Below are 54025 nucleotides of genomic sequence, written 5' to 3'. Positions count from 1 at the left end.
GTAGAAACAGATGAAGCGTGTCGATGAATAATGCATGGTGTTGATGGAGCCTCCGCCGCGCTCAGAGTCCGCATGTGTACTTCAGTAATCAGACGCCGAGCGAGTGGCTCCGTAGCAAATGTTTCAAATGCCCGCTTGTAATGTGTTCCTTTGTTGCAGGCTGTGGAGGACCCTTCGAGAGCTCCGTTGTTCGGTGAGTGGACTTTATGTTTAAATCAACAGCGTAATCTATTCGGTTAAATATTTCTAATAGTTAGTACTCTCCAACCTAGGTTAATGTATATATGTTATATTTGTGCAATAAAGAAATAAATTAATAGGTATATGGAACTTCATTATTGCGACCAAATACTAGTCAATAAGGTGAACGACATATTTTACCTTTTTTTTGTAAAAGTTTGTAAGAGCTAGTACGTTCTTATTTGTATACAAAAAAAAGTAATTTATTACATTATGGTGACGTCTAAAAGCATTTAGTTCTCGTGGGCGGCCGCTAGTCCAGTCTCACAGTAGTTTTATTATATTTTTTCTAACAAACAAGTCGTAAAGTTTGTCCTTCGACCGAACAGTTTATTGTAAGAAGCTCGGCCGAGGGAGGTTGTACGCGTAGTTGGAGGTTCATTCACAGACGCCGACAACAGCCATACTCGGGACTATGGGGGTATTTATACAGAGTATGACGTCATATAACGCGGTCGCTTCGAGCAATCATCTAGAAATCTTGTACTATTCGCTGCTATCAGGCTGTTCATTCATAATATTAAAAGCGAAACTTTAATGGCGAGTTATTGGAATACTGCTGTAGCTGTAGGATGACACTACTGCCTTCTTGGATGTATACTTGGATAATTTTATATACGATTTTCTGAATAACAGTTGAGGGCGGAAGTAATTAATACACGCACATCATGGTACCTATCGTAATATCATAAAGAATATGCTATCCACGTCCAAGAAGGCAGCATAAATATGACTAACGTCTGAGACGGTTGAAGGGATCACGGATTACGAATTGGCATAATTTACAAGACAAAGTGACCACAACTACGCTAGGACAACTCGAGCTCGGGTGTACAGTTATCATTCATTTATGTTTTACTTGTGACATGGCTACAACGAAGCTACGAGCTACGAGTACCGGAAGTCATCAGTCAATTAATAAACATACGTGCGAATAAACTTTGTTTAGCGAGGTTTGCTGTACAAATAATAATATTTTTTCCATTAGAACCCTGACATAAAAAGAGGAGTACCTAAGTATCGAATCGCGTATCAACTGCATATTAGGAAAATGAAACTCCGTGGTTCCTATTAATTATTTACAGAGTAATAATATAAAGCAATGAGAATACGCTGCCTAAATAACAGTACAAAATGCTTTATTCGCATGGCCATTGTCAGCACATGCGTCATGTTACGAACATAATTAATTCCGTGCATTACAATATGAAGGCTTCAGATTACAGCAATTAGCCGGAATAAATTGATACTCACTGAATTCGAGTCCGATTTTACCGACAACGAGGAGCTTTGATCCGTAAAATTATCATCAGTTTAAATTGTCACCTCTCGCTAAATACACAAGTTAGCTCACTTCGGAACATTTAATGTAATCACCCTTCACTGCCCCCTCCCCCCTGTAACCCTCATCGGATAGTGTTCAATCTCAACCATTTCTCAATGAATCCAGTTTGCATTACAGTTGGTCCTTCGGCGAAGTCCCAATTTATGTCACCGATTGCGGTAATTGTCATTGTCAGCCGAGTGCTGATTCACTATCTCTACATTTCAGAGGTCCTACGAGTACGTTATTAGAAGGACAACTGTTCCTGTAATATCTGTGCACCTATCGCGAACTTGGTTTGATAACGTTTTTCGGATTCAAAGTGTAGTGAATTTGACACTAATTCCTTCTTAAATATTATTTCTTTTTGACTTCGCGATAACAGAGGACCCCTGTTACGAGTAGGTATGAAGACGTATAGTGTGCGCGGCGGTGTGGTATATAATATTACCTTACAGATAAAAATAATATTTTATAACAATATTGCATTGTGAACTAATAAGAATGTTCCAAGTACTATAGGGTATGTATATTTATATACTAAAATTAAAAAAAATATATAAAAATTATTATGTTCTTCACATAACAAAAGCTAAACAACCGCAGCCTCAAAAACGTAACCTATTTTTATGTTAAAACTCTTAAAGGAACAATTTATAACGCATGAATTTCATTGTTTTATGCATGAGAGAAAACAATACAGTCATGGCCTTTCGCGGGAGCCGGCGGAAAAAAAGTAGTTTATTTTAATAATTTCTCGGGGATGTTATAAAATAATAACGACAGCCTCAGTAAATGAAGCGGCGGCGACGTCAGATATTTGATGACGGAGATAAACTAGGACATAAACTGACGTTGACGGTGATAGACGCTGCCGCTGCCTGTAGGATCCAGTGTCCGCTACCCGGGAGTAGGAGTTATTAATTTAGTGACTCACACTATGAAAGTCTTTAAAAAATCTCTAATCTAATCTCCAAAAAGTCTGGAAAAATACATGGAACTAAAAGTAAAAGTCTGAATTAGTTATTTTGCCCCATCACTCGGCTCTCGTGCATCAGCATCTTGTGAATATCCGCGGCCTCCTGAATAATGTAGCACTCAGATTAAATACATACCTCTTTCATACTCACCTAAGTACCTTAAGGGCCACTTTTTCAAGTGGCCCTAAATGTATATATTTTTTTTACTAACCTACAATAATAACATTATAATATCCCGTTTGGTTCGATTGTATATAAATTTCGGAATGCAGTGTTCTTAACACTACTGAGTTCATATTTTCTGAAGCATGCAGTATTGTTTATATAAAACGCGATTTTATGCTCATCAAGGAAACATGTTTCGAATATCACTGGATAAATATTATTACCTACATTACAATAATATTAAGAAAATTATGGCATAATTTAAAACTCCAGTATCATCAAATCAGTTTTGAAGGAAAATAACTGAAAAGGAGCCATTTAGAAGCACTTTCAGTATCTTTTACGACGGAACCTGAATTTATGAAGGTAAAAACATTCAAGTGAACGCTTCCACCGCAATATACGTAAATAAAAAGGGCAGTTCGATTTTTTTACGAGCCATGTTTGGTGTTCATGAAGCGAATAGTTAGTTATGGTTATACTCGTATGTAGCGAGAATCCAACAAAACACACACATTAGCAAATATAAATATTTTACTAGGTTTTTACGGGCTGTTGTACGTATATTGTCCATATCACATGATTACATAAAGTGCAGTAAACTGCCAGCTTGCTTGAAAACCTCGAGCTAATCTCCTCATACTTTTAGAAGCAAATTATTTCATGGCTCATTAGTCAGAATTGCAAATCATTTCGCAAATGTTTCCGCTTCCAGTACAAGACTGCCGCTGAGTTCACTGTAATTTATTTCCTTGAACTACTCAGTAGCTAACGAAGTTCAGGAGGAGACAGGAAACTCAAGCTTTTTGGGAGTTAATAGATCTTTGCCAAGGGCCTTATGCTGGAGAAATAAGTAAGGTCAAAATCATCGTACCAAAGTGATGTGAGCTTATTTGAGGAAGTAGTTGCTTACAATAACTACGGAGTATGATAATTTTTTTAATTCACCATACTTTATATTAGCTAATAAAGTTATTGAACGAACACAAAGTAGTCCAGTTCTAGAGCTTGTCACCGATAGAAGAAAACAAATATACTTTAATCTTCTTGACCTAAAAATATCTTCATTTTGTTCATGAATGTTTCATCTGAATGTGCGTGCGATGTACCAGGGTAGAGGAGAGCCGAGGATGTAAACAAAGTAGTTAAGCTAGGACTCAGTGGACTTGCGCGGAGTTCAATGGAGCTGTTCAGGTTCTACGGTTTTAAAGCCATAGGTATCAAAGTTTTAATTCTGGCTCTAGCTTGATGTTAATTTGTCTTAGATTACTTGTAGTGTAGACTGATGTTGGCAGTATTAATGAATAAATATGCAGTGTCTCAGACGTTTGCTAAATTAAACATATATATGTATGTTATTTCATAGTTGTAGTGTTGTTGTGGTCGTACTACGGTGCTACGAAGCTACGGCTATCCCACAACCGCTACGTGTGCTACGAGTGCTATAAAGCTATCAAGCACTGCTATGGAGTCGGTAAACATGTCCGTGTGCGACGACGCTACTGATGTTACCCAAGCGTCCCAGCTAGACTTGACGCCACCGACCTACGTTTTTGAACGCACCCATGCCCGCTACGTGTCACCGGAGGACTTAGGCGAATTTAAGGAAGACATAACCAAACTTATACAAGCCCTTGGGGAATCGCAAAAGAAAGAAGTACAATCTATTTTACCTACGCTTCAGATAATACAAAATTCAAACCTCAATATTGAAAATTCTATATCGTTTCTCTCGGCTCAGAATGAAGAACTGTTTCGTAAAATTGAACAACTGGAGAAAAAAGCCAAAGAGGACAAGGATTACATAACTATCCTGGAGGACAAACTTGAAAACTTACAAATGGGCTGCCGTAAATCTAACTTGGAAATAAAAAACGTTCCTAGGAGAAACAACGAATCGAAAGAAGATCTTGTCAATATGGCTCTGTGTCTGTCTTCGACTATAGGAGGACAGCTGAGCAAAAATGATATCAAGGACATATACAGGGTACGTGGAAAAGCTGAATCCAATAATCCACCAATTGTTCTTGAAACCTCATCTACCCTGCTGAAAGCCGACATCCTAAAATTATGCAAGGCCTATAATACAACTACAAAGGGGAAGCTCTGCGCCAAACACCTCGGAGCAAGATACACAAATGATGACATACCTATCTATGTATCGGAACAACTTACTGCCAAGGGATCGCGACTGTACTTTCGCGCCAGAGACCTCGCCAAATCTAAGCAGTACAAGTTCTGCTGGACCTCTTATGGACGAGTCTATGTGCGGAAAACCGAAAACTCGCCCATAATAACAATAAAAACAGAACTCCAAGTTGATGAATTGTTAAATAAGAACTGACTCCTAGCCTGTAAGTACTCTTGTTATTTCTGTTATGATGTAATGTTATACATACAACACCACCAGCAAACATACACAACTGTATGTATAGATTATAATGTATGTTTAATTGTTATGTTACAAACACCCATGCACACAAACACACTAACTCAATTACCCGACAACCACACTACCCCAAGCATATCATCTGACTACACGCAATCTTTCATATCACAATCTCACATATTCACACATAAACCTAAAAACCAACTGTTACCTACTTTCTCACCCTATACTATCTATAAACTAAAAACAACTTTACCCCTGAGCATAGATACAACGTGTTTACTTCAATTCGATAAATAAAAATGGATGACACATTAAATACTGTGATTGACCTAGATAACATAGAAATAGCCCAAGCATTTCAATGTGACTTAGAATCTATTGATAAATTTATTCACTTTAATACAAAGGACTTTTATTTAATAAATCAAAACATAACAAGTATATACTGTCACTTTGATGACTTATTGGTTACTCTTGCAAATTTAGATTTTTGTCCTGACTTGATTGTTCTAACAGAATGTTGGCTCAGTAAAGACAAACCGATACCTATTCTACCTAACTATACTTCATATGCAACAACTCGATATTTTAATCAAAATGATGGAGTGATAACATATGTAAATAATAATATATCAGTCCGGGTTACTGAAATTAGCTTAGCTGACGCCTCCTGTCTTCAGATAGATACAGAAAATAACATTGTTCTGGCAATTTACCGGTCCCCTTGTAACACTAATGCTGAAAACTTTATAAATACTTTGAACCTTCACTTAGCAAAACTAAAAACATGTAAAAATATAATACTAACTGGGGACATCAATATAAATACCATCTCTAAAGAACATGAGCAAAGCTATGAGCGAAAGAATAGACAAAATTATCTAGAAATGCTCCCTACACATAGTTTAATGCCGGCACACAATCTACCAACACGACAAGGCAGCTGTTTAGACCACGTAGCTCTGAAAATAGATAGAAGTAAGACATCTGCTCTAGTTTTAGTTCTGAACACGTCTATTACTGATCACTCAATGACTTTACTTAGTCTTACAAGGCAAAACCTTAAATACAAATGTAGTAAAACAAAAAAAGTTATTAATTTTGATGAAGCTTTAAATTCATTAAAGAATGAGAACATATCTGAATTATTATTTTGTAATGATCCTCAATTGGTTACACAGATCCTAATAGATAAAATAAATAGATGTCTTACAGACAACACCCGTGAAGTAAAAATTTCAAAAAACCAAAGAATTATTAAACCCTGGATTACTCCAGGACTCTTACGATGCATTAGAAACCGTAATAATATCCAAAAACAGCTACGTGCTAACACAGGGGATGAAATCTTGAAAATTACCTTTAGAAGATACCGTAACTTCTGCAACAATTTACTCAAGAAAATTAAAAGAAATTATCAAAGAAGGTTATTACAATTTGCCTCGAAAACATCAAAAAGTTTATGGAAAAATATAAAAAATATTACTCATATAAAGAATAATAAATCGGATAGTACAAAATTACTACAAACTAAGTCCTCCTCTCAGGAATCTGTTGATTACGTTAATAATTTTTTTGCTGATATTGGAAAAAACCTTGCTAATGCTATTACTCAAAAAATGGGTGATAATATACCTAAGCACAATACAAATTGTTATACTACTTCCCAAAGCTTACCTTCATTATCGTCATTTGCTATGTTAGACACAGATCCCGAAGAAGTTCATACTATACTAATGGGACTTAAATCAGATAGTGCGCCCGGGTGGGACGGTATACCATCCAGTTTTCTCAAAGTAGCTAGAAAAGAAATAGTACCCGTCATCTCTCACCTGGCAAATCTCTGCTTTACCATGGGTGTATTCCCTGCACTATTAAAAATAGCAATCATAACCCCGGTTCACAAGAGTGGGGACAGAGATGATGTTAATAATTACAGACCAATTTCAGTTTTACCATCATTATCTAAAATACTAGAAAAGTTAATTAACAACAGACTAATAAATTATCTTGATAAATACAAAATTTTATCTGATTATCAATATGGATTTCGTAAAGGTAAAAGTACACAAGATGCTGTTTTATCTATTACATCAAAAATCATAGATCAACTTGACAATAAAGGCAAATGTCTGACAGTATTTTTAGACCTCAAAAAGGCATTTGATACTGTCTCTGTCCCCATTCTGGTGAACAAACTAGAAAAAATTGGAATCAGGGGTACGGCTTTGCAGTTGCTTGGGGATTATCTAAGTGAGAGAAGACAAAGAGTTAAAATTGAACAAACTGTCAGTGACGTCACAAGTATAAGCTACGGGGTCCCTCAGGGTTCTGTACTGGGTCCTACCCTATTTTTGATATATATCAATGAATTATGCAACATAGAACTTGATAACACCCAGGTTGTCTCATATGCAGATGACACAGCAGTGGTCTTTACTGGTAAGTCTTGGGACACTATTAAGATAGCAGCAGAAAAAGGATTGGCTTCTATTTCAAACTGGTTAGAATCAAACTTACTTACACTCAACACCGCTAAAACCAATTTCATGTGCTTTTCGATCTATAATAATAGCCAACCTGATAGTTCATACAATATCAAAATTCACAACTGTACCAACATAGCCCAGTCAAAATGTACCTGCCCAGCTATTACTAAAGTTAGCTTCGTAAAATATTTGGGTGTCATCATAGACCAACGTCTTTCGTGGCATTCGCAAATAGAGGCCCTCGCAGGGAGATTAAGGAAACTAATATGGATATTTAAAACACTGCGGCACGTGACTGACAAAAATCTTCTCAACAAAATATACATAGCCCTTGCGCAATCATTAATAATATATTGTATCACTGTCTGGGGTGGTGCGCTAAAAACAAAGTTCATAGAGGTAGAACGTGCACAAAGAATTCTTCTTAAAGTCATGTATTTTAAAAAACGAACCTTTAGTACTCGCGAGCTGTACCATACAAGTAACCTATTATCAATAAGACAACTTTATATATTACATGTTATACTGAAAAAGCACACAACACTTAAATTTGACATCAGCATATTAAATAAAAGAAGAAAGGATGTTGTGGCCAAGTCCCTCCCAGTTAGAACTTTGTTTGCACAGATACAATATCCTCACCAATCATCTCATCTATTCAATACTATAAATAAAGAACTAGAAATATACTTTATGTCGTATCATGAATGTAAAAAGTCTTTAACTGAATGGTTGAAATCCTTGGAATATTGTGAATGTGAAAAACTTCTTGAATATAATAAATTTTAAGTGGTTGTTTTGGTTTTGGATTTAGAGAATCAATAAATAAAGATAGAAATGTAACATCTCGATACCAATCTTTTGTTATCTACTTTTAAATACTTGTCTACTTGTGAAGCTCTTAGGGTGCTGTTTTACTGATCAACTGCTGGTGTGTTGTATTTGTTTTGTTATTATTTTTGTTATATTTTAGTTAGTGTTATTTTATGATGCAGATACCTGCTAACCTTGAAATGCCTTCAGATTAAATGATATTTTTGTTTGAAGCTACCACACTGTTCATCTCAAACTGTAAATGAAAGTAATATATACTAAATAAAATTTAATTATGTTAATCTTTTTATTGTCTATCTCTTACTTTAGCATAATAACATAAAATAATATTTAACTCAAACTGTAAATCTTTGGAACTTTTAACCCTTACTCATTCAAAAGGGTATCTAAGGCAATAAAACTGTTTGATTTTTGCTTGTATAGCTGTAATTATTCACATTTTAAGTTTTTCAATTAGCTACTCAACATCTGACTGCCTTGATACTCACAATTTAATAAATTTTGCTTACTAAAAATCTTCAATGACTTGTAATCTTCCTATTCTAAGGTGTTGAATACTTGTATATCTCAATTGCTTAAATCCAATTTCTTTCAATGATATTCTTTTGTTTGAAGCTGCCACACTGTAAATCTCATACTGTACCTAACTCATGAATGTGTAATTAAAAGTAATTTTACTAAAGTTCATTATGTTAATCTATTTATTGTCTAGCACTTACCATAACTTAAATAAAATGATATTTACTGATATAGTAGATAATATTTTTGTTTGAAGCTACCACACTGCACATCTCATACTGTTGCTCATAAAGGTAATTTACTGGAATTGATAAAGTATGTAAATCTTTTTAATGTCTAGCACTTACCTTAACTTAAATGGAATGAAATGAAACTCAAACTGTCAATTGATTACTGTTTATTAAAGTATGTTTACTGAAAATCTTGAATATAACTTGTAATCTTCCTATACTAAGGTATTGGGTGATAAATAAAATAAATTGAATTCTTACTTTTATATCTCAATTAAATAGGTACTTAATTACATTTTTGGTTTTTATACTTATCCTTCAGTGTATGACTGGTTCAATACTTACTGAAATATGTTAGACCTGAAACATTATACTTGAACAAAACTTGAATTATACTTCACATAATTTATGCTTTAAATTTAATATTAAAAACTAAAATAGTATAACCGTGTCATTGTACTTAATACTTATAAGAATTAAATTATGTCAAAATTTGGCTAAATTACTTTGTTAAGAAAGAGTGACCTCTTCTGGCACAGGTGCTTATGTACTTAAAAGAAGGGGTCAAGCTTAGTTTACTGAAAAACTTTTTGGCAAATGAATAAACGTTTTTGTATTTTTGTATTTTTGTATTTTTGTATTTGTAGTTATTATGTATAATTCTACAAGTATGTAAGTATGTAGTATTCAACTGCTTCTCAGTAAAATCTCGTGCGGCGCGCTGCGAGTAAACAAGGTTGTTAACATCGAGAGAAACGTAGTAGTTTGAAATTCAGTAGTTGCTTATTTTGTTGTATTATGTGTACACTAAACTTTGTATAGTAAACTAAAGAATAAACTGCTAATACTCTTCTTGTTTCACGACAAGTTTTCGTGTTGTTGTCGTAGCGCGTACGAAGCGCTACGAGCTACGAGGTGCTACGCCGTAGCTCTTTCTATGAAATGTTCAGCGCTACACGGCGGCGTAGCAAGTAGTATGTAATGCGACGCGTACACTACTCATTTGCCGTCGTTACTGTCTTAGCGTTTTTTACGCAACATTACACGCTGTATTATGTACCTATAATGTATGAAAATTCAATTATTATTTTTACTACTAACATTACGAGTTACACACATAACGGTTCTAATGTTATGCCTCTCACTATGAATACTAATAATTGGCTTTTAGTTCTACTACTAACATTCCCTCGGCGAAGTGTTATCGATAAAAGGTAATAACAAACAAAGCCTTTATTCCATGATGGTGGCTGAGACGCGGTCGTTATAGCGGAGGGTAATGAGTTGACTCCTGGCGGCGCGTTGTTTATAATTAAGTCATAAACTGGGGAAGCACTTCCCCGCAGTCGACGTTCATTTTATAGGTGACTAGCTTATTCCCGCGAGTTTGCGTCGTTTGCTAAAAATTGGTATTCATGATAATATTTCCTAGTATCCATTAAAAAAATCTTATATGTATTTTGAAAACATTTATATGATTGTGACATGACTGACTGTATGATTGTATGATACGTTTTTCTTTTCTTGGTACTAACTTCAGTAATTTGAGACACATTTTATGCTTGATTTAAAATGAGCTGAGATAAAATAAAGTATTTTGTGTTGATAAAGTATGTAAATGAATGAATCGGAGCTTTTTATTTGTATGTATATATTATGTGGATAATAAAGTAACTGAACTTCTCACGAGCACATCATAAAATGGCAGTTAAAGACACGCGACCCGCGCGGGAAGTGAAATAAACAAGTCAGTTTTAAATGGCGACTAGGTTATAAACGAATATAAAAATTATGAATAACCAAAAGAACGATGGTTAAGTTAAGTATTTTTATGTAAAATAGTTTTTTTTATCATGGCCATCAAAAGGTTTAAAAACTAGATTTCAAAGGAAAGATATCATTTTTTTTTTTAACAAACCTTAATATAAATCACAATGTAGATTGGGACTTAAGTACATGTAAGTGGTGGTTATTGGTTAATGGTACTCGTATAGCGGTTATTCATATTTTCGGTTTTTGGTAGCGGAGTCCTGACTCCAGTTTGTTCATGCGCGATGATGCACGATGAGTAAATAAGTGTCTCGCTCCGCACAGCACCGCTCGCAGCACCTCAGCCCCCACCCCCCGCACCCCGCACCCCGCACCCCGCACCCCGCACACCCCCGCGACTCCTGCAGGGGACGGCTCTGCTCCACATCACGCACTCCGCGCGATATGGCGTGGAAGGTAATCGTAGTCTGAGCACAATAGTCGGTATATTATGCTGTGGAATACCTATTATGTTCTTGTGTCTATGTCTTAAGAGTATGATGTGTGCTACGATATAAAGAGGCAGTCTTCTCATGAAAATATTCGACTAAATAAAAATGACAGAGTGTCTTTATAGCAATGTGTATTTTAACAAAAATCTTTAAAGAATGACTGAAAATGTTACCTACTTCGCTTAAATTCATTGTATGATATGTGATAGGCTACACTAGCCTTAGGTTCTATCAGATTTCTATACATCCAGTCTTCAGTCCATTCAATACTCTCCACAGGCTCTATAGACAGTCACAGTCAAGACAGTATACAATGTATATAGGTACCTACGTCTATTCAAGTAATATTCAAATACCTGCAGAGGAGGCTCTATGCTCGTGACCGAATGTCGGCTCCACGGCCGCCATTGTCGTGACGTCACGCCGAGAATGTGCGAGCGTTTGTACAGCTATAGAGATCATTGCGCCTATTGTGGGAGGGATCTTATCTTATATTACCCTCCTATTTCTTCATCATTCGCGAATTCTGTTCTTTGGTACGCCGCTAAAGGCACACAGTGATAGGAATATTAATGAAATAGGACGAATACGAAACGCTCTCATCATAATATGGGATAGTTACGATTTACGGCCGGTTTCGATATCCTATCCGCAGTTATAGATAAATAGATATCTGGGATAAAAAGTAAAGTTTTATCTATGTATAACTGCTTTTGCTATAACAAAATGTAGGTAATGCTGTTACCAGCTGTTATTTCAGCCCTCCCAAACGTTTTATTTTTGCCCTCCCGTACTATCATAGGATGGGATAGTTATGATACTGTACCAGATAGTTTTATTGAAGAAATATGTACAAAAGCTGTTACAAATTGCTGTACCGCCTACGTCGGGTTTATTTCACCGTCGCATTTCCCTGGAATGTCGTAAGATTCCCATCTAATATTTCAATCGGTGCGAGTGAAAAATATTCAATTTTACGTCGTGAAGTTCGTCCATTCCTCTTCACTTCCAAGATTTACAGTTCGTTGTACCAAGTTTGTTCGCTCCAGTGAAAGTTTTGAATTTAGGTCTTACCACGTTGGCTTACGGGGTATATTGCTCTGTAAGTTTGTGATTTAGTTATCAGTGAGTGGGTGCAAATGCCCCGGATCTCGTTTTATTCTGCGGAGGGACGAGTTTGTAAATTAGATCCATTCATTGCCTTTTTGGTTTATTTAATCAGGCTGTGATACTGAATTTTTTGATAAATAAGTACCTAAATTTATTAATTTTTAAAGATAGTCTGTTAAAGAAACCTTATAAAATACATATTACATAGTTATAAAACAAAAAACTGGTAATTAATAAAGAGAAACATCAAACCAGTTTTAATAAAACATGGCGTACATAAGTCTTGCGACTCTAGAGCGACTTCCTATTCAAAACGTAGAGCTAAGACTTCCATCAGCCCTTTTATTCAACTTTAACAACACTTAACTAATAAATAGTAGTTCAATAACTAAATTTTAATAATACACTTACATACTTTATAAATTCGCTTCGCTATAAACTTTCCTCACACAATTTACCGTTGAGTTGCGAAGTGAGGGTCACGAAGTTGCGATCAACTTACAGAGTACGTTTTTATTGTTACATTCGTACTTACTAACTTTTTTGTGCGTACTTTTTGAACAAGATTTTGTATAAAGTGTGTCCCACTCGCTCAAAAATTACAAATGAGAATGTATTTATTTATGTAAATGCTGTTCCGCAGGGAGCGGCATATTTTGCTTTATTTTTCGGAAGAATCTCAGAACGATGCTCGTTTTAGTGAAGCAAAAAAGACATCGAACAACTTATATGCAGATAGTTCCCCTGGCGAGGCTTCATGCTTTATAGCTACAATGCGCTCAAGGCATATATATCTTACAGAGAAAATGCTGGATATAGTTTAGGAATTTAACTAAAACACTATTTTTACCCGACTGCCGAAGGAGGAGGGTAATGTTTTTGTCTACAAAGTTGTGGACTGATGCACAAACAGTACCAGTTCTCTGCAATAGCTTTCGTATAGATCATTTCTATACGATTAACTTTCAGTTGGTCGATACTTCGATACTTACAACGTTTTTCTATTTCTTCGTCAATGACAATTCCCTGCGCCCTAAGCGACGCCACCGCGACGCCGCGTCACCTCGACGCGACGCCGCCTCGACTCCAGCAGTGGGCGGAGTGCCTCAGGTATTTCAACCGTATAAATAAGTGACTGTTGCCAATCTTACACCCCACTGAACTGTGCAGCATTAGTAGAACCACCAGCCCTGCCTCCCTGCGGTCCGCTCGACGAGCCACGGCTTGTTTAGAATAAACGCCCGCGGGGACTGATACAACCTTCGCTACAGATTTTATTTTTACCTCAGAATACGAAACACTTTCAGAATCTCTAGAGTAGAGCCATTCAAAGAAAGAGGAGAAAAAACTGACTGAAATTTCTCGCATCCGCATCTCACATGCCTATTTGTAATATCCTGAAAAAAAGTTTAGGATATCGGGATTCCTGGAGAAAGTGATAGGTAGTACTAGATGCTGAGAGCACATAATTGCTAGTCATACAAGATTCAGTACTTGCTTGCCCGCATGTGTGTCCTAACTAGATGTTATTTTATTCTCCGGTTGACTTATCTGACTGCGCGTAATAATACGCGTTGCTTAAAAGCTTTCGGGTTTTTGCGGTTGAATATTAATGCACTTTATGAATATTTCAGTACCTTTGGTTGGCTGAATTTATTTTTATGAACCTAAATTACTGACTTCAATAATGTGACGGTGCCGTAGCTTAGGCGGTAGTTAACCTGCTTCCGAAGCGAGTTCACAACATATCCATATTTTTATGAATCTAATAATTATTTGAGTCGTAAAAAACAAACAAAATAGATGTATGAGTCGAAACCACAATGTATGTAGAAACATAAACATAAACTTGCGACAAAAATAAACTCTTTGCTAGTGGGACCTAACAATCACTAGAATGTAGTAGATGATATTAAAAAGCAATATTATGTAGGTATATTATGGAAGCAATAACATGAGGCTTGACGTAAACTGTCCGCCAACCACCAATATTATGGTCGTAGAGGTTATGAGATGGAATATATCATCTTCAGAATTTTCAAGCCCGTCCCGTACCTAATGAAAATATGAGTTTTATTAGTTTTACCTGTTTGTGTACATATGTGTAAGCCTACGAGTGTGTCACAATGAATAATTGTTTTTAGATTGATTTTTAGAGGTTTATATTGATGTTTTACTTTGTAAATCAATCTAGTAGTTTGAATGCTATCATAACCATGTGACGAGGGTTTTTAATGAGCGAATAAGTATGACACATGCAGCGAAAAACGAGTATATTATTATTACCATAGAATAACGAGTACTATTATTACTGTACTTATTATTCTACAGTATTACTTACCAGGGATGCATCCCTTCTAACCCCACTATCTGTAAAGACACTACGTACACACATTCTAAATTGTGTAAGTTAGCGCGGCACTTCGGGAAGACTTAGCATATTATTAAAGATACCAGGTCTAAGCTCCGTGTGGCAAGTTGTGGCCGGGATTATCCCGTCCGATGTGGGTCATATTAGACGAATATTGAGAGATTCTTACCATCGTACTTGTACCAGTTCAAGATTAAAACTTTAATGTATCTAAGAATTTACATTTCTAGATAGGAGTGGTTTTAACATAAGATAACAATGTAAAGTACTATTGTTTTGGCCCATTCACAAGTCACCTTCACTCGTGTAAGGCTGTCATCTTCACTCGCCCCGGCACAGCGGCCGAGACCAGAGGGGTCACTCTAATGTATACTGACGAAAAAAGAACGAACGAAGAGCTGTCGTGCAATCGGCATGTTTAATACAATGAGATAGAGTCGTGGCTCGCGCAACAGCGCTTAGTTTTTCGTCATAAAGAGTGACCCTCTAGGGTCGGTATCAGAGCGGCCATCAACATAATTACACACAGAACAAAGGAACACACTCAGTACGGACGAGAAGTATTGTGTTAACTAGCGCTATCTTGTTACTTTGAAATCCTACTCTTAACCAGGCTCCCATCGCCAATATGTCATACCTTTGTTATATGTAGCTGTTCCAAGAGTCGGGTCACCTAAAATTAAAAACAAAATAAGATAAAACACACAAACAATGAAATGTAATATTATTAGGGTTGGCATTACAGCAAATAATAGTGATGACGGAATAATATTAGTGTAAAATAGTTTTATTGGACCTCCCAGAGACTATTGTCTGACATTGCGTAGCATATTTTTACGAGGATATTTCCCGCGCTCGCTCGCCACGCAATCAGCGGGAACTATAAAGGCCCCGAACACATTTTAACACTTTCCTTTATTTTACAATCGTCATAAAAAGGCGCGGGTTCTGTGGGCAGCCGTGTTTTCGCAGAAACTACTCAAATCCGATTAACAGGGATGGATCCAGTAAATAATAAATTACGATAACTATGAAAAAATTGTAAATACCTAATCTAAGATTAGAAAACGATATGTACGATGAACGATGACGAGTGTAGGTATTCTTAGGAATGTACATAGAACGGCCAAGTCGTGTGAGCCAGGTGCAGGGACTAATAGCCCCTTACATAATATAATGTGATAGCCAGGTGGACGTTGTGTGGGCAGGAGAACTCAGTACCACTGCATCACGAATGTAAAATAACTTCAGTTACACGATATAGCAATTTAACTTAATTTTGGTTGTATGTAACTTGTATTAATTTTTAAATAATATAATATAATAATATAATAATATAATAATATAATAATATAATAATATAATAATATAATAATATAATAATATAATAATATAATAATAAAATAATATAATAATATAATAATATAATAATATAATAATATAATAATATAATAATATAATAATATAATAATATAATAATATAATATAATAATATAATATAATAATAATATAATATAGCCTTTATTTCCCCGTAGGGTTACAAAACATGCATAATAATTAGGTACATTTCATAATTATAACTAAAATAATCCAATTAATTAAATAGTATTACATTACACATTAAATAAAATTGATTCAATATAATAATAAATATACAAGTCCTTAAGTATAAGTATAAATATTAAATTAAATACTAAAATTTTAATTTGAATTAATTAAATTAAAGAAGGGGTACCCATTTTTGGGCAAAGGCCTCCTCCAACCGCTTCCAGCTTGACCTCTCCTGGGCTAGGCGCGTCCATGTGGCCCCCGCCACTGCAGTGATGTCGTCCCGCCAGCGCCGCCGCGGTCTCCCGCGTATTTTTAAATATAACCCTTAAATTAGTACTCAATTCCCTATTGAACCCTGAATCCATCCCTGCTCACATCGCGGGCTTCAATCCTGAACTAGCGTGAAGGAAACAAGTGCGGCTCGTAAACCGCTATCGGTTATGTATTTCGATAGACAATAATAATATTGTTGTTCGCCCGCGTATCTGATCCGCTATCAGTGTTGGGCGTTTTAGAGTACAAGTTACGAGTAGTTTACTGTCGTGTTAGAAATTATTAGTTTTGTATTGGGACGTAACATGTTTGTATTCATATCAGTAACATATTTGTATTCATATCAGTAACATGTTTCTATTCATATCAGTAACTTGTTTGTATTCATGTCAGTAACTTTAATTTGTAAAATATAGCGTGATTCCTATGGTTAAAAGCTTGTGCCTGGTAAATAAAGTTAGTTTTCCCTTGAAAACAAACAAATGAAAAATAAAATGTGTAAATTTGTCGGGCTCATGCTATATTATACAAAGTATACCAGTTTAAAATTTATAAAACACATCCTAACTAATATTATAAATGCGAAAGTAACTGTTTCTGCCTGTTACTCTTTCACGCCTAAAACTACTGGACTACTGGACGGCTTTGAATGAAATTTGGTATACATATGGTCTAGACCCTGAGAAAGAACATAGGTTACTTTTTATCCCGGAATTCCCACGGGAATTTTTTTTAAGGCGAAGCGAATCTCGCAGGAACAGCTAGTACCTAATAAAATTTTAATCTACTTTATATTTTATGATCTACAAAAATACGAGTAGTATAACAACGATGGCCCTTGATCGGAATCAAATCGGATCAGAAGTAATGTCTTCCAAATGACAACTTAGCAAGCGTATCGGTAGGTACAGATATCTCTAGTCATCCATATTCCGTTTTGCGTGAGTGTCGTTACTAATGCATGTCGGAAGGCCCCGTGACTGAGGCAGCCGGGATCACACGTCATTAGCGGCATACACGTTGCGGTGCCTTTGACTGATGTCTGTAAACTGTCGTTTGACAAAATACTACACAACATGTAGAGCTACAGTCTTGGTACAGTCTATAACAAAGAAACCTGACCCCTTTTAGAATGACAGGTAGCTGCATGTTTGGTAAAATCAGTTCAGCCATTTACATACACAATTTATAATCAGATTAATTTATTATCAAACCCAACTTTAACTTTAGTGTTTGTACGTTTTAGGTATCAAATGGCCGTATACTGATTTTTTTCGGAGGAACTCTAAGAAATATACCATATTATATGTTGTACTATAATCCTTGTGGATTTTACCTTTGCCATGATTGTGTCGTCACATGTATGTGTGTATGGAGGTATGTATGGCATGAGACAGGCTGCGGGTGACGCGTCGTCTCCTTGAATGACTGTCGGCTAATGAGATGTGGATGTGATGTGAGGTTTCTCTGAGACGACGGAAAAGTACGCTTGTTTTCGGGCCAAGAGAAACAGAATATCAAAATAAGGAAAGTTTTATTTTGTAGCATAAGAAAATATTATTCGGCTTATTTTTTTCTAGGAACAGAACTCTCTTCAGACGCAAGTATGTTGGATCTAGTTTCTTTTCATAATTATTATTCGTTGTTTTTATGCTCATACAGATGGAATTTTCCGTTTATCAGAAGCACGATACCTATTTATAAAATCTCACAATTTTTGCTGCCACTTTCTTACACTCACTTTTCTTCATTACGAAAGTAGCAACAGCAATTTTAGAAAGAAGAATAAACATTAGTAAAATAACTTTTCAAACGACTTTGCCACAACAAAGAAAGAAATATATCATAACGGAAATGACAAAAGTGGCGGAAGTAATGTTCGAGACCGGAAGTGAGGCATGGGGGGTGGGACTATACGTGTAGGAATATGTGTAAACGAGATTACGAGTAGAATAACTTTACTAAGGTCCTGTTTTTTGATCCGTAGTTAACTCTACCAATTCCACACATTTATTTATTTATTTATTGAATACAATAGCCAACAGGCGTACACTAAACTAATAATACAAAAAAAAATAACCAAAAATAATAGTGTAAACCCAATTACAGGCTATCACAGCATGCATTGTTATAACTTAACCTAATAACTTATTTTGTATTTAAATTTACAAAATAAACCTACAAAAATAATCAAAAATAGCTTATAAATGATCTAAAACAAACTGTGATGTGTGTCATCACAGTTAATTACTTTGTAGATATTAAAATGGTGAAGTATTGATAATTGAGAACAACCTCTATATTCAGGAAGGTAGCGGTTGATTGTTAGCTCTATGTTATGACATGTCAAGAAAAATATAGCTACAAGCGTAATTTCAATCAAAAATACAATTTACTATTAAGATTTGCTGCCCAACAGACTGCAGTAGGTACTACGAAGGAAAATCGGCGCATTCCCGTACACTCCATTTGTTTCGGTTCCTAACTAATGTACCGGGTATGATTGATAGTCTTCTTGTCTTCACACACAGTAGTTCGAAGCATTTAGTATTATATTGTTGAGGCTCTCTGCTGCTAACGAGCTGTAGATAATTGGTGAGAAACACTCAGCATTATGCTGAGCTGAGAGCCTTTTTCATTACCACATTACTTGTCTTATTATAATGTTATTTGTTGGTTTGTATAGGATATAAGAATTGGAAAATATTTTTTTTTTAAGGTTATACCTAACTCAGCGTGTTTTAATATTAAAATATTTGTTTCAATATAGACGTTTAATACAATAGAAATACAAACTAGTTATGTTAAGCGCTATTAAATATCTGTCAAATTCCCTTAAACCTAGTGTAAACAATGTGGGCGTAATAAACACTAGTAAGTAGTTTATACAGAAGGAAGCGGAAGGATCACCTGTTGAGCACACCCGTATAACTACTACCTGTATGTGTATATCTCTTTTAGTAGGTACCTATATTATTATAATATTGTGCTGGATCCTTATATTGATGTTGTCCTGGTAATAACGAGGTCTAATACGATCATTGATGAAGATTTGCTCAGCGGGAACCAGCGGGATGTCTGCTGCGTTATTACTATTAAGCCGGTATATTTTTATATAAAAAAATAATAGTCTTAGGAATAAATTGCAGTCTATGAGCTCTCAATATAAGTTAGTTAAGAAAATGATATGTATACGTTGATACAAATAGGTTAATGCAGTGCAATTTGTGTGCAATTTTCTAATATATTTCTTTTCTTTATTTCAGGTATAATGAAGCTGAACCTGAATTTAATAAAATACCGTATAGTTACCTACAACTAAACAACTTTGCACCAGGAGATCATAAACAGTGAACTGTGCCATTCACTACAGTGGCCCAACCGAAGCTTATCCGATAACTTAGCCATGTGTGGCTGAAGTGTGTTGTGTCATACGTTGCGTGTGTGTGTGTGTCGCGATGCAGACGAACGTGCAGATCGACTCGAAGAACCTGCGGCACTCGCCCGACCACCGCAAGCTCAAGGGGAACTACCAGCCCACTGCAGAGGTAAGCGACTTCATCATTATCATCATCAGCATCAATCATTACTAGAACTATGGTCCATTTTATTTACAAGCGAGTACTGAATATATCTTTCGCGCATTTCCAGTATTGACAGTGATAGGACATTATTAGGACCAATAGCAACGCAGTGCAACAATTTCAAGTAGTAAATTTTACTTCAGTGCGTTTTGAGCATTGCATAGATATCTAAGAACATTTTTCAGTCGAAAAACTTATGAAACTACCTACTTGTTTTAAATGACACAATCCTTTTGAAGCAGGTACAATTCTAAATAATTTTCCGTACATTCTTTTAATTCCGTTATTTAACTGGAGGTTTGCATTTTTGCGCAGCTGCGATCTACAGGCAAATAAAGCGAGCTACGGCGGCGGCGTAGCGCTACGAGACCCGTAGATAGTGCTACGAAATTTCGTAGCCAAATAATTTGTTGCATGAAATATGTTTGTTCAACTAATTTTCCTGGACATTGTACCAGAATAAGGCGCAAGTCCAGCTTCAATTAGTCCCACAAAAGTGTTTTCTCGTGTGTGTTTGTTTTCATTACGCCGGCGGCGGGGCGGGCGCGGGGGGCGCGGGGGCGGCGCCACAAAGAGTTTTCTCAGTCCAGTGCGTCTTATTAAATATGTCATATTTGCATCTATCGTGATCGATCTATCGTATCGATACTTAAAAAGAAGATTTATTTTGTTTTTATCTTCATATTTCTTTGTACGTTTTGGTACTTTGTTGACAGAGTAGTATCATTAGCTAAGTCTACTTATAAGTTTCAAGATAACAGAAACCACAATCGCAATGAAAGGAAACGTTTTAGAAATGTATAGTATAAACTATCATACCAAGTATAATAGCTCGTAATAGTATTATACCTAGAATTATACTTATATTTGTTGATAATATAAAGGAGTTGTTGAATCAAAGGCCGCGACTGCGTCGGTGGCTCAAAGTGCACAACGAGTGGCAATGTTAGAGAGCGAGTTTAATTTATTCTGGTTTGAAGCGGAGACTAATGTTCCAACTGTTAATTAAGTTTCCTCCTTCACTTGGGAGCCATCTAGTGCTCATTTAGTCACTGATATTTATTTTATGAAGAGATTATTAACATAATTGGGGTCTTTTTCAGCGGCTGTTGACTGTGAGCACCTGACAAACAGACTGCCTTTTCTCTCGTTTCATATTCATCTCAATTTGGATAAATTATGTGTAGGTATTATGACACTTTGACCTTGTACCGAACTGCCAACTTCGTTGACCGTAAGGCGCTCGGCTTGTAAACTTTTTAATTAATCGTCGAATTTTAATAAAAAAATATAATTTAAAGTACATTATGTAATGGTTTAGCATAATAAATTAAAATTCCGCTCTTCCAATTCCACATAGTAAAAAATGGACATGCGATGTTCGTGCCTGTTTCTGTGAGAGTTACGACTGTCCACATTAATGCAGGTTTATAGTTCTGGTCTGTTCACAGTCGGCCAGTAGGCTTGTAAGATATAAATAAAATTATAAGACACAACACATTACATGCGTGCTGGGTTGAAAATTCGATTACACTATGCTGCGTTCCCAGTCAAATTCCGTATTGTGGGCGCAAAATTACCTAATTCTTAACACTCGGCATACTAATGTGATATTCATGAAAACGTAAAACGTACACACGGCAACGTTAAATGGTTGGCAGGGCACACTAACGTAGGTAGTGTATGTGTGTGTCGGCGACGGTTCTCGGCAACCAACACACGGATATTGTAAACATGTAGTTGTGCCAGTGGCAATGATTCATTGTTTTTATGATATGAAGCGAAATTTTGCCAAGCATCGTGATTGATTGGATGGCTCAGTTGGTAAGATATAAGACTGACATCAACCGGGACGGTGGTTCAAATCCCTTTGAACCTAAATTATTCTTTTTTTGTTTTTATAATAGATTTAATTTATTTTTCTAGATAGTTACTAATAGTATTGTAGTATATACGAATAAAAGCAACACAGAAAGTGAATGAAACAAGTTATTAAGTGTTAAAATTACCAAATTTATTCTTGCCGTAACATAAACATTAAGGATGTTACGTTTTTGTTGTTTTTCGTTTTAAAACATAGTTGTAGTTTATATTAATAAGGAAATTTTTCAATTAGCAGTTTTAAATCATAATAAACATCAGATAAGGATGGACTGGCTGTTTTACTAAAGTAAATAGGCAAGTCATTAGTTATATGAATCAACATGTTAATTAGCTAGAAATAAGATAACTTATTCCAACCTCAGTAACAATAACATCATTAACACATTGGCTTACCCATAATTGTAAATAATAATAAGTATTTAACAAAATAACTAAAATCTTATACAAATGGAAAAATAAAAATTACTGAGCTAACCCCAACAACTATAATTTTCACCACTTTTTCGCCATAATATCTTACGTCCATCCTTGTCTGACTTAAAGGACTTTTCATCACTAAATATCACCACATTGTTGCACCAATCAAAGTTTAAAATAGTCAGTCGCAAAACGCACTCTGTTTCGACGATGCTGATCGGTTAGAGCAAATTCTTCATCGGCCTCCGACACCGCAACCCAGCAGCACGCAAGTGAACCCGTACGGTTTGTAGGGATAGATTATGTGTTGTGGCCGTAGAACGGGTGCTGCAGAACGGATCAGCGCTATGTGCAGCTACGATTTCTCGATGGCGTGGTGATGCATCCAGACGACTACCGTCTACATGTCCCGAATTTGCGTATCGGTGAACCCATAATTGAACAGTTCTCCTCTGCAAACAAAAAAAAACAAATACTTAGCTTATACAAATACAAATATTCTAACGGTCAAATAAAATTATATTTGCAGTTCTATGTTACTTACCGATATCATTAAACGTCTTGCGATTTCACTAATTGTAATATTTTGTTCATATAATACAATTATCTCCGCCTTTTTGAACATGGTTAAATGACTTTCCATAGTGACTGCGAAGATAAATTAATTATAAATTGACAAATCACAAAGTGAATCACTATGCAGACGCAGAGGTGAATTGTCACTAAAACTAAAAACTAATTTCGTTTATTCATATTGTATGAGGGTAGAATGGTTTTACTTCTCAAATGAAGAACGAATCATATATTTTTAGCGAAGAGAAATAGTCGACAGCTATGCATATTGTAGTCATTTGTCAATTTCAAATAAATTTATTTTTTACTCAACAGCGTTTAAATTAACGCTAAATTTAAATAAAGTAAAATAAAAATACCCATCAGTGGACTCGAACTCACGACCTATGTTTCATAAGTCTAACATACTACCAATGAGCTACGAAGAGTATAGCTTCAAGTTGTGAAATTTTGCTTCAAGTCAATTTTATAACTATTTGACTTACTCGACCGGTTGATATTTTTATGTCACAGCTGGTGTAAGGGCGTTTGCCTACGCGCAAACTCGTTTGTGCTGTTGTGTGTGTGTGTGTGTGGTTTGTTACTTGTATTTACCGATTTCTGCTTTATTGCACACATAGACCACGTTAGTGTGCACACATACACTACGTTTGTGTGCCCTGCCAACCATTTGGAGGTGCCGTGTGTAGTTGTGCCAGTGACAATGATTCATTGTTTTTATGATATGAAGCAAAATTTTGCGAGGCATTCTAATAGATTGAATGGCTCAGTTGGTATGATACAAAACTTACAATTATCGGTATGGTGGTTCAAATCCCACTGAACTTACAATATTCCTTTTTTGTTTTTTTTTTATAGATTTAATTTATTTTTAATATGGTTAATAATATTATTGTAGTATATACGAATAAAAGCAACACAGAAAGTAAATGAAACAAGTTATTAAGTGTAAAAATTACCAAATTTATTCTTGCCGTAACATAAACATTAAGGATGTTACGTTTTTGTTGTTTTCCGTTTTAAAACATAGTTTTAGTTTATATTAATAAAGAAAATTTTCAATTAGCAGTTTTAAATCATAATAAACATCAGAAAAGGATGGACTGGCTGTTTTACTAAAGTAAATAGGCAAGTCATTAGTTATATGAATCAACATGTTAATTAGCTAGAAATAAGATAACTTATTCCAACCTCAGTAACAATAACATCATTAACACATTGGCTTACCCATAATTGTAAATAATAATAAGTATTTAACAAAATAACTAAAATCTTATACAAATGGAAAAAATAAAAATTACTGAGCTAACCCCACTAACTATAATTTTCACCACTTTTTCGCCATAATATCTTACGTCCATCCTTGTCTGATTTAAAGCACTTTTCATCACTAAATATCACCACATTGTTGCACCAATCAAAGTTTAAAATAGTCAGTCGCTAAACGCACTCTGTTTCGACGATGCTGATCGGTTAGAGCAGTTTTCTTCGTCGGCCTCCGACACCGCAACCCAGCAGCACGCAAGTGAACCCGTACGGTTTGTAGGGATAGATTATGTGTTGTGGCCGTAGAACGGGTGCTGCAGAACGGATCAGCGCTATGTGCAGCTACGATTTCTCGATGGCGTGTTGATGCATCCGTATAGACAACTACTGTCTACATGTCCCGAATCTGCGTATCGGTGAGCCCATAATTGAACAGTTCTCCTCTGCAAACAAAAAAAACAAATACTTAGCTTATACAAATACAAATATTCTAACAGTCAAATAAAATATTTGCAATTCTATGTTACTTACCGTTAAACGTCTTGCGATTTCACTAATTGTAATGTTTTGTTCATATAAATACGATTATCTTCGCCTTTTTGAACATGGTTAAGTGACTTTCCATAGTGACTGCGAAGAGTAATTAATTAAATTGACAAATCACAAAGTGAATCACTTTGCAGACGCGGAGGTGAATTGTCACTAAAACTAAAAACAAATTTCGTTTATTCATATTGTATGAGGGTAGAATGGTTTTAATTCTCAAATGAAGAACGAATCATATATTTTTGGCGAAGAGAAATAGTCGACAGCTATGCAGCTTGTAGTCATTTGTCAGTTTCAAATATATTAATTTTATACTCAACAGCGTTTAAATGAACGCAAAATTTGAATTAAGTTAAATAAAAATAACCATCCGTGGACTCGAACTCACGACCTATGTTTCATTAGTCTAACATTCTACCAATGAGCTACGAAGTGTATAGACACAGGTAGTGAAATTTTGCTTCACATCAATTTTATAACTATTTCACTAACACTACCGGTTGATATTTTTATGTCACAGCTGGTATACGGGCGTTTGCCTACGCGCAAACTCGTTTGTGCTGTTGTGTGTGTGTGTGGTTTGTTACTGGTTTGTAAACCGATTTCTGCGTTTATGCACACATAGACAACGTTAGTGTGCACACATACACTACGTTAGTGTGCCCTGCCAACCATTTGGAGGTGCCGTGTGTACCTAGCTTTATAAAAGTTATCAGAAAACGACGATGTCTTTATGCGACGGTCATATATTGGGCATGAATGTTCACTTGAGCTGTTAGAAGCTAAATCGGTTACTACTATCTGAAGAATGACCTTATTTCTAATGTGTAACTTTAAATAATGTCTGAAGCATTTTAATCTTCAGTGACTTCTAATAATAATAATTCTAAATTTATGCTTGATACTGGATAAATAAATAAACACTATTAAAATTTTTGCTTCTTCTTATTTTGACCCAGCACCGGACAAATTAAACAGTGTTCAAGATTTGTCTTCATTTTATTTTGATTTGTAATAAAATACTTTCGCGTACACGTCACATTCAGTGGAGTGAGACTGTTCGATAGTGGAGGAGTTTCAATTTACCCTCCACACGAGCAACTTTCAGTTGAGCTTCAGTTGTAAACTCGAGGGCTCGAGTATTCACTGGTCATGAAAAATATATAAAACTTAAATAACTCGAAATCAATTTGATCATGAACGAATGAATTTTACTAGACACATCTTTTTAACTAACATAAATATTCTTTTAGCCGTGAGTACATGGTATTCAAACCCTGAAACATCGTGCAAAAGGTTTTGTTGATGTATCTTGTTATGTGTATCACTTGCAACGTAACCAGTTTACAAGATTGAGTTCTTACCTAATCATTATAATAAACGTGTTGTTCCCGCGTGCTTTAAAAAGTTTTTCAAATCCGTTCAGTAGTTTTGGCTTGAAAGAGTAACAGACAAACAGACCGACACAGTTACTTTCGCATTTATATATTAGTTAGGATAAAAAAATCATTATTTACCAACATACATAATACACAGTATCAAAAACATAAATAATGTTTCCTTGTATGTAAATAAAAAAGTATATCAATAAATAAATAACATTCCACTCTATGATCAATCAGGACCGCTGATCAGTCAGGACTGATCCGCAAACTGAGACAGTTATTAAGTTAGACAACTCTTGTGTGAACCGACTTACAGACAGATAAATAACTGCGCTCAACTTTCACCCTTCAGACATTTGTAATAAGGAGCAAGCGAGCCAGCGGGCCGGTGGGTCCGGAGCAATTTTATCGACATAGAGTTTTGAATTTAATTTGGTTTACAAGATGGAGGTACATAGATGTGGGAGGGAAAGATACTGGGAGCGTTTTATAGCTTTGAGCGTAAGTGCTATCAAGTTACCAAACAGTATATTATTTTATGTTCTTAGGCGTTGCTTATTTATTTATCTTTACATTTTATTCGTTAAAAACAAAGACGTTGGGATAGTAAAAGCATGTAAAAGGCGTATATGTAGCTACCTAAGTACTAAAGGTTTCTTACTTTAAAATTGTTTACACAGTACACATGACTCTTACCAGATCACTTCAATGCCCGTGCCCGCCCGCCTGTCTATCTGTTTGTGCGTATATAACTTTAATATTTCAGTAGCTGAGCAACACGTATGCATCTATTTAATATTTTTTAATTTGTTCTTTTGTATGTACATCTGCTAAATTAATTCTGCCTCTTGCTTGTCATCTGCAAGGTACACCGCCAGATGGCTTCAGTTTGGGCCCTCCCGCGCGGGCCTGGGCTCGCCCGACCGTGGGATTGCTCCTTTTCTCATCACTTGAGCCATTAATTGACTAATCAACTGTTTGATCGCGGCCGGGAACAGCCAATACAGCCAAGTACTGGCTTTCAATTGCCGGGACCAGACCAATTACTAAAAATGTAGAGGAAAAAACATTGACTTATATATTACTAGCGTAAGGACAGGCCCAACCGCTCTAGAAAATTACACCCTCGCGTTGGCCCTAAAACCTCATAAATCTGTCATAATTTGTATGAATTTAGGGCCAGCGCGCGGGTGCCATTTTCTTTTGACAAAACGTTCTGACGGGCGTATCCTTCCTTTTGAAATCATTGGGAAAAAATATATTTATTTGCATTCTCTTCGTGTTTGCTCTCTGAACCTCGTGCACTAGCTGCCGCAGCTGCCGGTTGTAATTGTACTAATAAGTCATCCATCTATCATTACTTTAGTAAAATATGTAATAAAAGCATCAATAAATAAGTTTGGGACTAATTTATTTATTTATTTAATTCTTTATTGCACAAATATAAAAATACATGTACAAAATCTAATTAATGGGTATAAATATTAGTAAGACTAAGTTCGAAGTAAAAGCAAAAGGTGCTGCGACTGTTGTGTGAGCACATTGGAATACTATCAATGTGTAATTACTGAATTATTCCCGGGACAACAGTCCCCCGACACAAACCCGACATTAGAATGTCCCACAGCTGAATATATCTATCGTCGTGGAGGTCACTCTCGCTTGATGACGCGATGACTCGATGGTATTGCTGTGTGACTCTAATAGCCGTGCCGTGTACGCAGCCACGGTAGATATTTGTTTAGACATAAATATTTATTCTCGTGTCTTAGTTGCTCAATGTTTGTGTTGTTTGTGCCGTGTTACTATGAATACGAGTCTTTCAGTCCCTAAAAACATTCACAAAACACACAACACACTACTGTGTTTTTACAAAAGACTAACCCCCTTATTCATAGAGAAGTTACAGAACTTTTTAACTAATAAACTGTTTTGTCCCTCTCCGACAAAGTACAATTTGTTCTTTGACAGAGAGGGACAAAACAGTTTATTAGTTAAAACGTATTGTAACTTTTCTATGAATAAGGGGGTAAGTTTCGGAGCGCTGTTGCTACGCTAACTTCGACTCTATCTCTCTCAGCTCTCGTTATTATATACAAATAAAATAAACTAATTACAGCAATAAAAGAAAATAAAAGTTATTTAGTTTTGTTGCCGAGCTAGAGTGACCATCCTGGGCCGAGGGAGCGCTTTAGATCGGTAATATATTTGCTTATAAATTTTAATTGCCAATTTATACCGGAATACACAAGCGGAATAACGTAATTACTCCGTGGACGCTGGAAGCCTTATCTTCTTATTGTAAAATGCGATCAATTTGATACTTTAACAAGATTGGTTTACAAATTGTGGATTGGCCAACTAAGACCCGATTTCACCATAGGCTATTCCGAGAATAAGTCGTCTATTTAGTCGAGAGAAAGCCACGTCATTTACTGTAAACTTATTCTCAGAATAGTCTTATTCTTCAATTGTGAAATCGGGCTTAATATAATACCTATAATTGGGGTGATTATAATTTTGTACTATAGTGTATTTTATGAAAGTTATCTTCCTACACCGCGAAGGTATCATCATCACCTACTTTTAATGTGCATTTACTTTAAATTGGGTGTTAATTAGATTATTCATTTTTTTATTTCTGTATCTTTATGATATCTATGTAGCTGTAGATTTCATAATCGTTTGTTGCTATTAAAATCAAAGTGATAGCGATAGATGTTAGATTGACACAGGAATGCGCCGGGCCGGTTTTAATCAGCCTTTGTTTAATTTTGAACCTTCACTGAAAGGCAAATTTTCAGGTTATATGGTTGTGTGTACTTAATTAATTTGTGTTGTATACGGATTTAAGCAGTTTAAATGAATTCGGATATGCGGGTAGGCTGTTAAAAGGCTAACAACGGGATGGCACAACCGACTCTTGTGCCGGTTGCGGATTTCAATCCAAAAGGGTGCAAATAGTGGTTTTCTTGTCTGGGCTGTTAAATGTTGGTGTTAAATGATATCTTAAGCCAGCCCGCAAAGTGTGTTCTTTCTTAACTAGCTATACCCGCGAGCTTTGCTTCGCCTTAAAAAGTCTTCCCATGGGAATTCCCTGATAAAAAGTAGCCTATGTATTGTGTTAATCCAGGGTTACCCTGTCAAATTTCATTAAAATCGGGTTAGCCATTTCGACGTGAAGAAGTAGCAAATGATACACACAATACAAATTCGTATCTCGTATACATACAATTATACAATGCCACATCAGTGCATCGTATTTCAGACCCGGCAGTTTCAGGAATTCCTCGTTGCCATGGCAACCGTGTAACTCAATCGGCAACGACCTTGCCAAGGCCGCGCGAGGGTTCCGCTACTCGCCGCCGCGGCGCTGCCGTCGATATTTGTGCGTAAAATTTGCAACTGTTCAAGTGCTGAAGTACAAGCGCTTGAGTGAAGTTTGCTACTTGCTAACAGATGGCGTTACTGGTAAATTTCTTTACATTTTTGTCTACGTCTACGAAAAACAAGGTCTGCGTAAAGTCGATGCATAAATTGATATTCGTGTTGTTGGATTTGACATTCTACTCATATTTTAAACGAGAAAGTTTATATGGATGTTACTCTTTCACAAGAGAACGGCTGAACCAACTCGCATGAAATTTTGTACGTAAAAAGATGAAACCCGGGATTAACATTTTAGATTAGCAATATTGTAAATCTAAGATTAAAATACAGGCTTTTTATACCAAACTTCCCACAATAAAACGACTGTCAATAGTGAAGCGTCGATAATAGTCGATATTCACAGATTCCGAAGTCATTATTGAAATGAACGCCGCTTCGTTTGGGGTGTAATTACATTCCGCGAGGATCCTACCTACTGGCCGATACGATGGAAATATCATTTATATTATTGAAAAGATGGATTAGTACCTATACTAATACCTATTTTATATGTACTATATTTTTCCATCTTTTCTGATTATATTTTAAGATTTAAATACGCCAAACTTTTAACATACACGACGACCGAATGGCGTAGTGGTTAGTGACCCTGACTACTGAACCGAAGGATTCGATTCCCGGCTGGGGCAGATATTTGTTTAAACAAAGGTATTTGTTCTCGGGTCTTTGATGTGCCCGTAAAATGGCAATAGGGCCGCCCCCTATTACATTGGGACTAACATAACACTGGCGAAAAGTGGGTGCAGAAATGCACCTCTGCCTACCCCGCAAGGGAGTACATTAGTACAAGGTGTGAGTGTGTGTTGTGTGTGTGTTTTAACACACAAGCTTGTCATTTTCATGCTCTGAACATTTTCTCACTAAATTATTCCTGCTCCCGCGCCACCAACGATCCAATTAGCAATCAACAATCCGCAGCGCTGCCTATCTGTCAAACATCTGTCACATCAATACAATTTATGTCAGATAGCAGATTACAGTGCGGTCCGGTAGCTGTCCGATTAATCATACATCTGCAATAATATCCGTTGTATTGCGTCAATAGTATGACGTGCTATGAAGCTTATAGCTTATTGGTGCCATATACAGGTTTTATGAGAAAGTATATAATTTTTATAGATAATAATAAAACGTAATGCTCATTTTTCTCCACAGCTCAATTCAGCTGTAATTATTATTTTACAGGGTGTTGCAAAAGATGTATGACGAGCGGTGACTCAGTCAGGGGTCGTCATGAACAACTATTGTTCTACGACTTTTGGGAATTGCTACGAATTTTCGTACTTATAGGAAATTTGGTTTCTGATAATTCAATGAGGAAAATAAGATTGAAATTTATAGTTTTGTCAACATTTTTACCCAACATCAAATTAAGTAGCTTTAAAAATCAATAGTTATACAACCTGTATGTGGGTTCTTACAGATATTACAGTAGATACCTCTCAGAGGACAAAAACAGATATATCTTTATTTATATTGTGAGATAGTTCTCCTTTCATTTATCTTTGTCAAACCGAAACGTACGAATCATTCCATTATGGTATTAGTATTTCGCGGAATACAGTCCAGTACGAAAAGTTATCTTCGAGGTATATAGTCATGTGATCATGTCCCTTTATATAAAAAAATACAGTTTCTGTTTCTACGAGAGCTTGACCACGTTAACTTTGCAGCAGAAACAAGTGTCACTACCAAAACACATTTATACACGTCTTACTGTTTCTCATTCCTTTATATAGTTATTATTCTGTGCTTAAAGAAAAAAGGAATCTTTCATATTTTACTAGTTAGTGCAATTACCCAAAGTTAGCTTTGTAAGATGATTTTGAACTATAAAATTCCGCTGTTTGTGATTTTTATAAATCGTATTTCGTACTTCAAATTTTAGTAGCGGAGTCCTCTATGAACTTCACTCGAGCTCACGGGCAATGAAAATGTTCCAGTGACATGTGGAACGGCAATGACAGGTGAAACTTTTTCATTGCTTGTGAGTGTAGTATGTATACGTAATACATGTACGTATGTTGTACAGCGCGGGGGCGTACGACCTGAAACTCATAAAACGACAAATATCACCTCCGCAGTCGCCGTAACAAAGGCAATATGGAACCGTATTTATTTACTTCATAAACTTCGGCGGCGGTCATCAAATGCTTTATGATTGTGTATAAAAACGTGAGTTAATACAATACAGAAATCGTCACCACTGATGTCTAAATTGAGATTATTTTCTTATACTTGCACTAGTCATAAATAACTGCCTGTGCTAATAAAGGTGAATATTCCCTTTTTTATAGTCTTTGTTGGTCACATTTAGTCACGTGACCAACAAAGTTTCTATGGAAAATGAAATATTTTTTTCGCGAATTTTTAAATTCTGATTTCAGTTTCGGGCTTAGATATACCATGCTGCACATGTAGGTTTCGGCTTAGTATACCCTTTTTGTAACACCCTGTATATTAGTTTTTTGTTTTTGTTTGAATACTGCGAGGGTAGGTAAGTGAATTCAATCATGAAAATGTAAGAAATTACTGAATAACTAGATACTCGTATGATATATCTAACTGACACAGGGTAATGATATATTATATCTAGTTGACGCTGGGTAATGAAGCGTGCTCCACCAACTACAATTGACACGATAACATCTGCCCAATTTACATACAAAACAAGCAATTAGTGTGTTTTAATACAAGCAATAAAGCTTCATTTCATTTGTGTAATTATGTATGAGAGGAAGCACCGGCAGGCAATTAAGAACTTTATTACTCTCGCTATAAAGCGCCAAATGATGATTTCAAATCTGTTTCTGTTTTTAAATGAAATTAAATTTTATTTGCTCACGGGGATAAAACTGATTATCCGAGACGACGCACCTCATTTTATATGATAAGTATTTTACTTTTTTTATGACAAAATGTCTAGACTGTAGAGTCTATTATCTAGTCAAATTCTAGTGTGTAAAGATCTAAAAAGAAAATAGATCCTATCGTAAAGAGAAATGAGAATAACTTGGAAATAATTGAAGGTGTCTGTTTTACATCTAGGAACGTCAAGTTAAACTTTGCAGCTCTGTGATTGGCGCAATGCTCGATGAGTAGGAATTAAATTGATCCTGAGGTTAACTTAATGAAGGAAAAAATGAAGTCACATGTAACATATGTATGATACAGTAATAGGATTTTACGTGCGATACATTACTTATAAACTGCTAGCATTCAGCATAAACTCAAAGTTTTAACAATTTTAACCCGTTTTAAGCTTTCAATCGTGGACTGAGCCGCGCCCGGCTTAACAAACAATACAACTGGAAATAAGAGAACAAACGTCGAGTACAATAGCATGTTGCAAGAATTGATCCAGCGTCGAGCAGTCGGCGGTAACACTCTCATGCTAATGTACTCGCTTGCGGGGTAGGCAGAGGTGCATTGCTGCACCCACATTTCGCCAGTGATATGTTAGTCCCAATGTAATAGGGGGCGGGCCTATCGCCATTTTACGGGCACATCCAAGACTTGAGAACAAATATCTGTGTTTAAACAAATATCTGCCCCAGCCGGAAATCGAACCCGGGACCTTCGGCTCAGTAGTCAGGGTCACTAACCACTACGCCATTCGGTCGTCTCATCTGTGAACGCAGATTCAAAGGTGGTGGCGTGCATTATTTGTTTTCAGGACTTGTGTGTTAAGTTACCTTGTTTGATAAGAACACACAAACATATCGCCTCTTATGTCTGTTTCAAGCAATACATTACTGTAACGTGAGCCCTCTTGAAGACGACCACGGCTATCTGCCTCGCAGGTGTGTGGACTAATGGGGGGTGTAACTGACTAGAAGGGGGGATAGTATCTCCACGAGCTGGCTGGGAAGGTGCCAAATGTGAATCCGATCTCGATATCACGGGGACTATTTGTCGCTTGAATCAAGAATAGTCAGGATTTACCAGCGGCCGTTCAGTAAGAAAGGATTATTCGTGCAGTTAGGATCAAACAACTTAATAGTTCTGAAGTTTGTAGCAAATTATTTCTATTATAGATAAATATAGTGTTTCAAAGATTGACAGTTGGTTAGTTTGAAAAAGCACAGAAGTGTAATTGGAGTCAACTTCAGGTTGTTTCACTATCAAGTTGTTTGGACCAAACTACACTCGAGTCTGTTTTTTTTTGTCACAATAGATAATACTAGTGCTTTATATTGCATAGAAGTGGGTGAGATATCTGCTTGGCGGACTGTATCTTCATATTAGATCGTTACAAAGCAAAGACAGTATAAATGTCAGAGAGTTGTTGAGTACAAAGATAATTAACTAAATTTGTTGAGGTAATGGCCGCAGAGATACCGGCGCGGTGTGACAAGCATCCTCACGCACTCAGAGAAGGTCTGAAAGATAACCGGCCAGCACAGAATTGTATTTAATTTACATAGTAAGAATATAAATAAATTTACAAATAAACACGCGGTTTTTAAACATAATATATACATACGTGCACAGACCTTTGATATGATACGTTATATTTCCGTGTAAAAAATATCAGTGCGCGATATTGATATGTATTAGCAAACATTAATTAGAGTAGTTAACACATTTCAAGATAGAAAATTATTAGTTTCCTTATTTCACTCTTTTTCCACAAATATCCCGAAATATGATATAGCTCATAAACGTTTATTTTGTTTATTAATATTTAAAGTACGAGACGACCGAATGGCGTAGTGGTTAGTGACCTGACTACTGAGCCGATGGTCCCGGGTTCGATTCCCGGCTGGGGCAGATATTTGTTTAAAGACAGATATTTGTACTCGGGTCTTGGGTGTTGATATTTATATTTAGTATCTATCTATCTATGTATTTGTGTAGATATATCAGCTGTCCGACACCCATAACACAGGTTCTGCCTAGCTTGGGGTCGGATGGCCGTGTGTGAGATGTAATAAAAAAAAAAAAAAAAAAAAGTATTTCTTAAAAGTTCTTAAGTAAACTAGTCGTTAACACTTGTTCATAACGTCCATTAGGTAAGTGCCACGATCAAAGTCTGGGAGAATGTGCAAGTAAATTGAAACTAAACTTTTTACTCCGCCGCTACACTCGTACACCCGCTCCGTTAGCACGTAATGTTCTTAACTTCTTAAAGTTGGAGGTATATTATACTAAAGTGACACTACTAAAAGATATGGTAAAACATTTTAATATATTTCAAAATATTTTAATATATGATATTTTATTGATTCCGTGATAAATAACGGTTCTTGTAATTAACATTTTATATAAGTTAATTAAGTTTACTGGATGTTGCTAAAGTCGTAAACAGCAAGTAAGAAAGGACATGTAGACAGAAGTTGTTAAGAATGACCACTTGAGTAACCCCCTTTCGGCTTGAGGTATACCCTTTTTGCAACACCCTGTATAATTCTACTCGCTAAGCCATACCATTCGCCGTTTACTATACGAAGCTTTCATGTTTTTCTAAAAGGAACTTAATAATTAATTTAACACGGTGCAAATGCAACATTGCATTGTTTCTTGCCAGAAGTGTGCTTTTGTAATTATTCGCTAGGAATTAATTAATTAATTTATTTATTTATTTATTTATTTTATTTTTGTAGGAAAACTTAACTATATAACAAGAATACATTAATTAAGACTAAGTATAAAATACGTTTAACAAGTTTCCACCTATATGATAAAGAAATAAGCATAGGCAAAGGCAAAATGGAGTGTACTCTAACTAATTATTACTTACTTATAGAAAACTTGCAACAAAACTACAACTAACTATACCTAATTACCGGACCGCTACGAGTCGCTACGAGTCGCTGCTACGAACGCTACGAGACGACATCGAGACTCCGCCGCGGCGTGCGCGCCGCCGCCTCACTGATACAAGTTAATTGCGTTCTACGTTTCGTCGATACCTACTGCTACTGCTTAGTAAGATTGAACATTATATTTTCTGTGAGCTAACTTATCGGCTTATTGCGCCAAATTTAAACTGCTACCTAATTTTTGCTGAGCTTTCCTGCTTAATTAGTGGTACATTAGCGGGTTAACTGCTCAATAAAAACATAATCCTGCAATTTACCCTGTTGGTTATCCATGATGCGCACTCCAGAGAAATCAAACTCCGTCCCGGATATCACGGCTCTGGATCAACCAGGCCAAGCATTATCACGTAAGAGGAGAAAGCCGGCTGATTTATTTGCCCTCCCCCAGCAGGAAATGACAAGCGACTTTAAAAATGAGATAAAGGAGTTATTCAAGCAATTTGCCCAGACTCAAAGTGAGCAAGTAAACACAATATTAACTTCTCTCAATGATCTAAAGCAAACTAGCTCCAATATTGAGAATACAGTTACTTTTTTATGTGAAGAAAACTTGGAACTCAAACGAAAAATAGAACAGATGCAAATGGAATCTAAGAAGGATAAAGAGGAGATAGTTATTCTTGAAAATAAACTGGAAGACATGCAAAAATCTCAAAGAAAAACCAGCATAGAAATAAAAAATGTACCATTGAAAGGTGAAGAGACAAAAAAAGACTTGCTTGAAATGATAGTGAAGCTATCCGAAAACATTAATCTGAAGCTTGTCAAACCAGAAGTTAAGGACATTATAAAAATTAAAAAGAAAGAGAACACCAAAAGTACTATAATAGTGGAATTCACGAACACCTTCATAAGAACGGACATCCTGAAGTGTGCTAAAAATTATAATATAAAAAATAAAACAAACAAACTAAGTGCAAAGCACCTGGGTTTACAATATAATCCTGATGTACCAATCTACATCTCAGAGAACCTCACACCTAAGTCAGCGCGACTGTACTTCTTGGCCCGAGACCTACAAAACACGAAGAACTATAAATATTGCTGGACAAACTACGGCAAAGTTTATATACGGCTGGACGATAACTCCCCCATCATAACTATTACAAGTGAATCACAAGTACATCAATTGCTTAATAAGTGACTATCCTTATTTAAGATAAGTATAGTTTTCATGTTTTTACTATGCTATAATGTGTTTTCATACCTAAACTACAATATAATGGTTCACGATTTTTACAATAAATGCGACTTAATCGCCTTAATATCTATAATTCAAAACAGCTTCACACATTCACGTAATATGTTAGATAAATCAACTTATAATCAAAACTCTATAATGTATGAAATATGTACTCTTACACTAACATTTCTAACTACCAAGTTTTTATTAGAAAATACCTTTAAAATTAGTCACATTAAAAAACAAATATACAGTTATATTGTAATCAACCCCCACACGTTTATTTACACCTCAAATGGTTAGAGAAGATCATCTTATATAAGAATTAGACTCCACAAACATTAATGCACTTACATGTAACATAGAAGACTTATCTAACTACTTACCTCCAGGTTCTCCAAACTTATCAATCATTACACAGAACATTAGAATTATCCATAAAAATTCTAATATTGACGATTTAGAAATAAATCTCGACCTATTGGAAAAAAACATAGACGTTTTAGTCTTAACTGAATGCCGTATAGATCCAAAAAAACCACTACCGAACAAGCCCAATTACGTTACACATAATACAACACTAAAGGTTAACCAAAATGATGGTGTGGTAATTTTTATAAAAAACTCAATTGAACATTCGGTCAAAGAAATAAATCTTTCTGGTGCTTCTTGTTTAGAAATTTCAATATTTACCTACAGCATAATTTGTATATATCGTTCTCCATCTGAAAAAAACCCAGATAATTTTTTAAAATCTCTTGAAACGCATCTTAATTCACCTCACCTTAAAAATAAAAACATAATAATATTGGGAGATATAAATATAAACATAATTGAAGGGAATTGTGATAACTACGGATCTATCTATCTGGACATGCTGGCTGAGCACAATTTACTGCCAGGACATAGATTTGACACAAGAATAAATAGCTGTCTGGACCATATCATAACTAACCTAAATCCCACTAAATTTTCTGCTACCATAGCAGTATTAAATACAACAATAACTGACCATAAAATGGTAAGTATTCATATCTACGATAATAAAAAAATATATAAAGCACCTAAAACAAAAACAATTATAAAATATTCAGAGGCTCTAAACACCTTAAAAGATAAAAATATTAATGAAAACTTAATTACAATAGAAGACCCAGATTCCTTAACCTATGAACTAATTACCAAAATAAATGATTCATTAAATGAAAACACAACAGTTATAAAAATTCCTAACTCTAAGAGAATAATAAAACCATGGATAACACCTGGAATTTTAAAGTGCATAAAAAACAGAAACAAATTACAAAAACAATTAAGTATAGACTCATCAAATGATATTCTAAGAATTACATACCGCAGATATAGAAACTTCTGTAATAACCTGATAAAAAAACTTAAGAATAAATATGAAAGTGATCTATTAGATAAAAGTAAAACAAATAATAAAACGTTATGGAACTGTATAAAAAATATAACTAATCTTAAAAAACAAAAAACTATCAATAAAGAACTTATAAATCTAAAACATAATCCTACAGATTCAGCGGAACATGTTAACAGGTATTTTAATAGTATAGGTAAAAAATTAGCTGAAGACACTAGCATGGATCCAAATATTATAGATGACTATTTCACTATGTTACCCTCTTTACCGAACTCTATTGGAATAATTGAACCAGAACCTGCTGAAATCGCAGCTATCATCGTTGGACTGAAGTCGGAATCAGCAGCTGGGTGGGATAACATACCAACCAAATTCCTCAAAATGTCCATTAATGAAGTAATTCCCATACTTACACGTCTTTCTACTCTAGTTTTTCAACAAGGAATCTTCCCACAGCTCCTTAAAAGGTCAATAATCCACCCAATCTATAAGAGTGGGGATAGAGACGATATAAGCAATTATAGGCCAATCTCGATGCTCCCAGTTATATCCAAAATTATGGAAAAATTAATCAACAACCGAATAATAAATTATCTTAACGCTTTTAATATTCTTTCTAATTCTCAATATGGCTTTCGGCAGGGAAAAAGCACTGAGGATGCTATTTTAGAGCTCACTAAAAATATAACTAATTCTATAGATAACAAACGGAAAACTCTTTGCATCTTTTTAGATCTAAAAAAAGCCTTTGATACCGTCTCTGTCCCCATTCTCCTTCGCAAATTGGAAAAGGTGGGCATAAGAGGATCATTCTTCAATTTAATTGCCGACTATCTTAATAATCGCTCACAGCAGGTTAAACTAGACCAAAATACTTTTAGTAGTGACATACTTTCAACAGGCTACGGTGTTCCGCAGGGTAGTGTCCTCGGACCTACCCTGTTTCTTATTTACATTAACGACTTAACAGATCTCAAACTAGCCAACGGACAAGTTATCTCTTATGCAGACGATACTGCGTTATTATTTCAGGATATTGATTGGCCAAGAGTATTCGATAAAGCTGAACGCGGACTGCGTGTAGTTAATACATGGCTAAACACAAATAGTCTCGCCTTAAACACTAGTAAAACTAACTACATTACCTTTTCCATTTATGATTCTATGCAGCCCGATGCTCACCTAACATTAACATCCCATAATTGTTTGTATAACCCAAATCAACAATGTAGCTGTCCTAAAATTGAGCGAGTTGCTTCAACGAAATATTTGGGCGTAATTATTGATAGAAATTTATCCTGGTATCCACAACTAGATGCCGTCGCTAATAGAGCAAGAAAATTGATTTGGCTTTTTAAATACCTTCGCAAAATATCCGACAAGCAACTAATTACATATATTTACACAACCCTTGTTCAGTCTATCCTGCTTTATTGTATAGTCATCTGGGGAGGCACTTTTAAAACTAACTTTATAAGTATCGAACGGGCACAGAGAACTATTTTAAAAGTCATGCTCAAAAAGAACAGAAGATACAGAACGGCACATTTGTATCATGACGCCGATGTGTTAACTGTGAGAAAATTATATATTTTACAGTGCCTCCTTATAACCCACAAAAATACAACAATTGATTTAAATATTCTTCAAAAACGAAACGCATATAGTGTAATTAAACCTAAAACAGTAAGAACAAATTTTGCTTCCAAACAATTCTCAGCTCAATCTGTAAACCTGTATAATAAAGTAAATAGAATTCTAAACATTTATTCCCTAACATACCGTGAATGTAAAAGAACTTTAACGATCTGGTTGAAATCCTTAACTTATGAAGAAATAGAAAATTTATTATCTTGAACCATTGTACCTAACATAATTATGAACCTACATACTAGTACTTATTATAAAATTAACTTTATCTAATAATGTATAATAAAACATAACTTAGGTATATTATTCAGAATAATATTGAATCTCTAAAATCACGAACCTAAGTAACAGTTACATCATTGAATTTATTGTTATGAAACCTAAATACCTACTGTTAAAAGTAACAATAAGCCTTTTGTTTATATAATTTTAACTACATAACTAAATTCATACTTTGCTAAATCATGAAATTATTAACGTAAATTCATACTTTGTACCTACAATACCAACCTTATGTTTATTTAAAATTTTAACTTCTTGGATAATACACTCACGGCAGTGAGAGGGTTCCAGTGAGAAAAAGCAGCAAATTGCTCCTAAACGGAAAAAGCTGACTCAGTGAGTCGCCAGAATATTACCAACTAAAAACGTCAATATTGTGATCAAATTCTAAATTTTCTAAGTGGAACTGTCTCTTTGCACGTGAGTTTATAATAATTATATACATATATAGCTACTTTTCACTGTAACTAAATTAAATATAATGAGTTATCATACCTAAAATATTGTTATATGCATAATTTTAACTTCATAAGTAAACAAGAATGTAATATTGGACAATAAGAGCGGGCCTCTTCAAATACAGGTTTATACTTAACTGGAGAGTCCCAAACCCTGTAATGTACCACTTGTTTTTGTGAATAAAGAATTTATTCATTTATTCATTTATTCAATTAATATTGAAATCTTAGAGATATATATATTGGGAAACTTAACTACTTATACAATACAATAATACTTATTTATGCTTGAGAATCGAAATAATCCTGAACTAGCCTATTGCATACTGTTGACAGACTATTTGCGAAGATGTCTATTTCAGTATGCTTAGAGATAAGTTTATTGATAGCATGCGGTACGCGCCAGAAGAATGAATTTTGACAATAATTAGTAGAAACGAGGGGTATGTAAAAAAGGGAGGGATTGCGCATGAGCTTTGAGGGAGCAAGGATTTTTATATAATTAAGTAAATGGGGACTATCAATAATGTTATGCAAAATTTTTATAAAAAAGCAAATGTCTGCGATATTACGACGATTGTAGAGTGGTAAAAGATGGTGACGCTTGCAACGAGCATTATAACTAGGATCATTTATACCTGTCCTGTAGGTTAGGTATCTGAGAAACCTCCGCTGGATGCCTTCAATCCTTGTGACATATTCCTGGTATCTCGGATTCCATACCTGAGAAGCATATTCAAGAGTACTGCGTTTAAAACTATCTGAGCCGGAAAAAACACGGAGTCTAACTAGTCTTTGTCACTTTTACTGTACTTTGTCTAAGTGTAGCAGTGCATTATCCAAAAATTACAAGTAGGTATTTTAATTTTTTAAGACTCAAATTGGATAACTAGTCAATAGTAGGCGTGGAAACTAGTAAAACATCTGGTATCGTAATGCAGGTGGACTGCGAAAGTTCACATTCTTCAAACTAAATCCCTGCTACGACTCTACTACGAGCCCGCTACGTCTTTGCTACGACTACGCTACGAGTCTGCTACGACTCTGCTACGAGCCTGCTACGACTCTACTACGACTTTGCTACGAGCTTGTTACGACTTTTATTAACACCTACCAAAATACACTACCTGGATACAAGTTTAGTGTGCTCTTGTATTTCATTGCAATGGCTGTATCAATATTTTGGAACTTCCCTGTATTTTCAATGTGAAGACAAACTTCTTTATGTAATTTGAACGGTGATATTGTGTCTGCGAATCCTGCGATGTTCATAACAATTCCAATTCAATTAGTAAGCCCTAACTCCAGGTGCAGTCTGCCTAGCATAAATACAGGATGCATGTTCTTGACCTACACTCGAGAGTACCAGGCGCACATACAAGCAAGGGCAGTGGCGCAAGGCTGCTCCTGTCTCCAAGGACCCACTCAGATGCACTTAGTCATTTTATATTCACACAGCTTGTTAACATCTAAAGCTCGCCCCGCTGAAGGTTTCTTTACAGTTCTTAGTGAAATCAGTGCATCTTTATTAGCGGTACGACGTCTTTATAGCGTCGCTCTTATGCATAAAGGATGCAAGCTCTTGACCCGCCCTCGTGCGACCAGGCGGCCAGACAGGCCGGGGAAGTGGCGGGAGACTAGTTCTACGTGTAATAGAAACTATAGCTTTATCGTAGGTATATTCATGACAATTGTACAGTTTGTATTTTAGCTTGTCGGACACAAATACTCAAGAGCTACCCTTACACTAGGTTTGACGCTGTGATGAAAATATTGACAAGGAACATTTTTGTCCGTAGGTTACTTACACTTTGTGTAGCCTTTAGATATTTTTATCCGTAATCTAATCTACTTACTTCCACTCAGCTAGGTACTTCTTTATATTATAAAAATAGAAGACAAAAAGAATGAAATAGGCCGTCCATGTAGGTCAAATAGCGTGAGATACCAGGGCGGCATAGCTATAACAGAGTTACAGGCACTTGTATGAAGGGGCTAAGGAGGTGCAAGCTTCGGATATTTCTAGATAAACAACAATGGAGATAGGAATTCGCTCAACATGTTCATACTGAATACCTGATGCTGCAGTATTTAAGCTGCTTTGAGAAATTTTGAAGGATTTTACAAAGTTTTCGCAGTTTCGTACTCAAAGAAGTGGCAGGGGAAAAATGTGTTTGGTGCTGCCTCGAGCTTAGGTTAAAAACAAAAATAAATTACCTTCAATTTACTGACTTAAATGAATTAATTCGTACTTACCTCAATATTCAAATACATTTGCTACTTCTAATGATGATAGAAAATTACCTGCCTATTCAAAGTCAGAACTGACACAAATACATTGATTGATTGATGATCTAGAACTATAACTAGGTACCTATAAACTATTACTTATTATCAAATCATAACGGTTGTTCTCAGTTGATAAATAAAAATACCTAGTTAAATTCATATGAAAAATCCTACATACATGTATGTGTTTGGTGAGGGCTTTGAATTCCTATTTATACAACAGAATTGTAAGCGAATATTTTCAAAAGCAATATTAATTTTGTTTTACCACATTTTTCGGTTGGGTTGTAGCCTCATGTCTCATTTATTATAATTAGCTCTTGATCTACAAAAGCCACGTTTTTCGTATTATTAGCTACTATGTTCATATAAAAATATTTATTTTAATAATTGATAAAAATTACTGAACTAATGTAAATTTGTGTAGGTACTACAATTAACTTAAATTCATTAGAGTAAAATACTATTTATAAGTAAATATACTCACGGGCAATGAAAAAGTACCATTGAGAAAATCGCCAATTTACTCCTAAACGGAATAAAAACTTAATGTCGCCTTCTGCAATATTTTATTAAATTTAATGGTGCATCAGAATATAAATACGTACCTAAATATGTTGTAACAATTTCATATTAAAAGTTTTAAAAAATTGAGGTCATTTGGTGTCAGTATTTTGTAAGTGGAACTGTTTCATTGCACGTGAGTGTAGTATGGTACAAATTTAACTGCGTTAAATGCTTTAAGCAATACTGGAATAACAATTAAAATTTTGTCAGAACAAGCAAAATTTATCTAAATGAATGCCGCCCGTGACCCACATTCTGTCGGAGCTTTCGAGAAAAAAAGTAACATGATGTTACGTACAGAGCGGGGGTAGGGCCCCGACGGTACTCCAGGGGGGCTACTGTCGCCTCTCACTTAGTACTAAAATTAAAGCAGGAACTTACGTCAGGATACTTCTTAAATCGTCTAGCAAGAGTAGTCCCGCCGAAGGGTCACTCTATATGACGAAAAACTAAGTTTCGAAGTGTTGCTGCGCGAGCCACGACTCTATCTCGTTGTAGGTAACGTACCGATTGGACGAAAGCTTTCATTCGTTCCTTTTTCGTCAGTATAGAGTAACCCCCTGTGCCGTCTATCGCGATGTTATCGGAGAAGTCGGCTCCTTCCAGAAATATCTGCTCCGAGGTCGGACACATGATACGTCAAGATGCGAGACTGATGAGGCTCTTTTTCTGGCTTTATGTGGTCAGTTTATTTAGAAATAATAGAGATCTGGTTCTACTCGTGTTTAGTAATAATGTGGGTCGATTAGCTGAATCGGAGTATAGCTCTCTTTGGTTCTTCGAAGAGTGATGATTTCTTGAATTGGCACCAATTGATTGTTGAATTGGTATTCATTTGTAAAATGGCAATCGAGTTACACTTCCGATGTTGTATTAATACGTAGATATTAATTATTTTTTAATATTTCTTATTTCATCTGAAAACAGGAATTTTTAAATTATTAAGGAAACATCATACTTAAATTAATATGAATTAACATAATCAAATAAATTGCCTCCAGAATCCGAATTCGAATGACATAAATAATAAACACAAGGTCGCAAAAATTCGCACTAACAATCCTGTGTACCTACCTTGTCAACAAGAGCGGCCGGCGACAGTAATGATTCTCCGCCACCTCGCGACTCTCACAGCATTCGTCAGAATCAGGCGCCCGTCCCTCGCGGCGGCGGCGGCCGGCAGTGCCCCGGCAGCGCGCGGCCCGGCACCCGCTCCGCCGCACCGCACAGAATAAGCCCGCGCAAACGAAACATTCCTAATTCAAAATAACAAAATAGAACAATGCGTTCTTAATTTAAAAATAGCGGTTCACGTGCAAATATCAAAATAGGACCAAAGAGGATGCATATTATTTTTCAAATAGTGCCGTTGTTGTAGAAATATTTTTATACTTAACGAAATATATTGTATTAAGTAATTGTTAGAAATATACAACCCCGTAGTGTAGACGTGTTAGAAATTGGTAGTTTATATTGAATGTTTCATGTTGTGAGATTGACGGTTTTTGTAAGTATCTGAAGGAACGAACTTTATTGTTATTAATTAATATATTGCTTATAAATAATACGATATTAATAGTATGCACTAAAGCGCGGTTATTGTGCGGTGGGTTGCTATGGGGTAAGCCGCACATGATCGAAAACAAACCTCGCTATATATTGGAGCTTCAATAAGGCTTTAGCCAATATTGTACTAGGAGAGCAGATGCACAAACCATATCAGACTATTTGATTTGTGATCAGATAGATCGAGAGCTCAGAAATCTGGATGCGGTTGTTTATTTATTTATTGTTGTTGTTGGTTGTTAGCGGATTTCAAATGATCATTTTTCAGCCAATAAAACAAAATCTCATAGTCATTATGATATTCACAATGCAAAATAGGAAATATTAATTTTGCAGTGTTGTTTCTGTTTCATTAAATACACAGCTGAATCCATGCCTCTGTACTTGATTATCTTGTAGTTTAATTAACCAGGACGTATTTACTGACTGTAAATAAATATGTACTTTATTCTGCTGTGAAAATATTAGTATTGAAATCGAAATTGAACTTACTAGTTATATGCTGTGTCTACCAGATGGTGTAGTGGATAGTGACTCTGACTGCTACGCCAAAGGTCCCGGGTTCGATTCTCGGACGGGCAGACAATTATTTAAAGACACATTTGATCTTGGATTGCAACCCCTTGCATGCATTGTCTGATATCACCAACATTGATTGTGGCAACAAACCTCCAACCCAAGGAGGCCCATGTGCAGTGGTTATTACTTGATATCTAGGTATTTGCGTTTCCTATCTATGTATAGTTTTGGTGTACTATTATCATACTTTAAATTGCTCGTGAGTGTAGCTATAATTTTTATGATAATATGAATCCATATGTTTATCCATGAGTAAAATCCTCGTTATCACCCGGAGTTCATCAATCTGCCTCCACTCGACATGTTCCCTGAAGAGGATCAGGGTTCACCATAATCTGTGGCAGCTGGCGCGCGACCGCGCCGGACGATACAGGTTGCTTCGGAATTTTATACAGGATGTTGCAAAAGTGGTATACCCTCTATTATAATTAGCTGTAGCCCGCAAGCTGCGCTTCTCCTGAAAAAGTTTAACCATGGGGATTCCGGAATTAAAGAAGCCTCTATCATAAGTTCAATATAATATCCAATGTGTCATTTTAGAAAGAAAGAAAGAAAAGATATTTATTTAGTACTACACAAATACACCACTTACACAGAAACATATACGCTAATAACACAAACACAGATAGTACACAAAAAAGAAAAAAAAAACATACCAAATTTCATCAAAATTGATTCACCCTTTTTCTCGTTAAAGAGTAGATAACAAACGCATCCATCCATGCATCAATACTTCCAAACTTCAGCGTTTAGAATATTTTATCCGTTCCCACGCTCATATTTAAGCCTTAAAACGATTTCTGTTGTTGTGTAGATCTTTACACCATTTTCTATCTATTTCCAACTAAACTTACCCTACTCAAGGCTCTTTGCATTCATTCATACTGCTCGTATAGAGCACATGTTCTGAAAACATATTATTTCCCGGAATCCTCTTACGACTCACAATCTCCCTGTAAGAGAGTGCCTCATACCTTATACCTGACCCTAAATCACTGTACAAAGGAGGAATTACACATATACATGTGTTGTGTAGGGTGTTAAAATGGTAGGTTTAGTAGGGGATGCTGACTCAGGTTTATTATCAGGTTAAAATATTGTCTTTTCCATAAAAACTTTTTGTAAAGTATCATTTTACTACAATTTATTAGGGTTCCGTAGCCAAAATGGCAAAAACGGAACCCTTATAGTTTCGTCATGTCCGTCTGTCCGTCTGTCCGTCTGTCCGTCTGTCACAGCCGATTTACTCGGAAACTATAAGTACTACAGTGATGAAATTTGATGGGAATATGTGTTGTATGAACCGCTACAAAAATATGACACTAAATAGTAAAAAAAAGAATTGGGGGTGGGGCCCCCCATACATGTAACTGAGGGATGAAATTTTTTTTTTCGATGTACATACCCGTGTGGGGTATCAATGGAAAGGTCTTTTAAAATGATATAAAGTTTTCTAAAAAACATTTTTCTTAAAGTGAACGGTTTTTGAGATATCAGCTCTCAAAGTCGTAAAAAGTATGTCCCCCCCCCTCTATTTTTATAACTACGGGGTATAAAATTCTAAAAAAAATAGAGGTGATGCATGCTAATTAACTCTTTCAACGATTTTTGGTTTGATCAAAGTATCTCTTATAGTTTTTGAGATAGGTTGATTTAAGCTACGGAACCCTTTGTGCGCGAGCCCGACTCGCACTTGGCCGGTTTTTTTAATATAAAACGAATTTTAAAAAAATACAACTAAGTTTTTATAGAATGATCTCTTTAGTCAACCCCTTTCGGCTCATTTTAGCATTTTTGCAACACCCTGTGTATCATTGTAAATTATGAGGAAGCCATAGTGAATAGTGACAGAGAGCAATGGCCGGATGGCAGGTGGTCGCTTCCTTCCTCTATGAAGATGCAACGTTTACTATTGTAGAATAGAATAAGTACCTACTTTGAATAGACAATTGGAAAGGCTTAATTAATTTATGGTAAACTCGACCGAACTACATATGTTAAAATATCTTCCACTGAAACTGATTTAAAAGTTATTTCTAGTTATTAAATTCCTTGAATTTTCTGCACAATGGTTTCGTAATTGGTTGCCGACCAGGATTCTTAATTTTAAAACAATCGTCATCATTTGAAGTTCTGGCAAAGTACCTAAACGGCGTGCCAAGTGTTAGTTCTGATAGTTACCTTAAATATTACGGTTACTAACCTTTTTCTTATATACATAATTTCTTACATAGAGCCATGCGAATCTATGCAATAGCTCGTGATTTCTTTATTCTCTTTCTTCAAATTATGCATATCAGACGTGGATATGTCACTGAGGTCCCTCCCGAGCCCTCATCAGCCCCCCCCCCCTACCCCCCTGCCCCCCAGGGGTCGAGGGTCGAGGCTCGTCAGGGACACGCACTTGTTATCGACGACTGTTTCATTCATATTCAGATCAGGACTCCTGGGACACTGGATTATGGAGCGTGTGCGGATTGACACATTTAGGTTTACATACCGACTTCTCTACAGAAAGGAATGGCAGTATCATTATCAGAGGACCACAGGAAGTCTATGTTCTTGCAGTGTGGAATAAGCGAATCAGTTTTTTTAGCGATTAAATTATCTTCTCACTAGCTTTTATCGCGAGCTTCGCTACGCCTTAAAACGCTTACCCGTGAGGATTCCGGGATAAAAAGTACCGTTTATGGTAAGCAAGCCAAGTTTAATAAAAAATATTATAGCGCCTATATACCCTGAAGGATTAACAAACATCTATCTATCCATACTTTCAAACTTTCCGCTTATAATATTTAGTAGGATGGTCTGTAACTAAAACATGGAGATTAAAGAATCTTCGACTTAAATTTCTTCTTGGTTTGTGTACGGATACGAAAAAGGCAGAAATCTTTAACATAATCTATTCATTGTGAGTCGCATTGCTATCGTTAATTTCCCCAGAATACCTACTCTCACCTGAGCTGATCTACATACAGGATGCTCCTGGCTCGGATGTTAGCAGTCCTCGGGGACAGACCCTTTATCTATTTGAATTTCAGAACTTATCTATGCCTAAGATACGTAACTTACTAACAATAATCTCAATATGAAGATTATTTATTTAGGTGTTTGAAACAATATTGTGTCAAATGTTCCTCAAAGAAACATAGTTACCTACATCCAAAGTATTATACAGGGTGTTGCAAAATTGGTATACTAAGCCGAAACCTACATCTGCAGCATGGTATATCTAAGCCCGAATCTGAAATCAAAATTTGGAAATTCGCGAAAAAAAATATATTTTCCCATAGTAAAAAGTCACGTGACCAACAAAGTTTCTATGGAAAATGAAAATTTTTTTTCGCGAATTTTCAAATTCTGATTTCAGTTTCAGGCTTAGATATACCATGCTGCACATGTTTTCAGAACATGTGCTCTATACGAGCAGTATGAATGAATGCGAAGAGGCTTGAGTAGGGTAAGTTTAGTTGGAAATAGATAGAAATAAGCTGTAAAGATCTACACAACAACAGAAATCGTTTTGGGAGCGGGAAAGCGGATAAAATTCTACTTATATTATAAACGCTGAAGTTTGGAAGTATTGATGCATGGATGGATGCGTTTGTTACCAACGGTTTAGCGAGAAAACGGCTGAATCAATTTTGATGAAATTTGGTATGGAAAATGACACTTTGGATATTACTAGACTTATGATAGAGGCTTTTTTTATTTCCGGAATTTCCATGGGAAACCTTTTCAGGATAAGCGCAGCTCGAGCGAGCGCTACAGCTCATTATATACAAAATGTTGCAAAAGTGGTATACTGTTAATCCGAAGGGGAGTTAGTTACTCAAGCGGACATTTTAAACAACTATGTTCTAAGACTTTTGGAAATTCCGTATAAAATTCCGAAGCACCCTGTATCGTCCGGCGCGGTCGCGCGCCGGCTGCCGGAGATTATGGTGAACCCTGATCCTCTTCAGGGAACATGTTGAGTGGAGGCAGATTGATGAACTCCGGGTGATGACGAGGATTTCACTCATGGATAAACATACGGATTCTTATTATCATAAAAATATTGCTACACTCACAACTCACGAGCAATGAAAAGTATCATAATAGTACTCCAAAACTATATAAATTGTATATAAGAAAGGCAAATAGATAGCAAGTAATAACCACTGCAGGGCAAGTGCCTCCTCCAAGCTTGGAGAGTTGTTTCAAATTCTGATTTCAGTTTCAGGCTTAGATATACCATGCTGCACATGTAGGTTTCGGCTTAGTATACCCTTTTTGCAACACCCTGTAAATCTAATAACGAATGGCGTTGAAATAAAAGAAAGAAAACTCCTGAAACGGTTCTTTAAGTCGTTCATCTACGGTTCGGCCAGGGGCCCAAAAACCGTCCGATTATGAAAATCTATTTGGAAACCTCTCAAGTATGCGCCCAACACTAGCCGAACCCCAGCCCATCCCTAGCCAAGTCTTAACCGAGCCACGAGCCACAGCCGACCCCTGGCCGCATCGGATCCCTGAGGTCCAGTTTCGTTTAATCGAGTATGCCCGATCGATCCATACGATATCACTGTTCCATGCTCACTTGCCTTGTCTAATTCTTGTCATTTGCTCTGATTCGAAGGTTTGTGTCTGTCTGTATATCTTTATACCGCATCTATCTGTCTTGCGTTGTATACATAAAAAAGAGATTTGGTTCAAGAGTATTAAATTTAGTATCTTCTGTTTTTATTATAGTGTCACAAATAATACTGATATAAGTCTAGTGAACTTTATTTATTATGCTATTATAAATTTAAATCATCAGATTGTAAAATCATAAATAATGCTTTTGTTTGCAGCTTATTATTTTTTATGCATCTGTTGCCAATGCCCATACTAAGGTATTCTGAACCAATACTGAAATGCTGAAAAGTATCATGATATAAAAGCTTTTCACCATAACGAACAAATGATTTCATCTATTCGAAATAATTAATATTTTGCGATTGATACTTAATGAAAGTACTTATGTTCATAAAAATAAAATATCCGAATCAATTCTTTAAATAACATTTTATTGCCTATTGACCTATAAAGTTTATTACAAATATAAACTAAGAAGTCACATTACTTTTAAATGTGGCTTTTCGAAGGATTTTCGTTTCAAATAACTAACAATAAATATTATTATAAGAGTTTATGGCATAATTAAAAAAACTTTCATCATCACAACCCATCAAGTCTCCACTGCTGTAGCACAGGTCTCCTTTCAGTGAAGGAAGGGTTTTTTTGAAGGGGAAATAAGCTTTGATACGTAATAATTATCGTTTGGCAGTTTATATTGTTACACATCATCATCATCATCATGATCAGTTTATATTGTTATACATCATCATCAGATCGTAGTCGACCACTGCTAGACATAAGCCAAAACAAGCAGCGTCACAACACTCGGTTTGCCTGTTCGGCGTCTCCACTAGAAAACTCGTTAGCCCCACCACCGGTCATATAGCCGGCCCACTGCCAGTTCAGCTTGCAGATTTTAAGAGCTATGTCTGCTACTCGAGTTTCCTTACAAATTATACATAACAATTAAACAGTCAAGGTCTTAGCAGTAGCTGTTGAAGAAGAAAGTTTTGTATGGACGAGGTTTTCAGCACTAGCCAAAATGTTAACCATTCTGGCATATTGTCGGAGGTTTCTCAGAATAAAAAAGACGAAAGAGACAAGAGAGACAATACCCAAATTTGTCACAGCAAAGGAAAGAGAGGAAGTACTCAAAATAAGCATAAAACAAACACAAGAGTTTCACTTCCGCGAAGAAATAGGAAGATTGCGTGCCGAAGGAAAGGTTGCAAAGAAAAGTTCACTGTACACGTTAAATCCTATCATGGATAAGGATGGAATAATCAGAGTCGGTGGACGCATTCATTTGGCTCAAGTAACATATGAAAAACGACATCCAGTAATATTGCCCGCCAAGTCACACCTTACAACATTAATTGTTGTGGAAGCCCATAAGATAACTCTACATGGAGGTCCGCAAGTAATGCATAACTATTTGAGGTCAAGGTATTGGATTATTCGAGGCAAGGATCAAGTAAAAAAATGCTACAGAGAGTGTGTCACATGCTTACGGTACTCCAGGCAAAGTAATAATCAATTGATGGGTCAGTTACCAGAAGCACGACTTAAACCGAGCAAACCATTCCAAGCTTCAGGAGTTGATTATGCTGGCCCTATCAACATTAAGTTTTCACCTGGAAGAGGAGCCAAGTCGTACAAAGGATACATTGCCCTATTTGTTTGTATGGTCACGAGGGCCATACACTTGGAAGCGGTCTCAGACTTGTCCACACAAGGATTTATCGCGGCGTACAGAAGATTTACAGCAAGAAGAGGTCATTGCCAAGATTTGTATAGTGATAATGGAACGAATTTCGTCGGCGCTGACAGACAACTAAAGGAGATGTTAACGAGTGCTAAATCACAATTACATCAAGACATTGCGAGTCTGCTAACTCTAGAAGGAACCTCTTGGCACTTTATACCACCAGGCGCACCAAACTTTGGTGGACTATGGGAGGCAGGAGTGCGCTCTACAAAGTCACATATGAAAAGAGTTATTGGTGATTCGATCCTCACCTTCGAAGAACTGACAACAGTGTTAACCCAAATCGAGGCATGCCTCAATTCGCGTCCTTTAACAAAGCTAAGCGATAATCCAGATGACCCATTGCCTCTGACACCTGGGCATTTTTTGGTAGGTGAGCCGTTATTAAACATTCCTGATGAAGACGCTACTTATACGCATGTTACAGGATTGCAACGTTGGAGACTTGTACAAAAAATCGTTAATGATTTTTGGAAAAGATGGTCTGATGAATACCTTGTTACGCTTAATCAGAGACATAAATGGAACAATGTGTTACCTGAACCCCAGATAGACGACGTAGTTATTATTAAGGATAACAATTTACCACCAGCCAAATGGCTTTTATGTAGAATTGTAGAGAAACATACCGGTAAGGATAACATTACTCGTGTTGTTACTGTTAAATGCAAAAATTCTTTGGTAAAGAGGCCATGTAACAAACTATGTTTTTTACCTAAGACTACGTAGGATAACTATGCGGAGTGGGGATACCCCGACAAGTTCATTAGTAGCTCCGTAATAATTCGGCCCTTAAAATTGCATAACCATGTCTAAAACAGTGGAAAGTGTAATACGTGAACTCCAAAAGACACTAGAAAGTCTAGTTATTAAAGTCAGTGCTCTGGAGCTAAAGATTGGTGAGCAAAGTGCAATAATTGCTAGCCAGTCGAGTCTGATATCTCGCATCAGTCCGCCATCACCAGCAGTAGCCACGCCCACTCGCGAGACAACTACCCCCAAGGTGACGCCGCAGCCAGCACCGGCCCGCAACGCGCAAGCAGCGCTACAGCGCCCGGTCCGCCAGGCCCGTTTAGCAGCTACCGCAGCGATCAGCGGAGGAAAAAGCGCTGCAACGACCGTTGGAGTGAAACAGGTACAGCCCCGTGCGTCACTCGGCGAGCGCTCCGCCGCCGCCGCCGCCGCCGCCGTAGCCGAAGTTCGAACATCCAACGGACGAACATCCAGCGCGGTGGCCACTAAAGGAGAGTCTGTTCCGCTTAGCAAAATAGAAAATACTCATGGTGATAGTAAGGAAAGTGAATGGACCATAGTGGGGAAAAGTAAACGTCCACGAAATGCCCGTTCACATAATACTGTTATTGAAGGCGTCGGTAAACAGAATTACGGAATCAAAACCGTAAAAAAGTTAAAATACATTCAGGCTTGGATGTTCGCCCCAACTACAACGACTGACCTTATCATTGACTTCCTAAAAAAGGTGATACCGTCACTGACTACGCATGAAGAATTTCATGTTGAGAAACGTGTCATCAACACGGACAGACACTCGTCCTTTATAATCGGCATACGTGAAGACAAGTTTGACGAACTTAAAACTCCCACTCTATGGCCACCGGGTGTAAAATACTCGGACTGGTTTCTCGCTCGTCCCCGCCACCAGCGGGGCCACCGTGAGTCATCCCCAACCCGAGGCAGCGGCTCCGCGCCCCGCGCCGCCGCCGCCTCCGACTAGCCCCGACGCCGCCCGAGCGCCGCCGGCCACTGCGCGACCAGCTCCGCCGACTTACATTACTGTGACTCACCAAAATGCCCAGTCACTTAACAATAAGACAAGGCGCCTCGAAGCGCTGCTACTGCACGATTTAAAATGTGATATTTTAGCGATAAGTGAGCACTGGTTACCAGTAGATAAGTTAAAGTCCACAACTATCCTTAATTATAAACTTGTGTCGAGTTACTGTCGTCCCAACATTGAGCATGGTGGCACTTGCATTTATATTAAAAATAATTTAAAAGCCCAAC

The 54025-nt window shown here is 36.3% G+C and overlaps 1 protein-coding gene across 1 annotated transcript; it reads left to right on the top strand.

The window, feature by feature from the left end:
• The first annotated feature begins 20197 nt into the window (after positions 1-20197).
• On the top strand, positions 20198-36813 carry LOC125490072. The gene is made up of 2 exons (XM_048628111.1): positions 20198-20287; positions 36169-36813. The coding sequence occupies exons 1-2, from the start codon at positions 20198-20200 to the stop codon at positions 36811-36813; spliced, it is 735 nt and encodes a 244-aa protein (XP_048484068.1).
• Positions 36814-54025: the final 17212 nt, after the last annotated feature.

Source organism: Plutella xylostella, chromosome 20, assembly GCF_932276165.1.
Source record: "Plutella xylostella chromosome 20, ilPluXylo3.1, whole genome shotgun sequence".
NCBI lineage: Eukaryota > Metazoa > Arthropoda > Insecta > Lepidoptera > Plutellidae > Plutella > Plutella xylostella.
The sequence above is the reverse complement of the archived record's forward strand: the minus strand, read 5'-3'. Positions and strand labels throughout refer to the sequence as shown.

Coding starts and splice junctions, on each gene's coding strand:
- LOC125490072 (XM_048628111.1), top strand. CDS start 20,198: ATGCAGACGAACGTGCAGATCGACTCGAAGAACCTGCGGCACTCGCCC. Junction 20,288..36,168: donor ACTACCAGCCCACTGCAGAG/GTAAGCGACTTC, acceptor AATGATCTAAAG/CAAACTAGCTCCAATATTGA.